This window comes from Pholcus phalangioides, unplaced genomic scaffold (assembly GCF_987345545.1).
Source record: "Pholcus phalangioides strain wild (caught in Gottingen) unplaced genomic scaffold, Ppha-v1.0 ptg000008l_1, whole genome shotgun sequence".
NCBI classification, from domain to species: Eukaryota; Metazoa; Arthropoda; class Arachnida; order Araneae; family Pholcidae; genus Pholcus; species Pholcus phalangioides.
The window spans coordinates 63,460,555-63,521,796 of NW_028301601.1; the positions used below are offsets into that span (position 1 = coordinate 63,460,555).

General features: G+C 37.8%; 2 protein-coding genes and 1 non-coding gene across 3 annotated transcripts; 1 reads left to right on the forward strand and 2 right to left on the reverse strand.

Moving 5' to 3' along the window:
- Positions 1 to 5,838: 5,838 nt before the first annotated feature.
- TRNAS-AGA (transfer RNA serine (anticodon AGA)) lies at positions 5,839 to 5,912 on the forward strand. Its single transcript has one exon. It is a non-coding gene; the product is annotated as a tRNA-Ser (tRNA).
- Positions 5,913 to 6,168: 256 nt separating this feature from the next.
- LOC149084745 (vascular non-inflammatory molecule 3-like) lies at positions 6,169 to 12,115 on the reverse strand. Its single transcript, XM_089235177.1, has 3 exons — positions 12,034 to 12,115; positions 9,332 to 9,572; positions 6,169 to 7,594 (listed from the first exon to the last, which is right to left on the reverse strand). The coding sequence occupies exons 2-3, from the start codon at positions 9,560 to 9,562 to the stop codon at positions 6,224 to 6,226; spliced, it is 1,602 nt and encodes a 533-aa protein (XP_089091303.1). The 5' UTR covers positions 9,563 to 9,572; positions 12,034 to 12,115; the 3' UTR covers positions 6,169 to 6,223.
- Positions 12,116 to 43,939: 31,824 nt separating this feature from the next.
- On the reverse strand, positions 43,940 to 51,429 carry LOC149084746 (uncharacterized). Its single transcript, XM_089235525.1, has 2 exons — positions 51,101 to 51,429; positions 43,940 to 44,813 (listed from the first exon to the last, which is right to left on the reverse strand). Exons 1-2 carry the CDS (start codon positions 51,243 to 51,245, stop codon positions 44,056 to 44,058), a joined length of 903 nt encoding a protein of 300 aa, XP_089091651.1. The 5' UTR covers positions 51,246 to 51,429; the 3' UTR covers positions 43,940 to 44,055.
- Between the last annotated feature and the right edge of the window lie 9,813 nt (positions 51,430 to 61,242).

The window sequence follows — 61,242 nt, forward strand, 5'->3', positions numbered from 1 at the left end:
TCATCCGCGATGATTCCATTGATTGCATCGATAGCTAAATAGGAGACAATTACTTCAAAATTACCCGAACGGTTGGTTTTAAGCAGCCACCTTGCCATTGACTGATCAACATCTCTACAATTTAGAAAAACCGTGATGGAGAAGACGAGAGTTCGATGCTCAGTGTTTCACACCAACTATAGCAACAACAATCTCTACCACTTCTTTAATTATTGCTCAAGTTTAACCAGTAAATAATAAACTCAAACTCAAGCTTAAAATATAGTGCGTTTTGTCTGTATAATCACGTGAAAAATAATCCCCGTGCATACAAATAGCAAAGTTTACTACAGCAGTGTTCGTCGGTGGTGGTCTGTTTTCCCTACGTATATTTTTAAAGGGAAATATCCAATCTGAAGCGTACGTAGGCTCAGACTTTGGGGGGGGGGCACAAAAGGCTTAGGGCTGGGGTCGCAATGAAGACAAATTTTGAGGTCTTAACCTTCAAATAGTTTTCAAATTAACAAAAACTGATTACAATAACGTGTAAAGGTATTTTGTATCGATATTTTAATTTTTTTTAAATATGGTTTTGCATCAAAAGTAAATTTTTGATCGTCTAAGGCATAGTTTACCAACCTTTTTTGTCCCATCGCCCTCTTCTTCAGAAATTTTTTTTTTCGCCCCCCCAACGCAATATAACCCATAGGATCCTATGGGTTAGCCCCCCTGGAACGTTCTATCGCCCCCAAGGGGACGTTAACGCCAACGTTGGGAATCACTGGTCCAAGGGAAGGCATAGGAAGCTCGTGCCCCCCCCCCTCGTTAAAATATGCACTAATAACGCTAAAATATACACACAAAAAACAGTTTTTTATTTAAAACTTCCAATATATGATCAAATACGTGCGAAAAATTAAAACAAATCTAATAATGCTAAATTACGGGACCAAAAATGAAAAATCTGCACGAAAATTAAAAAAAAAATTGCATTTGAAAAAGCCGAAAAATGCAGAAAAGTTTGCAAAAATCGTCAAAATATGAATAAAATTCAGAATTTAGAAATTCTGAAATATGAGTTTTAAGATGTCGAGAAATGTACCTTTAAAAATACCAAAATATGCATAAAATAAAAAACATGGTTTAAAAATTCTTCAATATGCCCCATGGGAACATTGATTAAAAGAAAAAATATGCATTTAAAAATGCAAATGTTTTCCTAAAGAGGGAAAAATGTGAGCAAAAAATTAAAAAAAAAAAACCCCCGTGCATTTAAAAGTACAGAAATATGACCTAAAAACGAAAAATATTTATAAAAAAAGAGAAACATGCACACAAAAATGGAAAACAAATATGAACATTGAAAGCATTAAAATATGCCGAACGAGAAAAGAGAAATGTACACTAAAATCTAAAAATATGCACAAAAAATGATGAAAACCACTTCTAAAATTTCGGGGATTTTATGTATTTATGTGCAGTTACTATGAAAATTTCTAAAATATGCAATTGCATATGGACTTGGTCATTTGCATATTATCCGGGTGTCAGGGCCATCATTTCAACTTTTTCCGATGGGTGGGCAAACTTCTTCCGGGGGGGGGGGGCAAAACACATGTACTCAATGTATGTATATATATACCATTTTTAGTGTATTTTCAAAAGTCAGAGGGGGCCCCCCCTGCCCCCCTAAATGACGGGTCTGCCAGGTATAATCATCTCATATGCAATTTAAAAATGCAATTAATGCTTTCTCAACTGCATTCATTGTCATTTCAATTTGCATACGTTTTTCTTTCTGCTATTTGTGTAGGTTTCTTTAGAATATTTGATAGGTTGGTTTTATGTCCAGGTATGCTATACAGGGTGCATAGCAAATAGAGCGGGTATAACGTTTTACTGGCGAACCGTTGATCCTAGAGCTATACTTCCAGTTAGAAAGTTTCCAAACAACGTTTAGTACTCAGATATGCCATTAATGTTTCAAAGGGGGTTGTATACTTATGAGAATAAAAAATAACTTTTTATAGTTCCCGTGTGCCCCGAAACCCAGCTAGAAAGTTGCCCTGTCTCTCCCGATGTTAAAGAAAAAATAATTCCATGTTTCTAAGCGCAATACTCACTGAGATATTCGAATTCGAAAAATTGAGGAAATTTAGGGAAGGAGAACCCTAAATGGCAGAAAACACATTTTACCCGCATTTAACGCTGTTTTTCACCCGTATTTTGCGGGATCAATCAACGCCGGATTCTTAACTTACGGATGACGACTCAAATTTGTGTCGCAGAGGCTTCAGAGATGGTTCGTTTAAATTTCCTAACAGCCGGGGATTCTTGATCAATGATTCACGACCCAAACTTGGTTCACACGGGCTTCCGATATTGGTCGTATAAATCAAAATCTCCTCTCAGAGCCACGGATTCTCGAGCTATAGGTCACGACTCAAAGTTATCGAGATGGGCTTCAAAAATGAGAGAGCCGCACAAATCCACTCTCAGTCCTGTTATAAATGCACTGGCTGCACTTATTGTATTTGTATTTGTACTTGTTTAGAAAAACAAATTGTCCCATGGTGTCACGGCTAGAACAGGCCAAGAACCCCTGAGCTAACGAAATCGAAACTTCTCGTAATGATGATGAATCTCGCCCAATGCATATTTGTATGCAAGCTATCCAAACTAAGAAAGAAAATATATTATATACCTGCTAAAAAAAATGAACTCTCCTTTTTTTCGGTCTCAGCCAATCAGATACGAGAGATGAACTGAATGGACATACAGCTGCTGAAATAATGATAATAATAATAAAACTGGTTTAACCTATTATTCAAAGTCCATTTTCTGTCCACGGGGAAGATTTTTAATTACAATATATATCATGCCACGATGAAGACAGCACGTAACGTATCGGTAACTAAGAGAGCAAAAATACTACTAATAATAATAATTGAAAACAAGTTTCTACGTTTGCTTACTTTTTTGAAGGTCGAAAGACCAATGAAAAACAATCCTGTTTTCGATTTTATTCATTATATGGATAAGTTTCTATACAAAGAAGTATATAACGACTCTTTTAGTGCACATGCCGAATGCAACCCAGAAGAAACCAGAGATGGCTTCGTATATTCAACTCATACAGTTGCTTAGTTAGCTCGGTTTGGCTTGGCTCAGTTTCGCCAATTTATTTTCATTTTGGAATTTCAATTTCTGTTGACTTCTTTCAGCGTAAAGCTAAGTTGCTTTTTTGAATTTATTCCATCGATTACATTATGTCACACTGTATATTCTAGCTGCCTATGGCGCTAATAGTGGCATGTTACTATGCATATATATATATTTTTTGAACTTATCCAAATGCAAGTGAAATGTACCAAAAGCTTGTAGTTGCAAAATTAAGTAATGTGTTCGAAACACACCAATACCAGCTCCAAAGGCAGCTAAAATATGTAGCGTAGTATATGTAATAATATAGGAAAAATATAGAAAACCTATAAAAATAAATCCTTAATCTTATTTGCCATCAATAGTTGTAGTCCTACATATATATATACATTGTAAATATACATTGCAATAAATATGTATTGTAATTTGTGTTTGTAGGAAGTTGAAATCAAAATTAAAATTGGCAAATTATGAGGAAGCAAAAAAAAAGAAAAAACTGATAGCAAAATAGATGATGAGAAGATGTAGAATTTGAATGCAAAATGCTAGTTTCCATGCAAAGCTAACGACTTCCAAAAAATAATAATTAAGCTTAAAAAATCTTAATAGACAACAATTTTCCTTCCCTACACCCTCCCTTAATATTTTATCATGTGTATATATTGTTTACAATTTTTGTCTAATTGCATTTTTAATTGGGTTGCTGTATTTTCGAAATATATGACATCCATATTTTTATGGCCATCTTTTTCTCAGCCACCTCGTTGGGCATTTTGCCTGTTGTGGCGTTGTATTTGTACACCTTACTTCCTCCTCACACCAATAACTGACCAACTAACACACCAATATCATAATTACTTCAGGATGACCATCAAAAGAAGACATACCACAGAACTAGGCCTACTTACTCACATGGTACGTACTTTCACCTTCTGCATCTATTTCATTTGTATTTAATATTGGACTGTGTGCATTTGCTATCATTCATCTAACTCTCTGTAATTATGGACTTTAATGGTACAATAGCAGTACGCAGGAGGTTCAAATGCTTAAATTACGAGTCCGTACTCTCAGAAACATTCTGCTTTCAGCAAATGTTGAGGTGCTTCCCCCCTCCCCTTCCCCCAATGAGAGCCCAGATATTCGCTTTGATAATTTTCGTATCTGCAAAAAATTTATCGGTTCACTATTTTGCATTCAAATTGTATATCTTGTCATCATTAATTTTGCTATCAGTTTTTTTTGCTTTTCATAATTACCAATTTTAATTTCACTTCCTTCATACACAAAATAAAATATTTATAAAATTACAAATTATAAATACAAATTACATATTTATTACAATATATATACAGGGTGGTTCAATTCTCAACGTGCAAACTTTTAGGGGAGGTAGAAAACACAAAAACAACAGAATCGCAATTTTTTTTTTGCATAACTGTGGATGGTAAGAACTTTAGCACTTGTGAAACTTAACGTGTACACTTACTGTCCTCGTGTAAAGTCTCGCTAAATAAAGAGTTTTTCCCATCAATTATTGGCTTGTCATTTCTGAATCTTCGTTTATCCTCCAGCTGATCAGGTTGGGGGTTTCCGGTCATACATTCCTATGCGATTCTGTTTTGTTTCTGTGTTTTCAACCTCCCCTAAAACTTTGCACGTTGAGTTTGAATCAACCTGTATGTACATAGTTCATTTCTAAGACTTTGCTTATTTCTTTAATTGCCGCGGATAATTATGCGTGTGTATTGTAAGTTATATTTTTATGAAAGGAATGCTTTCATGTGTGTGATGAGCCCTCTAGAAACCTCACCACATCGGTGGGTGAAACTTGCTGTCGAAGTGTACAGAGATAATGGTCTGATTTCCTGGGGATTTTTCGTATTACTACATTGAATGAAACTCTCGTAAAACCTTTTCTGGGGAACTTCTAAAGATGCAGCCACACGCGTGTACTATACGTTGTCCTTGAGCAGTTTGCTGAGATTTCCCGTTCATAAGTAGGCTGCAGCGGAATATTTCATCTCGAGCGAAGAAACGCGAACTAGATGAACTTGGGGGGATCGTTAAACTGAGGGAAAGAAGAGAAGAAAACGAAACAAAACATTATAAGCACGGTGAATTTGCAAAGCAAAATCACGATAAAAAAAAAAATCAAAGCGTGCAAGTCTACGTAGACGTGCCTTAACGAATGACAGAAAGTGTGTGTCCTGACATAAGTGAAGTGCTGCCATCTGTCTTCATATCGTGAGTAAAATTGACAAATTCTTGAAATTCGTCTTCATGTACGTATTGGACTGCTCTTCGAGACTTTTCTAAATGTTCGGGGGGGGGGGCGGCACCGAATCACATTTACGCATCGAAGATGAAAGCTCACATAAAAAAAAAAAAGAATAGCCGACCACCACTTTCCTTGGCCAATACCTTCTATAACAGAAAGCCTGCACGCGTAGCTTGCCGTAGTCGTCTATTTCACCTATAGTCATTGGATATACAAGGATGACGTCACTCTCCGCTACCATACGAAGGTTTTTAACAACTGGCTGTTGCGAAGATATATTTCGGAAAGAGAGAAAATTCAACTGCCCCTGCGGGGAATCGAACTCACGCCCTAGACCACTAGACTACAGAGGCACCGAATCATGTACGGTCCCTTTCAGTGTACACGAGCTCCAAGGAAAGATTGAGAGATTCGGTGCCTCTGTAGTCTAGTGGTCTAGGGCGTTCACCCAGAAAGTGAAAGGACGTGGGTTCGATTCCCCGCAGGGGCAGTTGAATTTTCTCCCTTTCCGAAATATATCTTCGCAACAGCCAGTTGTTAAAAACCTTAGTCGTTGGATATACTGTAAAAAAGGTGAAGATTTCGCATACGTCGGACTGTTATATCCAATGGCTACAGGTGAAATGGACGACTTCAGTGATGTCAAAGATTCGCGCGGAGGCTTTCTGCTCGAGAAGGTGTTGACTTGGCCCAGGTCCTCGTACATTTATTAGAAGAATAGAGAAGACAATGATGTGATGAAAAGCTACAAGGTATATAAATCTTTATTTTATTTATTGTTCAATAGCATTACCAAACGTATTATCTGACATAAGGTGGATCTCGGTCGTAGCATCGTGCATTCATCGAGGCCACGAGCATGGGCTTGTCACTGTCACATTCGTAAGTCAACCGTCCGAAATAACTACCGTCGATTCCATGTTCGACGTCGAATCTCCATTCGTCGACGGGTGATAACCGATATCCACGTTTCACGACGGACGGATAAACGAAGCTCGTCGTGAAGTTCGATTTCAGTTCGAGCTTCCTGAAGACGGTCTCCGAATGTGACGGGAATGTATTGCATTCGGAGCCGTTGAAACGATCGCACCGAACTACGAAGCATTTCTCTTCGCACCAATAATAGCGGTCGAATTTGTTGCGGGTGCCATTGAAGACCCCTAGGTAGAAGGACTCGCCCATCGAATCCGCTTCGTACGTCACAGTACAACACAGGCCGTTATTACAGGCTCCCACGGTCCCTTCGGTCCCAGTCAGCTTCTGTAATGTGTAGTTCGCCATCGATTCCTTGACGCACCTGTAATCTTTCTCTACGACCGGTTTGTCTAGGATTTTGTAATAGCAAACGTCTGGAATATTATTGCCTTCATCATCGACGTCAACATCGTACGGTCTTGAACCATTTCCTGTTATAACGGTGATACTTGCCACGTTATTATCGAATGGATACTTCTGGTGCCTATTTTTAGATACTCGAGATACGACCAATTTTGATAAGCCGTCAGGATTGTGAGTGTATTTCAGTGGTCCCATTCGTCCTGCGAATATTCCACTTCCCAAGGATAGGAAACCTGGAAGATGTACACTCGTTACTAAGTGGTTGGCATCGTTGCCGTAAGCCCAGGATGACCATTGTTGAATAGCAGTCATCAATGGACGACTCTCTATCCGCATAGCAGTCAGGATCACCGCGTCGATGCTCCTGTTACGACCGAACATGGCCATACGCTCGAAAAAGCTGTCGAAGGATATGAACATCGCGAACGTGCCGAAGTCAGTGGTAAAAGTTGGATCTTGTACAGTCGGTGGGAGGTCTTTACCCTTTTCGAAGAACAGACGTTCTTTTCTGTAGACGGCAATCAACGACCCGTCTCGGTCGAAGACCACGTTTGCATTGTGGTGCCAGAAACCGTCGTCTGGACACTTGCTGTGCTGTTCCTTGGTGCACGGCTGTATGTCACCCATGGCAGAAACCACCACGATCTGGTTATTTCTAGCCATGCAGCTGAGACTGCGCAGGATGGGTTGTTGTGAAAATTTTTTGGTTTCTCTGCAAGGATTACATTTCCCCTGTTTATGATCGGGTATCGTCTCGAGGAAGGGTCTCACCTTCTTGCGTTCACCCATCGGTGGATAAATTCCGTATTCTGGGAACACAATGAGGTCAGCATCCTACGAAGAAATCATCAAATTTTATTAAGAACATATACACAGGGTGTCCCATCAAGACCGCCCAAACTCTGCACAGCCAGATTCCGCGCTTGGAATATATAAAAAATGAATATAGAACTGTACCTCAATTGACAGCATTAGTATATAAGTACAATGCTTGCCAGCAGCTTATACTGAAATATGTCAAAAATCTTTCTAGTGCAGATACAACAAAAACTCGATCACAGTTAGACGGAGAATATTTTACAGTATTTGGAAATTGAAAAAAAATCGAAAATGTTGTTTTTAGAAAATTGGTGCACCAACAGCCCCCTCGACGTGCAATTTCGCAATTGATAGCAATTTGAATAGATCGGGGGTAGCTAGTCCGCAGCAATAAATTTTAGGAAATTCTTCAAAAATTTAAAAAAAATCCATCTACTTTTTCACTTTAAGAAATCCTCTCCCCCAAATTCTTAAATGATCTTTTTCTGATCAATAATAGTTTTAGAGCAGTTGTTATTTTAATACAGAGGTAATGCCAGGCAAATATACTGGCAAATACTAGAGACAATTTTCCATCTCGCATTCCCAAGATTGCCTTATCTTAACCAGATGCTGTTTCCTCGCATGGGCCCCAAAAAATTGGCTACTTTTTTTATTTTAGGAGCAGCCCGTATAACCCCTTTCCCAGTGTATGCCTCTCCCTCAAATATGACTATATGTAGAAGGGGCCTCAAAAATTTATATTTGCCCAGAGAACGAACTTACAGAAGGGAGCAGCCTAGATTCAGGTGCCAATGCCTAATGCACACGTAAGACGCACTTACACCAGCATTTCTCGACCTATGGTCCGCTACGATGGCGTAGATGGTCCACAGGCAGACAAATATGACTGTATGTAGAAGGGGCCTCGAAAATTTATATTTGCCCAGAGAACGAACTTACAGAAGGGAACAGCCTAGATTCAGGTGCCAATGCCTAATGCGCACGTAAGACGCACTTACACCAGCATTTCTCGACTTATGGTCCGCTACGATGGTGTAGATGGTTCACAGGCAGACTTGATAATTCAATTTTAACTGGATGGAAAATAAATCAATCAATCGTTGAGATCGATATTAGTATAATAATATCCATATGGATTCCCAAATAAAAATATCTTCATACTTAGGTTCCTTTTACCTCGTCAAGGAAAAAGCGGGAAACAAATACGGGATATAATTAATTGGCAGCCCAAAAATGCAATTTATAACAAATTTCCTAATTACTTCAAAAAGGAGGGGGGGTGAAAAGTGGGGAAATAGAAGAGAGGTTGCTACAAACAAAACTTTGATGCAAAAAACTTTCAAATGACCCGATTACTGTGAAATCTTGGACGTCTCCAATTGTCTTCAAAAACTTTGCCATAAGTCTGCAAAATCCCCAATTGCAGTTAAAATTACTGGAAAATTTGGGGAAAAAAATTTTAATTTGACAATGTGTGAGATGTAAGTTTTTGTATTTATACCCAAAATTATCATAAGTTATAAAAGCGTTGTTTATTAACGATTTTAGTGAACATTATAAATTTAAGCAAACATCACACGTTGAAAAGGGGACAAATGAAAAAAAGGAATTCAGAACCACTAAAAATACAGAAATGTCCCGTAATACGGGACGCAAGTGATCCGTCGAATTGTTTCAGACATTTTACTGGTCCTCGGGTTCAGAAAAGTTGAGAAACACAGACTTACACGAATTTAGGGTTATGTATACCTTGGAGCTAGCGACCTCGGCAGCTCTGCTGTAATAATCTAGATTCTTGGCTACGATGTCAGCTGGAGTCTCGGTGGTCCAGTTGCCAAGCCTGACGTGCTCGTAAACTGCAGCTGTGAAATAATTGTCTTCGGTCATCGAGATGGTTACGGGTCGAGGCGTGATCGCTGCCAGGGACGTTCCAATCATCAACAAAAACGCGCTCAGGAACATCGTGAAGGAAGCCACCATCTCTCTCTCTCTGGGGGAAAAAATAAACACGAGATCAATTATAATTTTGTGATACGGTTATTAAACCTGATTATTAACGAGGATTGTTGGGCTTATGGACTTCTTTGACATTTCACTCGCACTTAATAACTCCCTTCAAAATCTGAAAAACACCTTTCTATATAAATTCAGATATTCTCCCCACCAGGTAATTTCGGCGGGATTTGAACTCTCTCTAAAATGAATGAATAAGTTCAGAATTTATCTACTTCAATGGTTCTTAACCAGGGGTTCTTGAAGAGGTTCCGGGGCGGGTCTGTGAACTTGAATAAGATGACAACTGATATTGTTTTCACACATTATTTTGTGAAAGGGTCAGTGGCCTTTATCGTAGCGATACACACACCACATAGGAAATCAATTTTACATATATAGATCAACATGGAGATTTTGTACAATATTTAAGAACATTCAGAAGAAAAATTTTTAATATTACAAACATTTTTCGTGATCGTTTACATTTTACACGAACACTAGTTGCAACAATGACGAAATTGGCAAGGCATGCGATGGCATTCAATACATTTTTATATAATTGTCAAGAGTTTCTGTGGAAATCTAGCTGTCTTATATGGCAATTCGAACTTATTTTGCTGAGCTTCGAATTAACCGAATTCGACTGTATGATATGCTTTCCAGATTGAACAGTAATGCTGTGGGACACCAGAAGTCCAAAAATAATTTCGGGGTCCCTAAATTTCATACATTTCAGAAGGGAAAAGTCGGCGTAAAGAAAGCATATATTTTCAGAGATTTGGGAGAAATACAGTCCAACTTGGTCGAACTTCGAAGTGCGATGTCACTCCGTACGGAGAAAAGTTGGGAAAAAACAGCATTGAATGCAGGAAAACGGTTTTCGTGCATTTAATGCTCTTCCCCCCAACTTTCCCCATTTTTTGAATTCAAATATCTCATTGAATATTGCATTTGGGAACATGTATTTTTTTTTTGTTGGTATCAGATGAAACAGGTCAATAACTCTCTAATTGGGTTTTTGGGACTGCAAAAAAGTATAAATTTAATTTACTATACAGCTCCTTGCAACACGAAAGGCATATATCGCAGTACTACACGTTATTTGGATACTCTTTCTAATTGGGAGTATGCAGGGCCGTAACTAGAGGATTTCTGACACCTGAGGCAAACACGATTTTACAAACACCACTGCTTTGAAATTCGATAATTTTATAACGGTGTTTTCCCACCTAAAACTTCCACCGCCTAAATTTTGCCGCAAGGGCCAGTTTTTCTCCTCTCATGCGCCCGAGTGGCGCAGTGGTAAGATGCTCGTCTTCCACTATGAAGGCTACCATCAAGGTACATGGGTTCGAATCCGGGCATAAAACGTCCGGAGCAAGTTCTTCACCTACCGATGTGGATGGAACCTTCATTTCCCACCCAACTCCACTCGCTGGGAATTGCCGTACGGCGATATATGACCAGAGTTGGTGTACGGTAAAGTAGTAGTTGTCTCCCTCCTCTAGTTCCAGCCCTGGAACCATGCCTCTTGGATCAACGTTTTGCCAGTAAAATGTCATACGCCCTTTTACCTATGTAACCTGTATACTTTCATTAAAACATGTTACGTTCAGAACTTTCCGATATTTCCCATACTCTTAATGAAGACAAAAAGATTTTGAATGTTACATCCCTTGATCTACAGCACCGGTTCTCAAAATTTTTTGACTCACACGAAGCCCTTTTTAGTAAAAAAATTCTATGCCGTAGGCCAATTTTTTAATTATTAATCAAATTTACTGATTTATTGTAATATAAATATATTAGTAAAATAGTAGTATATAATGGTAGTATAATAGATAATGGTTGAAGAATTGATAATATTGAAGATAATGAATGAAGATTATAAATAGTGCAGTATAACCTCTCAGAAACGTGCGGGCGTTGTCGAATAATTTGCTTTTATTGAATCCTGTCTTTCAGTGAATAGAGATGTCCTCAAAAATGGCCGGCAAGTCACGGAAAAAAGCTGCTTGGGCAACAAACATTTGGACCACGGGTCATGCGTTGAAGATCTTGTATTAGCTTTGATAGAATGAACTTTATTTTGTTATCTCACCCACACATATTAGGGCTATGCAGTTTTCCTTATTTACGAAAATATGCGATAAAAAAATGTAAAATTTGCAATTTTTTAATAAAATGTATTCGAAAATTTGTTGTTTTTTTTGCCACTTTTTCAGGAAATCTTGATAGTTTACACTTTTTTGAGAAAAATAAGTAGCAATTTCACTGAGCACCTGAATTCCAGAAGGAACTTAAGGATTTTTTTGGGAAACTTGGATTTTTTTTTTATCTGCGAAATTTACGTATCTCTAATTCCCATGTTCACATGAACATGAAAAGAACATGTTTTTGATTTGTTTGGTAAAATGGTTTTATATATCTATTGTTTGCTGAAGATAATCACTTACCGTGAGTGTTTATCCAAACCTATGACGAAATAAAGACGGTAATTATTACGTTTACCGATTGCAAGCAATGGTGAAAGATGTTCTCGTTTGTTTCTATGGACACGCGACAGAAGTTAAAAAAGCGTTGACGAAACCTGTTTCCTCTTGTTTTTGTTTCACCTCTTAATAGTAATTGGCCTAGAAAAGTACGAGGGGGTAATTAAAAATAACCGGAATTTCTTTTTTGCAATTTGTTTTTTATTCATATTTTTTTACAAAAATTCTTCAATTCCTTTCAAGGGTTCAGTCACTCTCCGTTAAAGCTAATACGCTTGTGAAGTCTTTGCTTGTATTATTGAAAATATTTTCGAAATTCCTCTGTTGTGATGCCGAACAGAGCCCCCATCGTTTTTGTTTGCACCTCATTCCATGTTGGCAAAACGCTTTCATTTCAGGTCTGTCTTCATCTGTCGGAATAAAGAAAAGTCGCAAGTAGCTAATCAGGTTAGCCAGAAATTTTGAAAAAAAATATGCATTGGTTATTCAACCCATCTCACGAAAGACTTCTTCCCGCGGTAGGTGGTAGCAAGTGGAGACAGAAGGTCAAATGAACACATTTTATACGGACGTATCGAGGAGGGGGGGGGGGCACGGGGGCAGCCTACATACGCACACAGCATCAAACCATCAAGAACACACGGAAAGCGAAGCTGCGGCCGGAGAACTCTGTCTATCAAGCTGAACTTCTCGCCATCCTGGAAGCAACTAAGGGAGCCACAAGGCTGAAAGTCCCGGTCCACATAAGGACAGACAGCCTCTCAGGATTAACGGCCATCCTAAACCCGATTAGAAGACACCAGATGGCCCGAAAGTTCCGGGAATCGCTCCTCAAGCACCCCAACGTCAAGATCTCCTGGGTCAAAGTTTACGAAGGCCTATGGAGAAATGAAAAAGCTGATTGCTGTTCAAAAAAAGCCATCAAAGATGGAACCCCCACCACAGACATGAGGGCCCCGCATCAGCTGCAAAATTCAGACTCTGACGGGAGATGCACCTCGATTGGCAAGCTAAGTGTGACGACCCAGAGACCTCTGGCAAAGCTACCGTCTGTTGGAGCTTTGGAGAAATTGGAACCAAGATACATTACGCCATCTCTTGCCAGCGTACAAAGGAATTTCACTATCGAGCCCCATCAGAAGCTCTAGAGAAGGAACAGATGCTAAATATCCTAATGCGGCTGGATTTCATGACGAAACTTGAAAGACTGGTGAAACTTCTAGAAAATAACCGGAGAAAGCAAAGATGATCGAACCAGATCTGGACGAGGATGGGCCCTGAGCACCATTCCAGTAGAGCCCCAATGCGTGATCGATCAAACTTCTGATTGCGCCTTTTGCGATATGATTGTATACAACTTTCAATAATTGTTTAGTATCGGTGTCTTTGCACTTTGACTTGATTCTTCGATTTACATAATTTTAATTACGATGCACTATATCTTTGACGCATCAAATTTTGGTTTTGCTGGAGATGCCCTGTTCTCCCCCCCCCCTTCCCGGTAGGGGGCAGTCTCCAGTTTCTTTTCTCGTCTCCAGTAGAGTCTAGGTGATCAGCCAGACTGTGTGAGGCAGAAACGACAGCTCCTTCTTACTGAGGACTCCGATTCTGACCAGCACAAGTTCTGCTGAATCGCGCATTGATTACTGTATTACTGTCAAAATATTCCATAATGATACCCCTCCAAAGGCCCCCAAAATATTTTGTACACTATCTTAATTTTCTTTATTAGTCGACTCGTTAGCACATGCCACGCTAATTCATATCTTTTGCATATGTTCTTGATTTTATATATCTTATCTGTGTATATTTATGCTATTTGTAATTTGAGAGAATGAACAAAATTTTTCCGCACGTCTACGCCGTCCTAGACAATGCGCTTAAATTGCGCAAGTGACAAAGCCTGGTTGCGTTCGGTTAGTAAGTAAGCTAATCACGTGAATAGTCCGGGTGGGGCACAGGAGTCATGCTGTTTGTTGTTAACGATTGGCTCACTGTGAAGACTGTGTGAAACGGAGCATCTCTCTCTCTCTCTCTCTCTCGTCATGATGCAAAAACCAGTCGCCCGTCTCTCACAAATCCGGTCTTTTGCTTCGCACACTGTTGCTCACTTTTCTTAGCAGCTAGCTCGTGAAAAAGCATCCGTACACTTGAGTTTTACCCATAGCAGCATGCCCGTAAGCTGTTTTGAATATCCCAGCAGTTTCTGATGCTTTTTTCCCGAGCAGGAAGCAAAACTTCCCAGTCCCGCGCTGTTCAAACTGGCTAAACAGCTTCCACGAAAAATATTCACGGATGCCAAACATAACCTTCCCAAGCAACGCCATTTGGTACATTGAAAAAGGAGGAGTGGTTTTCCGCTTATCTAGTGGGAGAACAGTGTACTACGGCTGTTCCGCTTACCGTACGGCGATTACGGTTACTTTTTGGTACCCTCTCGTAATATAAATTACATTTCTTCAAGTCTAACTTTTTAATGAAAACAACGGATCAACAGATACTGACCTAACACTAGAAAGTGATCCCTTCCAAAATTTTCCCTTCGGAAAATTGTAAATATATCACTAGCCATGCGACAAGCACGCCATGTCATCAGTGACCCCTTCACCAATACACAAATATTCCCATCTGAGGGGTGCTGGAAGAAAGTTCGGCTTGAATACAGAGTTCTTGGTGTCTCTGTCTACTACTTTCACCAAACACCAACTCTGGCCATATCGGTATATATTGTAAAATATTTTATTTATATCCTTTCCTCGGGTTTGAACCTGGGACAGTGACAGCAACCTTCAAGGTAGTAGACGAGCATCTTACCACCATGCCACTCAGGGACCTCTGGTGTCTCTGGGACTTTAGTATCCCCGGGTGCGATGATGGGGGTGGTAATAGTATGCCTAATGCAGGGATCTCGAACTCAAAAATAGTTCCTTTTTTCTGCCCATGGCCCCACATTTGAACCGTATTTTCTTCTTCTGCTCCTCCCTTCTTATCCAGGAACCATTTTTTTCAGGAACAAAGACCCTTTCTATTTATTAAATGCATTTTTAAATGTAAATTATCATGTTTTAAGCAAATTTGATGGTGAGTAAAAACTGGCGAAACTTGTTCCCTCTGGCTTTTCTTTCACCTCTAAATAGCAATTAACCTAGGAAAGTAATCAGTTACCTATAATTCAAACCAACAGGTTAAAAATAATGGTTAATGACCTAACACTGGAAAATGATTCTTTGCATGATTCGGAAATGATTCTTTTCCCACGGATTAACAAGTCAACTAATTGCTACTACGTCATTAGCTTCTCTCTCTTACGGCCTAAATTCAGGGATTTCGAAAAAACAAAAATTGTGTTTCTCAACTTTTTTCTGACCCCCCCCTTCCCCCCGGAACACATTTTCTACTCTTTCCCCCACCCCCGGTTTTACACGGGGACTCTTCTCGCGTGGACCGTACGCTGGACCGACATTTGGAGAAGGGGGTTCAAAATTCTCTTTCCCGAGAAAGTTCAAGTTACCACCTTTCAAAATCATTTAAATTAACAGAAATTGGTTGATATAGCGTATGAAGGGTATTTTCGTTCGATATATTTAATTTTTTTAACCGCAATATTAACTTTTTTTGTAATTTTTGGCCAGCTGGGGGGGGGGGACCACGGGCCCTCTGAGCACCCCCCGCATATTCCCCCAACCTTTCTTCATCCACGATCGAGTGCAAAATCCCGATGTTTCATTGACGCATCCGATCTTTTCTCTTATTATTTTTTCATACAAACTATCATGTAGAAACAGTAGACGCCGCTTATTACAATCACGGATAATGATATCATTGGGGTATTTTTTATTACTTTCGCTATGTACGGAACGGCCCAATATCATAAGGGGCCGTTCAAGTATTACCTAAGCAAAATTTGAGATATTTTTGACCCCCTCCCCTTGTCAGCAAAAGTAAGCAAAACTCAAACACCCCCCCCCCCGTCAGCAAAATTTCGTCATGACTGCCCCCTACCTCCTAACGCATATTGGTGGGATCAGAAACGTACGCGGGATGGGGGCCATAGGGAGCTCGTACGCCTCCCTCCCCCCCAGACGAAAAAAAAATATTTTTTAAAAAATTAAAATTTCGGAAGAAAGTATCTTTATATGCTATTATAATCGATTTCTGTTAATTTCAATGCTATTTGAATGGTAAGAAATCAAAATTTCTCTATAAAAAATTCATTGCGACTTAAACCATATATGGTAAACCCTTGACCTGCAGACCAAATGTGGTCCAGAAGGTTATCTGATGTGGCTTGCCCCCTCCAACCTAATTTTGTAAAAATGAACTAAGCGGAACATTTAAAAATCGCTTAAATGACCAGTGGCAAAATTCCAGAGCATTTAAGTAGCCCGTGCCACATTTTCACATCACTGAGGTAGGTTTCAAAGATCACTTTCACATTCAAAGATCACCTAAGTAACCCGCGACACAGTTACAGAAGACTTAAACGATCTGTGGCACATTTAGAGATCTCTTGAGTGACATGTGGCACAGTTTTAGAGCACTTAAGCGGCCCCCAGTGCGGTTCTACATATTTCTCAAGTTATCCGCGGAACATTGCCAGATTACTTGGCATAATTAAGAATCCGTGGCACAGTTCCAGAGCACTTAAGCGGCAGGGAAACATTTCCAGAGCACTTGAAGGATCCGTGAAACATTTAGAGATCATTAAAGTGGCTCTGCACAGAGCAGGGGTTTCTAACGTGAAAGCCCGCGCGGAAACCTTGATGGTAACGAGGCTATTCCGCGGAACCCTTAACAAATTTTGAATATTTCTTCAATATACAGGGTGTCCTAAAAGCCCGCATTCGCTCTGCGAATTAAGAATCCTCACTTGCAGTAGATAAAAGTGTCAAAAAATATATATATTTGTGAGTTGCACATAGTGTGACCATATAATCAATATTTTCGGGGCAGAATTGTTTTTCATAATATTCAGTTATTTCATCGTTTTAATAAAAATGTTAATTTTGTGAAGCTTTCCAAAAAAACTCACTTTGAACTTTTTAAATCGTGAGTTCGTTATTTTAACATGAGCTATGGATCAATGGAAATGTCCGTTTTTTTGGGTTTTTTTTCATATGGTCATCCTAGTTATGCACATAGCTTTAGGATAACTAAAAACATGCTCATTTAATCTTCTTTTCTCCTCCACATTAGTTTTTCTTATTTTCAATAAACTAACTAGACCGTTACTTGATTGTCACAGCCGATTTCGAACGGCTTTTTTGTTTCTCACCGAGAGGGGTTTGAATGCCAAACGTTTGGTGGGCACACTTTCTTCAATAGCAATGTGCTGTTTGATCATCATGGCGCTGTTTTCGCAATAGTTCCTTGTATCAGAAAAAGCACTATGAAGGACAAAAGAGGGTATTGAACGCACGACATCTCTGAGCATCTTGTGGCACAGTTCACGAGTATCTTATCGTCCTGGGCTACCATATTTCACTGCTATGCAATTAGTATTTCACAAATACCCGCGGTTTTTTAATCTTGACAACTAGTGCACAATATCACTGATTTCTCGTTTAAGTATTCACATTAAAATTCACGAAATGCCAGAAACTGTCAAAAGAACTGTAAAAAATAGATGAAATCAAGGCCGAACTGGGGAGGGGGCAACTGCCCCGGGCTCCAAACTTTAGGGGGGGGGCAAATATCAGTGAAGAACAAAAATACTGCTATAAAATCATCAGAATTTAAGTGGAGAGGGAGACAAAATCATGTTTTCCCCTCCTCATAAAAATCGTAGTCACTACCTTGGATGAAATTTCGTTAACGATAAATAACATTGATAACAAAATACAGAACAAGAGGAAAAAAATACTACTCACTGTACTTGGTCATGGGTTGAGTGAGAATTTTGGCATACACCATTCTCATCCGAAATGTGGAACGAGTGGTCAAAGTAAGAGAAAGGGTGAATATCCCCCCCCCCCCTGGTCCAGGATCCAGGATGCTAAACCAGCACCAACTATAGTGAGTATGAACAAAAACTATTTGTTCTTAAGCTTCAACAGAGTAAAACAAGATGAGCTGAAGCTTCAAAAAATAAGAACGCAACGAAACTACAGCCAAATCGCTGGATCACTTCCCTTGTGATGAAAGAGATCACAAACTGATATCGTGGCCTCAGAGGAGCGAAAAATTCCAACTTGAGCAAAAACACGAAAGTGAAAGGACGGTCAGTTTTTAGCAATTGACCATTTTGTTTTCCCTGGAGCATGCCAAATGTTTGCTTGTCATGGGATGCTACATGACCAACACTGATTAGAGATTGAGAGCGATTATGTGTTGTTACTAGGGGTGGGAATATTGACATTTTCAGTGAACTCACCCACATACAATGATGGTCACTCGTGGGAAATTTCCCTTACGCTTTTCTTTCAACATTAAACAAAAGGATAATTGGAAGGAAAAAAAACGCAGGTCAATGTCAATGCCTTTGTCGAGACCTTCTTCCAAGAATGATCATTTCTATACATCGAATCGATGTAATTATTGTGGATAAACAAAAATGTATCACTATAATAGTTTTTCATTGCATATTGTCACCTCAAAAGCCCTAAACTTTGATGATCGACTAATTGACTGATTGTTGACAGAGGTACGGTATCAGAGGCCGCAACCAGATGCTTGGTCAGCCGTGGCAAACACGCATTAAGAAGCCCCCCCCCCTTTTAATGTTGGGGAGAAGTTAAAGAGTGAAATTTTCGCCCCCGTGGTCCGGCGTCCGGGTCACCAGAACTTCTAAGTTCCTCTCTGGTTACAGCCTTACTCAGAATGGTTAAAAAAAAAACCACTCCTTTAAAGCACTGAATAGGGAATCAGCAACGTCGACAGCTTACTGCGACGCCCTTAACAATGGTTGGAAATGCCCCTGAGAGACTTTGAGAAACACTGATATCCAGTATTTCGGTTCTTCTCTTTTAGACAACGTTTAGAGACTATTATCTGCTTTGCTTAGATATGGAAAACAAAAACAAAAACAAAAAAAAAATTTAAAAAAGTGAAAAGTTAAGATTTTTTTGTTTTTTTTCTTCAAATCTGCAGAAGAACAATTTAAGAATACTCAGGATTTAAGGAACGGTGATGAAATGCAAATTAGTTATTTAAGTAATTTATAATATTGTTTTGAAAAATTAAATATTGTGGCTAGTTTTTCTCAAGAATTAGTATTTTATAATAAACACAAAATGCAACTGAAACCATTGAATTTTTGTGATATTTTCTGTGAGGTCTATGGGGGGGGGGAATTTTCAAAGAAGTTTCAATTGTACGATTTTCACCCCTATACGACGTTTTGGCGTGTGACACCTCTTGAACGTTGTGTAAACGAGGTTCCATTTGTGGTAACGACTTTGTAGCATGGAAGAATCTGGTGGGGGCACAGAATGCAAAGGAACAATTTAATACTTCCGAATCTTTGAAGGAAGACACTCATAAAAATCGTCACGTAGGTCTCTAGAACTTTGGGAATACCAATTCCCAGGAAGTCATCTTGACTGTTGTTGTCTGAAGGACTGTTGTGTGCGAGAATAGGAAGAAAGAAAGAAAAGAGCCACCACGAATATTGTTTGTCTTCTACTGGTCCATTATCCAATATTTTCTCGGAATTATTTTAGAGTACCCGTTCTCAACACAAATAAAAATAAAGAATTGCTTCAGGTGAAACAAAGAGAAGAAAATTTTTTCAAGCTACCAGGGTTCCGGGATTTTGGGGTTACGTCCCTTTTGATTCCGCGGAACCCCAAAAAAGCTCTCATGGAACCCAAGGGTTCCGCGGAAAACCGGTTGGGAAAACCCTGCTGTAGGGGACTTATCAATAGGTAGAATGTTAGTTCAGGTGCCGAATAACTATCGAAAGGTTTTTTCCGTTTTTGGCGCTCCGAATAAGATGGCATTAAGAATATTTCATATCTTCTTAAAGGGTGGTTGATTACGTAAGCATCATCCAAACCCCCCTCCCCCCTTGTCATCAAAAGTCAGCAAATCGGAAACCCTCCCCCCCCCCATCGATGCTGACGTAATACTTGAATGACCCCTAACATGATAAAAATTCATTAGTTATCGGGACTTCGGTATGTCATCAATTCTTTGTTATCAAACGTTTTTTTTATTCTTTTTTTGCATATTTTGAAGCTAATGTTGAACAAGACATTTTGTCCTAATAACTTATCGTTATCAATCTGCAAAACTATGTAGGAGGCCAGATGGATACCTTTTCAACAAAAATTTCCATACTCAGATTACTATTACCAATGTCCTAATCGCGCCGTTGTAGCTCCTACGATCCATGTACGTGTAGCGCTTCTTTTGCTATTCATTTCTCAGAGTGAAGAATGCGTTAGGTAAAAAAAACGTTTTCTCAGTTCATGGCCATTTCCATTCAACTGTGATCATATTCGTAGTTCTTCGGCAGGAAGACTTTCACAAGGGAATCTGCAGAACGTACCGCACATTATGAAAAATATTGTATAATTCGTGATACACATCAGACTGTTTCATTCTAACTCCTTACAATTTCTAATTAAGAAAAATGATTTTAGCCCGAAATGAAAGAAATCCTGTTTTAGGAAAAAAAATTAACGATTTAACAATTCGAAACCTGTTATGTACAAAACGAAAAACGCAGTTGTTCTGTTTTCAAACGTTCCGTTCAATCAATGGGTTATCGTTATCAGAAATCCTGAGTCCTAATGTGTTCACTGTATCATTTTTTGGCTCGCTCCATTATATACTAGGTACCTAGTTATATAATTGTAACTCGGTACTTCACAATAACTGTAGCAATGAATGTTTTTCTCGTGAAACGCATGTTTATTTACTGTGATTTGCAGAAGCCTTTTGTTCACCCGCAGCCATTTTAGCGATAATTTGCAGATTTTTAGTGGATCGAATTTTTTCCTACTATTAGCGATATCCGGTGTTTAGGATAACTATTGCGTGCATTCTTCTCGATGAAATATCGCCATGTGAAGATATAATTTTTATTTGAACACATAAGGATATTACTAATATAAATTACAATAATTCGGTAGTTAGAATTAAATTATCAAGTATGCCTGTGGATCACCCGTGCCATGGTCCCAGACCACCTCTGGTCCGGCGAACATACTTTGAGAATCGCTGATGGCAGTACATTGCTTTTGTATAGCGTTAAATATAGTCTATTCACCAAGAATTTGAATGCGTGTTCCTTATTTTTATGACGACTACTACTACTACTTCACCGTACATGCACCTCTCGTAAATATTCCTCTGAGGAATTTCTGATGAATTGGAACATGCAAGAGAGAGAACGTGTGTTGTGAGTATATGTTTGGCCCAAATGTATATGTGTTTTCAGACTAATTGCATGCTTCGTGTTATACTGATGGCACCATCTGGATTTCATATTTCGAAGCGAAAATTCCAAACGCCCGAATTTTCGTGCTTGCTTTTTAATCACGTTAAAAGTCTGTCTCCTTTCTGTGGAGAGACTTTTTTTGAAAGGGAGTTCAGCCAACCACAATTGTGCCGCTAATTAAGTTTCGACCCGGATCCCCATGATGAGAATCCAGCACGATGCCTACATGACCGCGGAGTGGCTTATTTCTATGACGTAAAATACCTCTGCATAAGCTTAACTCAAGGTTAATTAGGTGGAAAAGATGAAAATCAATTCTATTTCTAGGGACAATAGACGAATATATATCCACAATAATATTGAATGTTTCAGTATAGTTGCACCATCAGAAGTAAACAGATAAACAGAGGTGAGCGGGTCGTTTCCAAGAGGGCGTGAACGTACGTTCTCAATTCGGAATCTGGTACCCTTTGTAAGTCTTCTCAAATTGTGTTTTTTTTTCCGAATAAAAACGGATCCAGGAAATCGCTTAGAACACATTCAAAGTCATCTAAAATACCATCCTTTAATAAAGCGTCATCTACACCATGTTTCTCAAACTTATGAAATAAATTTTGTCACATGAATGAGTGTTTTCAGAAATTTGTGTGAGATAAATTCCAAATAAGTTAATAAACAAATTTATAAAAATATTAAAATATAAAATTTATGAAATAAATTTATAAAATAAAAACTTTTATGTTGTGTTAATCACTTTGTGAAAAACTGATTTGTTTAATATTGTGTACATATTGTGAGAATATTGTAGTCGACGAGATTTATTTTGAAAGTAAGTGTAATCTGATGGGGTAGAAGATGTTTTAACCCCTGAAAACTGTTAACAGTATATTGATATTGTTTTGTATTAGTGAGAATATTTTATATATAAAGGGTTATATATAATTAAAAAAAAAAATTACCGGTGATTGTTTTTAAGCAACCATTTTACCATTGACTGATCAATGTCTCTCTTTACCTTAGTAGAGAAATCAAGACGAAGAAGACGAGAGCTTAGTGCTCGGTACTTCGCATCAACTAGCAACGGCAAATAAATGTATATATAGGAAAGTTGTAGGGTGACCATATAGATGTTGATATTGCTCCTACCGTAGAGGAGCTTAAAAGCCAAAAAAATAGTATTGACTATAATAAAAACTCGTGAGGGAAATGCTAAGTCCCTGGACAACGACCCAGTACTATAGGTATCACAGTCGAATAACTACAAAATATGAAAAAGGCCAAAAATAAATTTTCAAGTGCTGAAAATTCCCTAATCTACTCTAGCAAGAGATATTTAAAGGCCAATGAATATGTCCCAGTCACCCGCTGCGGTGGACGGCGGCTCGGGACCTTTCCGGCGCCGGTGGTGTTGATGATGGTCCGAGTGGTGAGCGTGAGGAAGACACTTCCTCATCTATCAACAGAGATGGAACAGAAATTACTTTTGAGCAGAATACTGATGTCAACGGGGGCTTTACTGAAATAAATCGAAGACGTATAAAAGCCAACGTTCCTCAAATAGTACTTACTAAATGGGGGATGATTGGATATCAAGTTTTAAGAAAATAAGAGAACTGTGAATTCGTTCCTGTATCGAAACCCACCAACAAAAATATATTTCTTAATGTTTTTAAGTAAAGGACCATCGTACTACAACCAAATTTCTTAATAGTCAAGGTATGGAGTACCACACCTATCAACTTGAGTCGGAAAGGACTTTGAAATTTGTCACCCGTGGCCCACCGGCTAATATCAATATTGATGAAATCACTCAAGATCTGGAAAAGAAAGGGTTCGAGGTTATGAAAATTTGTAATATGAAAAGTTACATGACAGGAAGAATACTTCCATTCTTTCCCATTGAGGTACCCATTCGTTGTAAGGAAATAGCAAATATTGTTGACATTGATGATCTGATAATAGAGATTGAGCGCTGCAAGGGGAACAGATTCCCGCTGCAATTCTGGAACTGTCTCTTCTTTAGACATGCGTCCTATTATCGTTATAACTCCCCCAAGATGTGCATTCTTCTCTCTAGAACATAGTACTAGAGTTTGCCAGGTAATAAAGCGGAAATTAAGTGCATACTGTGTGTTGGTCCCCACATGGGCACATTTACTCGTTGTCCGGAACGACCTCTACCAAAGGGGGATAACTCAAGGACATTTCTTCCGAAAGTCCCTCCGGACTTAAAAGACTTTCTAGCTCTTAACGTAGACACTGAAGAAAATTTCACGGATATACTTACATTCAGGCCTTCTACCAATAGAGTAACTTCGTTTACACAAGTAATTTCATCTCAGCCCATTACAGCCTGGAAAACATTAGATGCAACTAGTAGAGACCGAAAATGTGCAAGAGGAATTTACCAACGTAGTTGAGGTTCAACTGTTGAAACCCCCTCTAATTACTGACAATACGGCGATATGTGGTGGCACATATATAATTGAAGAAGAAATAGGACCATCAGCACCAAGACCCACAATTGGAGTTCGTCCAGTGAATCATGTAAACAACACTTTGCCTATCTATTAACTTAGTGAACATCTTGACACCAATCTTAGGTAACATGGGCATCCCTGAAGAACAAATTAGTAACATAATTCAACTTTTGATTGTCATCCTTCAAGCAACGCCCAATAATTAACACCACCAGATTAGCAAGATGCAAGCCACTCAAGATTCAAGAGTGGAATGTCACTAGTTTGAAACCTGATTTCCAAGAATTCAAACAATTAGTAATTGACCTAGAAATTGATATAGCTCTGATCTGTGAAACTTGGAGGAAGCCTTCTCATTCTGCAAAAATTTTAATTATAAATGTGTCCGTAAAGATGGACTCTGTGGAAGGGGTGAGGGAGTCACCGTTTTTGTCCCCAAAGACATCCTTTTTGGAAATGGATCTTCCAACATCCACTGAGATGGAGACTCAAGCTATAACTGTTTACATAAACAGACAACCGATAGTAATTACTGTCAACCGATGAGGACGCATTCTGGAGTAATATTGTAGAAACAAATATCTTTGTACACACTCCAGCGCGGTTCCTACTAACTTCCATGGGGGAAGAAGCAGGCCTGGTGTACTTGGCTTTGCAATTTTTAAAAACTTTCCATACAGCATTCAACTAGGTTCAATGCCAGTGCTAAATTCAACTCATAATCCACTTGTGTTCATCATAGATATTTTAAGGCCCAAAGAGGCATTCCTTATAAATTAGCAACTGAATGGTCTAAATACTGTAAAATTCTCAGCACCGAAGAAGAACTAACAATCGACCAACATACTCCTGTTACTGTCGAACAAGGAATCTCTGATATCACTTTCAGAATTAAAGATGCAATTCGTAAATCGACAAGGAAAATTCTTGAAACTGACAACAGATTTGGCATCTCCCAAGAGCTGCGAAACAAGATCAAACTCAAGAACAAGATCAGAAAAATGTGGCAACATCACAGGAGACGAATGGGCAAAGTAGCTTTTAACAGACTGAAGAAAGAAATACTAAAAGGAACTTCGTCCTACGTCAACGAACGATTTTCCAACTTTATGGAAGACGCCATAGCAGCAGATGTATCACTTTGGAGGGCCTGGAAGAACTGCAAGGTCAAAGGAGGCAACACCAACAAGATCAAAAACCAAAGGAATGAATTTTTCATCTCCGAAAGTGAAATAGCAGAGGTACTGACTAACAACTACGAGGAGCAGTTCACATCGAACTCCAATCAACTATCTATCATCGAAGTTGAACATCAGAGGAAACTTCAAGATTTCCTGAGCGTACCAAGACCGACTCTATGTGGATTTAGTGAAGCCGAGCTAACCACCTCGGACGAGGTTAAGACACTTATTAATAAAATCAAAACTAAGAAAGCCCGTGGGCATGAAGAAATCTCCAAATATGCTAATCAAAACTTACCTCCTCCAATTACCTTTACTCTCACAAATCTCTTCAACAGAATGCTCCGAATTAATTATTTTCCCATCAACCTTCTTTCTAGCATCTCCAAATTATTTGAGCGTATATATATAACTCGACTTGATAGCTATCTCAATCAACATAACATTATCCGACCCGAGCAACATGGCTTCTACCGAGGACACTCCTATGTAACCTAACTGCACAGAGTGACGAAATTCATAATTGGCTCGTTTAACTATAAAGATTACGTCTGTGCAGCATGTTTTGGCATAAGTAAGGCGTTCGCGACAAGACTAAACATGTTACATTACTTGTCAAACTTATCAACATGGGCTTTCCGGAGCATTTTATATTATTCTTTCACAGCTATCTTTCAGGAAGAACTTTCAGAGTCTAAAATGGAAAAACATTAACAAACGTTCACTCAGTGAGAGCCTCAGTTCCGCAAGGATCAGACAGACTCATTGATCTGGGAAACGACGAAATAAATTAAATTTTGTTCTGTTCTGTTTACTGGAGGGGGGGGGGTGACATAACAAATAAATGGTTTTTTGCAAAGAAAAACCCCGATTGTAATGTCTTTTTTTACTCTCCATGTCACTCTTTTGATCACTCCTGGCTGACGTGGTCCCTTACTGTCTCGGCAAAGGCGGATTTATTTAAGGTTATACAAATTTTGCCGCCCTTCTCTCATTCTAATGATTTTTTTGGCCACTCATTTTTCAAATTTTCCGCTCCTCCGAACTTGGCTATAGCCCGCTAAGCCCGTTTGTGAATCGTCACTGGTCTTAAGCTTTGCTCATCTTTCCATTTGTTTCGCCCTCTTAGTTCATTGCTGCTTTCCTTTCACCACTCAGGTAAGAAAACTGTTTGCAAGATAACGCCATTTTCATCCTAAACTCATGGCAAGAAGGGCCATTGATTGCCAGGTTTCGGCCTTCCCATCATTCATAGCGCGAGAGATTTTCTTTCTCATGTGTTGCGGGTTTGCATAACTAGCCTAATTCCATCAGCGGAAGATGCCACTTTAGCGTCATGCGATCTTTGGATTGAAGTATTTAATATTATGCTAATTTAACACCAATGTTGTGTTTCTTACACTAAAACGAACCTATTTATAAAAAAAATCCGCTGGATAAAAACTCGAAAAACAAACTACGCTCCGCAGTGAAAGTGTTAAAATGAGATGTTTCATATTAACGTTCGTACTCTCAATGCCACACGTTCGTGACACGTTCCATGACACAATAGTGTTCTTCAAGATCTGGTTATGAAAAATTAGCATTTTCTTGAATTTGTCCAATTATTCATGAGAATTATTTTGACGATGTTAGAAAGATCTTTAATATCTCAAAATTATAGTTATTATCACGTCTACGTCATATCTTTTCGAAATTCAATTTTTGATAAAGATATATATTTATGGATACAAATGTTGAAATTTATTAATGACTCATGACCACTGGCTCTTGAAATCGTGACTACTACTGCAAATAGTGGTTTGGTGATTCGGTAGCCAACAAATAAATTGGTTGTCTACGCCCTGGTTTTGGTCCGTGGGTATTTCCTACCGGTCTGCGAAACATTCTCGAAACATCGTCTGATACGTGTTTCCATTACTTAATTTTTTATTTTATTTCAAGTCATATACCGTATCTGTATTGGCTTTTATTTCTGTCTTAGCCGTCAGAAGGTCTGCGAGTTATTTTTCCCATTACTTCATAGGCGTAAAGGTATTGGAAATATTGGGAGGACTCAAACCTAATATTTCTATAGGTTATTATGGGGATGGTGGGATTCATGCATGGATACAAGTGAACGCCTATGCATTTATTTGTTTCGCCGGTCCGCAAATTACTTCTTTTTTTTTTTATTCATCTATTCATTAACTTTGTTGGCCCGCAAATTTTTTCTTCTCTTTATTAATTTATTTCTGCTGGTTCGCAAGTTATTTCTCTGATCTCCACCGGTCCGCGAAAATTATCAATTGCTTCCTCTACCGGTATGCAGTTGTGAAGAGGTTGAGGAACACTGTTATATAGAGCACCCGAGCTCTAATGAGCTCCATTCTCCTTCACATTAGAGTAACAAATATTACATTATCATAAAATGTTAATAATTAAAAAGTGAAGAATGTCATATTAATTAGTTTGCCACAGACTAGATGTCTTAGTTGCTTCGAATACTGTCCAGAAAGGTGATTTTTTTTTGAGATTGAAACAATTTATGAGAATAACAAGGAAACAGGTATTTTCTGGATATTTTGCCGAAGTGAACTCGGAAAGAAAAGTCATCTGGTCTCCACCGAGACTCAAACTCAGGCCCTCTTGCATATCGGGAAAGCATGCTACCATCTACACCACTGGAGAGACACGACCTTACTTTCTTATTTCTCGCATTCTGGCGTGAGGCCCTGAAGTTTACATTAGTAACCTCTTTTTTTAAATTCTGCATAAAAAGGACATGGTCGTGTCCGAATACAGGGCAGTGGTGTAGATGGTAGCATGCGCTTGCCCAGAATGCAAGAGAGCCTGCGTTCGAGTCCTGGTGAAGACCAGATGACTTTTCTTTCCCATTTCACCTTGGCGGCGAATATCAATTTCCTTGATATATTGGACTGTAAGAAAAAGCCGTCTATCTCTATTTTGCGAATATTTTATAGATATGCGTAACCACACATACACAAATGTATACGAATAAGTATATTAATTCAAAATTATATAAACTTCAAAAAACTGTGGTTTTTTTCAGGCTTTTAACGCATTTTTTTTCATAATTGATTATTCACCATAACTCGAAACTGGTTCGAGATAGGAGAGGTTTTGTGGGGTGTCTCATGATCCAATTGGGTTCGTCTATTACCCCCCTTTCGTTTGGCAGAATAGATCGGATTCACTCTGTATATATAAAATAACATGTTCTGACTGATTCATCATCGCCGAGCCAAATCCTCTGAAGTTATAAACATGAAATTCAGTCCGTAGTTTTATTTCATGACGTAAAAACTGACTGAGAAGGGATTTTTCGAAATTCGACTCGTAAAGGGGTCATAAGAGGGTTCAAAGGTTACATGGAGAAATCACTTCGAGCCAAAACCATCATGAAATTAGAAGTTTTGTTTCATGACGAAGACTAAGCAAGAAGGGTTTTTCGAAATTCGACATGTAAGGGGGTTACGGGGAAGGGGAAGGTTCAAAAGAGTAACATAGAGAGAAAAATGAGCCGAGCCAAAACCGCTGAAGCTATAAATATGAAATTTGGTCTGTAGTTTCATATCATGACGCAAAGACTGACTAAGAAGGGGTTTTTTCTCGAAAATTCCACCCCTAAAAGGGTCACAAGGGGTTTAAAGGGTATATAGAGGCATCATGCGGAGCCGGGACCTCTGAAGTGAAAGTTGTGAAATTTCGTCAGTATTTTTATTTTGTAATGTAGAGACTCACTGAAAAGGGATTTTTCACAATTCAACCCCTGGGATGCAAAGGTTATATGGAGCAATCATCTCTGAGCCGAAATTGCCGAAGCTACAGATAAGAAATTCGGTCAGTATTATATTTCATGATGTAGACAACTACTCTCTACAACGGAATTTCGGAAAATTCAATCCCCAAGGGGATTATGATAGGTTCAAATACTATATCAGCGAATCGTCACCGAGTAATTTTCAGATTACCAAATCCACGCGAATGAAGCCGCAGGTAAAAGTTAGTTTATTAATATAAATGTGCGTAGGGTTGGAGAGACGTTTTTTTGAATGGCAGATCACTATATATAAGAGTACGTGGCGCATTTTTATGACTTAAAATAATATGAAACTCAAGATTAATTAGGTGGAAAAGAAGAAAATTAATTGGATTTCCACGGATAATAAATGAACATAACAATAATGAATTCATTAGGTAGGTTTAGGTTAGAAAATTATTATTTTTTCAGTATAGAGTGACGCCATCAGAGGCTAGTAGAGGTGACTTATTCGTTTCGAAGAAGACATGAACGTGCGTCCTAATTTCGGAGTTACGGAATCGGCTACTTCTAGGCAAGTCATCTCAAATTGGTTTTTACGAATAAAAACTGATAGAGGAAGTTCAGAACACATTTGAAATGGTCATTCAGATTCACATTCGAAGGAATATCCATAACTTTCTGAAGGTCGCCATCTACACAATATATTTCAAATGTATAAAACAAAATTTTATTGCACGAGTGTGTATACAGTATACATAAATTTGTCCGATATCTTCTGAGAATTATTCTCGCGATATAAAAACAAATCCTAGTAATTACATTATTTTGAGAACTAATATCGTCGCATCTTTCTTCTTGCTTTAAGCTTTAAATTTTGATAAAAATAAACATAAATATATACAAACACTCAAAATAAATGTATATCCAATTTGTTGATTCTTCCAAATTTCACAGCCGCTGCCGTTTTCAATGGTGGTATTGTATTTCTGACAGGGGTTCATAAGCTTGGTTTTAAAATAATCATTGTTTTGTAAATAGGGGGACCGAGCCTTCATTTTATTGCCACTGCGGGTCCGGGGAACACAAAAGGATTTTAGTTGCCCAATCGCCACTTTTGTAATATTCAACGATGTAATAACACAATGATATAAAATCATTTCTAGTGACTATTGAAGTCACCTTGTAGATACTCAATACATCTGACTCCACAGATGAGACTTACAGTTGTAGCATATAACAACTTAGGTTTAATTAACAACAACGGAACATTATTATTTTAACGTAGTATGTATATAATACTTACACATTAGCAACGCCTGTTCGCGTACAGGTAAGTTAAAAGTAAGCGAACAAGTAGTCGATCGCAGTTCACTACGTATATACAATGCAGGTTGAATGATGTCACGCTCCTTGGCTTCACCTGTATGATGCCGCCATAGGATCTATGAAATTCGGAAGCGCGCGGTTACCCTTTATTACACTTTATTTTCGAAACTTGTGTAACAAGATTTTCTCGTTCGAATGGGTATGTGCGATATTTTCGAACATTCATTTCGGCAATAAATAAATCTCAGTTTTGTATGCTTTCAAAATAATTAGATGTATCAAAATATCTAATTATTTTGAAAGTATACTGTTAAATTTGTTAAAAGAAAAAAAATATTTATGCAAAAAATAGTTTAAAAGTAAATAGATAATTTTGTTTAACACTGTCGTGGTTCAGTGGTAGGGTAGTCAGTAGAAAATTTTGAATATAAAGGGTGCATATTTAACAGTACTTACTCACGGCATTTTACTGGTGAACTGTTGATCCTAGAGGGGCATACTTCCAATTAGGAAAAGTATCCAAATAATGTGTAGACCTCACGTATACACCATTCATGTTGCGAGGGGTTGTATATTTATCAAAATAAAAAGAATAACTTTTTAGGCGGGCACTCGGCATACGTATTTTACGCATCACTCTGAATTTCGGGGAGAATGTGGCAGCTCAATTATCCGAAGTTCTGCATCAGATTGGATTTTGAATATTCACGGTATGTTGTAAAACCATTCATGGAATTCACCTCGTATCTCTCTGGATCTAAGGCCGGTATTACACTATAAACGTTTTAGAAAAGAGAGAGAGAGAGAGGCTCTTTCATAAAACTTCAAAAATACAACCAATAAGCACATCGGCTACATTCGAGAGAATGTAATCAATAGGATTATTGGTTGTTTTATGAAGTTTTATAAAAAGCTTTTATCAAACTTTTATAGTGTGATTCCGGCCTAACAGAAATAAAATTAAAGTAGCTGATAATGCCATATTTCCCGGGAGAGGACGGGGAGGGGATGCAGAGAGATATTAGGCGGGGTGTGTCACGAGAAGTGGGGTCGGCTACTAGTTTCCCGGGACTGAGGAACATGGCTAAGTTTTTCCACCATGACCCAGGTCTTCGACCACATGCTTGTATCTCTCCGTTGAGACAGAGCGGCGGGCCATGTTCTGGTTAGGAGGAGACCAGAAGACTATTTGGTAAAAACGCGTTGGTTCATATGATCGAGTGCCACATACTACCGCAGTCCCCTCGATGATGGACACTCACGGGACGTAATTTTTGTCCGCTACCGATAAATTTCGGTTAATGTATCGCCAAATATATTGGTATAGGGTTTCCATTGGAGGTTTCACTGTATTTCGGTTATAATAATGTCACGATATTCCATTTTGCTTCCAAAAAAATGAATGTATTCCACCAAACCACAATAAATGAGTTTTTAGGCTAATGATCCAACGGTTCAAAAAACAATCGGAATTTTTCACATTCGGCATCAACAAATAGGTGTAAAAATTTTTACATTACAATACATTATTCACTCAACCGTGTAGTGGACAGTATACTGTATAGAGTGAAATGTAATAATTCACCTACAGTCTGAATTCGTGCGTGTCTCTTTGATATTTTTATAGTTATGTATTGCCACTATACCGCATATGCGCCTCACATACCTACATTCCAGTGGGAAATTTCTAACGAACTGGTACGCTCAGAAACGTATATTGTGCCTTAATGGAGTTACGTTTAGCTTCTTGTTAAACTGATGGCGCCATCTGTATTTCATATTTCGAAGTGAAAATTTCAAACGCTTGAATTTTCGTTGAAACCTTATTATACCTTATTAAAGTTGTCTACATTATCTCTGTGGCGAGATTTTTTTTTTTTTTTGAATGAGAGATCAGCTAGCATCGTGCTTTGAAGTTGAAAAACCACAGAAATTAACTTCAGACAATCACTACTGTGCCGGCAATTTTATTTTGACATGGATCATCAGGATTAGAGTCCAGCTCTCGGTGCCCAAACGACCACACGCAGCGACTTATTTTATGATTCATAATACCTCTTCAAGACTAATTAGGAGGAAAAATGAAAATTAATTCGAATTCCAGGGATAAGAGATGAAGATAACAATGGATTTGGAAAGCGATAGGTCTCTGGAATATTAGAATTCATTCATTCCTGAAGCGACATCTACAGAATATTTTTCAAACTTATGTAACAAATTTTACAAATACAAATACAACGCCACAACAGGCAAAATGCCCAACGAGCTGGCTGAGAAAAAGATGCCCATAAAAATATGGATGCCATATATTTCAAAAATGAAAGTAAATTTGTCGTATGAATAATTTTTACTTCAAATGTGTTTGATAAATTTGAAAAATCATTATAAAACGATATATTTAGACAATTTTTTTTTCTCGAATATATGTTACCATTAGAACTATCCAATAGTTTTATTTTAAAATTTGATGAATGTATTATGTTACTGGGCCCGTTCGTAACCCCACAATCAGCCAAGAGCTGGGCATGGGAGTAGCAATTTGATTCTGGTTTGGTCTGTTACATATAATATATATTCTAGTTTTAATTATAGGAAAGCTGCCTCGAATGGCTGTTGTACACGTTCTGATTATCAGTCAATGGCAGGAGGGTCCTTAGAACACAAAAATCCAAGAACCCCGGATCAATATAGTTTGAAAGCGACTACCTGTTACCCGTTGTCACGGGAAGCTCGTTGGACAATATATACTAAAATGATGTGTCGAACTTCTGATATAAGTGGCTGGACGCTAATTGTTAATTAAAACATGTGTTCAATTTTTAAATTATCAGTGTTCCTTTTTAAACACTAAGAATATATCCTTCCTGTACTCTCATATGCCTGTGAAAAATCTGGAACCCCCATACTCTCTTCAATACAGGCAAACTAGAATATATTCGAAATAAATCTGTCCGCTTCATTTTACAAACTGTTGGTCTTCCTCCGTCTGTTATTGAACTCAAGCGCCAACTCAATATTCAACCTCTTTCCACCCGTAGACATATCTCTCGATCAACTTTCCTTCATGGACATTTTTTCATATCTACACTTCCAATTTCCTAACTCCAGCTTCATACTTTTCCAATAGAATTAACCATTCCCATAAATTTAAACCCATATCTTTGCATCCACTGATTGTTTCAAATTTAGTTTTCCTCGAACAATAACCGATTGGAACAACCTCCCACCAAACATTATTGATTGTACAAGTTTTCGATTTCCTTTGTAACAACAACCGTCTCCTCTGTCAAACTTTACCACCGCATTTCCTTGTATAGGCCTCGGTCAAGCAATTATTCAATAAATAAATAAGCACTATACCACACTCTAGGCGAAATCTATGGTCGATCCCCGTAATTTGAAATAAACATTCATTTAGGGAATAGTTATACTTTACTACGAATTGAAATTATAGCCATAGAAACAGCTTACATTTATTTCAAGCATAGGGGAGACAGATGTACTTACGGACCAAAATTTACGTTTTCATTTTTCTCAGCAGCTTGGGAAACATATTTTCACTTAGTGAAACGCTCAGATTATGCTCTAAATCTTTATGAATAAAGTTATATTTTTTGAAACCTAAAAGTTTTAATATTGAATTTAAAAAAAAATTCAAATTTAGCAATGAAATTTTTGTCCTTAGGTATAAACAACCTAATGTGCCTACGGACACACACAGATGTACCTGCAAACATAATACAAAAAAGAGCAAACAAAGAAGTTGTTAATAAATATTTTATTGATTTATAAAGTTTCAGGTATAAGTATACACATAAATTGATGTCATGTCATTATATAACGTCAACTGGGGTGATTTTGCCCCGTTTTACAACTGGAATTAAAAATATTCATTCAACCCATTGGTTAAAAGTCGAAAACAAAGTTTTTATGTTTGGTTCGCGTAGATATGATTTATGTAGTTTTTATTTCAATGGGTCCCCCCTCTTTTTTAAAGGGCAAACTCAACCGGCATAACTGGATGATTTTGCCGAAAAGTAATGGGAAAAAAATCGTCCAAAAACTGATGACTCTACTGCAATATAAGTTGGTATACACGTAAAACAACTTCACGTAGTTCGAAGATCCGAACACGTATTACATATTATATCGAAGGTACATACATTAACTTAGTGTCCGAAGGTATTTTGTTCTATAAAGGGAGATAGCAACAGGTACGTTAAGATTTCGATGATTTTAAAATCAAAAATAAACCAAAAAATGATTGTAAACTATGACTGCAACAAATGTTATGGAGAATTAGAAAAATTAAAGTTTGTAAACCTATGAAAATATACACAGGGATTTGTTAAAAGTTTCAAATACTAGGGTGCATTTTTTTCCATATATAATGTTGAAGGAAAAAGTATTAATATACTGCGTAACACTGATTTCGGTGCCGGGTTTTTTATTTACTGATCTTATATGTATTTCATGCGCTGAAAACGAATATGACATTAGTTTTCACTCATCAGCTCTTGTTTGTGAGATATGAAAATAGCGTTATTCACGTTAACACATTAAATTAGGCTTAGTATAGGTGGTAAATTTGAAAAAAAATTACCTAATTTTTATCATCTGAATCGATTGAAGAAACACAGCAACAATCCTGTAAATCTAAATAGTTTACTTCGAAATGAAAAAGTTCAGATAAAAACAAAAGGAAAAGTTATTATTTTTCACTCCGAAAGATTCTTCTTTTTGAAATTCTTGAGTAAACTTTGTTTGCGCGGTTCCTTTTGCAGATTCCAACCGTAATTTGCCATCATATGAGGCATCGGTCTTTCATTTTTTTATGTGCCGGTTATTCCATGCATTTTTTGCCCTATGTATGCAAAGCAAGGGCTGTTCGGATCAAGACCTTTCATGAACTGTTTCATTAACCCCTAGCTTTATATACTAAGGGTTCACGAGCGACATTTCTTTCTCCAACAACCATGTTCTCTCTTGTAGGCCACTCTTTTCCTATCCAGTGGTATTGTGTGGATCAGCTATCCTATTCCATAATCACAAGAAGCAAGGATATTTCGCGAAGTCCTCTTGCTAGCCAAGGAGAAAGTTAACCATTTTCGAGTCCACGCAAATCACTCATTGATGTTCGTGAAACTTAATCCTCTCCATGACCAAAGCTCATTTTGGTTGAGTGAGCAATGGGTATATTGACCTCTTTAGATCCCTTCTCTTCCCATTATACAAATACAAATACAAATACAACGCCACAACAGGCAAAATGCCCAACGAGGTGGCTGATAAAAAGATGCCCATAAAAATATGGATGTCATATGTTTCAAAAATACAGCAACCCAATTAAAAATGCAATTAACACAAATTACAAACAATATATACACATGATAAAATATTATACAATGCCCATAAAGAATACTTATGGTTGTCTTATTCTAAGAATGGATAGCTTCTCGATTTACCCCAACATGTTTATCGTATTTCTTTTTAAACGTGTCAGTTGCGTTACAATTTACTACCTCCGGGGGTAAGCTATTCCATTTATTAACAACCCTATTCGAGAAAAATTCCCTGCGACACCATAACCTTGCATTGTCCCTCACCAATCGATACTGGTGTCCCCTTGTAAAAGCAGTCGATTGGCGGTGTACTAAAAGTTCATGGTCCATCCTATCCATCCCATTGAAAATTTTGAACACTTCGATCATATCTCCTCGACACCTGCGTTCATCCAATGTAAACATATTCAAAAAATGAAGTCTTTCTTCATAACTCAAGCCCTGTGTGCCAATAAGGACACGCGTAGCTCTTCTCTGCACCCCTTCAACCAAGTCTATGTCCCTCTGTAGGTATGGTCTCCAAAACCTTACAGCATACTCCAGTCCAGGACGAATTAAGCCTCGAAAAAGCGGAAGAATGACTTTAGGAGAACGCGAAGAGACCTTTTTGAAAATGAGACCAAGCATTCTATTCGCTTTTTTGACAACCGCTGAACAATGTTCAGAAAACTTAAGTCGCTCGTCAATGAGAATTCCCAAATCGGTGACTCTAGTTGCATCCGGGATAGTGACACCATTCAACTCGTAAGAGAACCGTGGGTTGTTCGAACCAAAATGAGCGACCATGCACTTATCTACGCTAAACGTCATGCTCCATTCATTTGCCCATGCTGCAATCTTGTTTAAGTTGGTCTGGAGCAACTCCCTATCGCTTTCATTTCCGATTACCCCCATTAGCTTCACATCATCTGCGAATTTGCTAGTAATTCCAACGATACCCTGATCGAGTTTGTCGATATTAGTTCACTGTCATAGATGCGCTGTACAAGTTTTACACACTATGTGTGTGGAGACCAATCTTTATCTTGGTCACCAAGCCAAACGTCAAAGTACCCAAGGTAAGCTCTTTTAACAAAATCAGAAAGGGTTTTTTCGTCCCCTTTTAGAGGACACTCACCGTGTATGTAGCGAAATGATTAAATGTGAAAGTAGTCAGGATGATTATTACAACTTCTTCGACTGGATGCCATTCCTTCTTTTCATCAGCCCTCAAGACTACTATATAAGTTATGCAGTTGTTCATGATTTGCGAAATGGGAATCCTGGAACAGATAAAACAACACTTAAAACGCACGATCATGCTTCACGAAAGCCGGACGACATACATATAAATTTGACGCTCAGAGCAACGAGATACGGATAGAAAATAAAATGAAATATAAAAGAGAAAACGAACACATATACTGACTGCCATGTATCGAAACTCTTCAAACCATAAAACCATAAACAGCAATTATGGTAGATGCAAACACTAGGTTATTTCAATAAATACGGTATACATACAATCAGCTGGTAGCACTATAGAGAAGAAGGAAGAAAAATAGCAGAGAAAAACGAATTCACTAAAAAAAACTTAACTACATACTACTAATTGCTAAAATATTTCATAATTTAGCCACGCAGAATCTCAAAAACTAGAGCTGACAGGAAAAAACTGGTTTCATATTTGAAACCAGCACACCAAATATGGTCGAATTCGGTTAACAAATTCGAGGCACCAAAAAAAATTTTTTTTGTAACACTGTGGGTTCACATGTTTTGCCCCTTCACACAGATCACAAATTAAATTACTCATCAAAATCTCTGTCCCACACTAATTAATATCGCATATACCAATCATGTGCTGTGTATTGAGTTTGTTGTATTGAAGTTTAATGAAAATCGTCAGAATTATTGCTATTGCATTTTATGCCCACGTGCAACAAGCAAATCGCCATTTTCGCCCCCTTAAATCTGTTCCCCTAATGTCATAAGTTATACCAAAAGATGGGAAAAATTGTTTAATACCCAAAACATATATCGCAAGTCGATACATTCATTATTTCAGAGTAAATTGAAAATTTTGCAAAAAAAAAAATTCAAAGTTTGGCACTCTGCTTGTTCGAACATGTCACGACATGAATTTTCCTTTGTCCAGCAAACCTCGGGAAAACCGCCATTCAACCTGCTCTTGGCAAAGAAGAAGGGCCCAAATGTCAATATCATTGGTCACTTGACTATGCCGCTACCAATGAAAGAGTCAGAAAAATCAGTTTAAAAATATTGAAAAATTTAAAAAAAATCATGGCCTTTTTTCACTGGGATGTGAAGCTGTAAAGAGGTATACTCCAGGGAACCAGTGCACCTCCCATAATTCCTCCAAGGATCGTTAATAAAGAAAAACCCGATTACCGTTCTTCACCATGCTCCTAAAACGGCAGAACCCATAACGTTGAGACAGTGACAATGAGCCAGCTCTGGGGCCCAAACCTCTGTCTCCATCCCTGAAGGCGACTCACCAGACTAGACACTAACGTGGTGATCCATATGCCGGTCTCAATTCTTGAACGGGACCCACCCCGGGTCTCCTCTACCGTGATGATCCATCCCACATACACCCAGTGCCGTCTAAACGCATGGGACCACCCGGGGCCTCACGAAAATGAAAACCTCTATTGAAACGCATTTTACAAAATATTTTAGGAGAGAACGAATTTTAATTATAATCACCCTGTACAATAAAGAATACTTATGGTTGTCTTATTCTAAGTAAAGAAGAGCTTCTCTCGATTTACCCCCAACATGTTTATCGTATTTCTTTTTAAACGTGTCAGAATTTACTACATCCGGGGTATAAGCTATTCCATTTATTAACAACCATATTAGAGAAAAAAACACCTCAACCTAGAATTGCCCTTACCAATCGATACTACGACTTTACCGCACACCCCCACCAACTCTACTCATATATCGCCATATTGCAATTTCCAACTAGTGGAGTTGAGTGGGAAATGATGGCGCCATCTATCGGTGGTCACCCCAGGCTCGATTAGTAAATGAATTTTTCTGATGTACTTTTGGCTGGATTCGAACCCATGGACCTTGACGGAAACCTTCATAGTGGAAGACGAGCACCTTACCACTGCGCCACTGCCAATTAATACTGGTATCACAGCAGTCGATTGACGGCGTACAATTAATCCATCCTATGCATCTCGTTGAAAATTTTGCATATCCTATGTGTGCAGAGAAAAATGCTTGGAAAAATAAATGTCAAGAGTCTTCAAACTCTGTTTCATTATTATTTTTCGCTTAAAAACTGATGAAAGAAATTACTTTCAGAACGATCCAATACTTATTGGCTGATAGTTTTCTTCCGCGCCATCTATAAGCGTTGTATTGTTTGACTTATGAAACAAGATCTTGTTTTATCTAATGCGGCTGGTGAAACTTTCAATGAAATTGAAATTAAACTTATATGGAAATATAGGGACAACGAAAACCGACCGAGCACGACCAGGCTCTGTCGCTTCCGTGATTTTATCTTACAATACGGACAGTTGAAAAACGACGCAGATGCTCACTCTTGGATTCATCATTCAATTGGAGAGTTTCCAAGATTTATGTAAACAACGTATTCGACTCCCACCGAATATCTCATCTATATCAGAAAGTAAAATAAAAATAAAAAACGTAAGAAAATATAATATCGTAATGTGCGAAGAGAAAACACTTGAAAGAATAGATATGTTTGTCTTGAAATTGTGTGCGTGTTTTCGCTTAACAACTGATGAAAGCAATTTGCTTCCAGAAACTTGCGGAACCATGGGCGGAGATACGGGGGGGGGGGGGCGTGGCCAATGCCCCCCCCCCCCCAGCGTCAAAGGTGGAGTGGACTGATCTAATGTATAAATGTATATATGAAATGACATCATCATCATCATCATGCCCCCCCAGACTTCCAAGTCTATCTCCGCCTATGTGCGGAACGACCCAATATTTCAACTATCCTCAAACTGTGAACCGCAAAGCAATGGCCGCGACGAAGGTTTATCGAAGAGACCGCATGTTACACTGCTCTGTGTGGGAGGCCGCGGGTGTGGAAAAAATTTGGGAACACCCGCAAAAACAAAAAATATTCATTATCTCGATACTTTTGTGTTGCGCGTGACATCTACATTATATTTTTTCAACTCATGAAAAAATCTTACTCTTCAATCATTAATAATATTTATTGACACAAATGTGCATATCTGTGAAGTTATTAGATAATTCTAGAAAAATATTTCGCATGTAGAAAAATTACAGAATTACATAATTTTTGATCAAAAAAAGAGAAAATATTTCTTCAATTTCATGTTTTTCTTACCCTTTGAATGTTTATAAAAGGAAATTTTTATGTCAGAATATTATTATTCAAAATTGTAAATCCTCCATCTCTCACCTGGTAGATGCAATATGCATTAGCTGTCACTTTGTGGCAAGTTAATAGTTTTCGCATTATTTGTTCCTCTCCGTAGGCTACTCACGGGTAGAACACCTATAGACAACAACGCCTCCATATACGAGCGGAGCTGTCAGCCATTTCGGTCCTACAAGATTGCTGCACTTAGGGCGGTATTCACCGACATGGTTTAAACTAGTCAACTTTTTGATAAGAGATCGACACGGATTGGTTAAATTCAGGTTCTTAACCAATCTATGTTGATCTCTTATCCAAAAATTGTGTGACTACAGTTTAAACCATGTCGGTGAATACGGCCCTTAATCGTCGCTTCGGAAATAACCGCCAAACAGAGTAAAAAAAAGGACCGCATCTTAGACTTGTCATGGCAACCTAACAGAATTCCCCCGCGCTGAAAATGGGTGACAAATGCGAGTGAGAAATTCAATTTAAGGGGAAAATGATAAATTTCAATGATCGAACTTACTATGGGAAATAGAATATATGGTTACTAATAATTTTATGTAATTATTGGCCGTCGATGTTTGTAGGCCCTAATAATTTTATGAAATTATTAGTAACTTTATTAGTTCGTACGCGATTACGATGTGAAATTGAATTAAACTCTTTATAGCAATAATATTCCTATTTACTTTTGAACTTAATTTTGTTTTCTGTTTTATCGAAAATCATAAATACGGAAATATTTAAGGTGAAATTCATTCCCCCCCCCCCGGATCCTTAATCTTAGGGGGGGGGGAACTGCATCAAAACATCTAAGACCTAAAAACATCCTCCATACAAAATATGTATCCGAATTTTGAAAAATGTGTGTGCGCTTGTGTATACATGTGCAGATATATTTTTGTAAATATTCAAACATTCAATAGTTCACTTTTTAAGGCAATGTTTAAGATAGTCTCGTGAACGAAGACATCGTGTTTTCTCGGACATTGCCCGTGTATGAGAAAACATTATTATACACACAATCAAAAAACAATACCAAATGCAAAAACAATACCAAAATAAAAAGAGCACACATAGATTAAATTGCTTAAAACATTTAGCGTAATTTGACAAAACACGAAAGAGGGAAAAGTACAAAAATAACAATAAAGAAATATGCATAGAAATAGAATTTTTCATCGAGAGGGAAGTAGGGCGCGGTAGCCCAGGTCGGTAAGATACTCGCCTAAAGTACAAAGGATGTTTAGAGGTATCGCGAGTTCGATACCCGGTTCGTCCTTGTCAGAAAACTTTCCTGACACAGGGGTACAACAAAAATGGCGACATGTCCGCAACAAAAATTGCTACCGCAGGGAGTTCCCCCATCGAGGGGTTAGCGCACCAACCTCTCGACGAGTATAAAAAACAAGCCTGCCGTTCGGAATCGGCAATAAATTGTAGGTCCCGGTCTAATTAGCCCTCGTGTGCAGAAAATGACCGTGGTGCGACAAAAATGATCAAAGAGAGGGAAGTAAATTGAACAAAGGGATAAGACATCACTTCAACGACTAATTCCTAAATTGAGGCATTATTCACTCAAGAGCACCTCGTCCTCAGCATATAAAAGAACCGGTCGTCGGATTCTTGAGGATCTTCGAGGACTTGTGGTTATAGTGCTTGGTGTGACTGCTCTGGTCGATGGGTGTCTTCGTACCAGATTTGAATTTCACCAAGTTTGTAATCATTATTAGAGCTTGCTTTTCTGGTATCTGTCCCCTCCAATTGTCAATATTTCTATTTGACAATGACGGACACATTTCTAATGAATAACGGACCGTTCAATTTTTCTACACTGATGACACTGGGAAAATTTTTTTTATCTAGTTTTCAGTTACATGAGATTTTTTCAACTGATCTAAGTTATTTTCCTCTCTTATCGCTGATTTCAAATCTGAAATCTATTTCTCTCTGCGAGCGCCAGTTTTTATGCTGGTTGGTATTATATACTGATACATGGCCAAAGTTTCCCCCGGTCTAACGACTTACACTAGTTTAGTTTGTGCTAACTATATAGATTCACTAGTGTGTAATTTATCAGTCTGTTGCATCAATTTTATGAATTTACTCCAGTGGCTATTAAGAGGGCAGCACTTTTCTAGCATGTAGGGCGCGGCGTCAGAACGACTTTTCGGTGTCGGTTTCAAACTGAGAAGACAAAGTTGCATTTTGTGGAGTTCATTTCAGATCAGATGTTCAAATCTTCTTAATGCATTCTGTTACGTATTTGGATGCTGCACACTTGTTCGCCAAAGGCGTAATATTTCATTGTTTGTGAAGCGTGCTTATAAAGCCTATTCTGAAATTCAACTTAGGAACCAAGACAAGAAATGGGCCCCTCATATTGTGTTTCATAATTGCGAGGAAATGCTTCGTGATAGGTCAAAAGGAAAACGAAACGATGTGCCTCTTGGGATTCCCATGTGTGGTTTGGTGGAAACCCACAGATCACATAACTTACTGCTATTTTTGCATGGTCAACACACAGGATGTCGACAAGAAAAATCGGAACAGGATCTCCTACCCTGATATTGCATCCGCTATTCGACCGCTTCTACCCTATGAGCAACTCTCAATTCCTGTGTTTAATGATTTTAGCTCATCTGGAAGATGCAGAAACTCAGCACGATCAGCAAATGTGTGGTGTGTGTTAGTCATTTCCAGCTTCTAGAAATGTTTTCAATATCTGAAGACTATCTTCTGTGATAACAAAAATGCATCAGTCCCACAGCAGTAGAGTCAGTCTATTTGTCATGAAAATGAATGAAAACGAGAAGTCAGAGTGGCTGTTTTTTAAGGCAGGTTATACAAAATTTCCTTGGTAACAGAAATGCAGATAATTATGATATTCGGGTTACTAGAAAGCTGTTGGCTTTTCGTGTCAGGGCCGGAACTAGAGGGGGCAGGGGAGGCAATTGTCCCCGTTGACAAAATTTAGGGAGCGACAGGTTTAGGTGAGAACAAAAGAACAGAGTTTCAAAATTACCGAATTTTAAAGTTTTGGGGCGGCAAAATAACGTTTGCTCCGGGTGACAAAAATCCTAGTTACGGCCATGGCTCGGGTGCAACATGAGCATTAACCTTCATTTACTATTTAGTCACCTTGATCAATTTCCCAAGAATCTTGGAGAATGATGAACGGGAAAACGCTTTTTCATCAAGATTTGAAGACGATGATAGTGATAGGGGCCGTTCAAGTATTACGTAAGCAAATTTTTAGCCATTTTTGAACCCCTCCCCATCCTTGTCAGCAAAAGTCAATAAAACTCTTACCCCCCCCCCCCCTGTCAGAAAAATTTCGTCATCAGCTCTGCCCCTCTGAATCCTAACGCATATTGGTGGGATCAGAGACGACACAGGGACGTAAGCATTATCCAAACCCCCCCCCTTCCCCCTTATCATCAAAAGTCAGTCAATCGGAACCCCCCCCCCCTCCATCGATGATGACGTAATGATTTGGGTAAGAGCAAAAATGTATTGTTCAGCGGTGGTCAAAAAATCGAACAGAATGTTCGGTTTCATTTTCTTCGCGTTCTGCGAAAGTCATTCTTCCGCTTTTCCGAGCCTTGGTTAGTTCTGGACTAGAGTTTGCTTGTACGGTTCTGGAGACCATACCTACAGAGGGACATTGACTTGGTTGAAGGGGTGAGAAGAGAAGAGTTACGTGTGCTCTTGTTGGCACACGGGGCTTGAGTTATGAAGAGAGATTTCATTTTTTGAATACGTTTACATTGGATGAACGCAGGTGTCGGGGAGATATACGAAGTGTTCAGTATTTTCAGCGGGATGGATAGGATGGACCATGATTTATTAAATCGCCATGATTTATTAATTCGCTTTTACAAGGGGGACACCTTGGATTGCTGTATTTTCAAATCTATGACATCCATAGTTGTTATGGGCATCTTTTTCTCTTTATGAATAGTCTTTCATAATTAAATGTTGAAAACAAACTCCATAGGATCACTACATATAACAAATTGTTATTTATAAAAATATACAATTTGAAAGAAAATTATCAAAATTACAGAATTTCGGAGAAAAATAATTTGTTCATGAATCAAAAACACAGTATCACGCTCATCCATCTGTAGTTTCATTCTGATCGCTATTATCACTGAAAGGAGTTGAAATATATGATGTAGAAACGTGATATTGGCCTTGGCCACTCATAAGCTGTTTCATCTCGAATTCTTGCACTATAGCAAAAATCTTACTTTTTGCTTGATTCAGAAGTACAGGATTCAATGATTTCAGAGTAGGAGCGATTCCAAACAAAAATGCGTCGACATGATGCTTTCCACACTTTTCTACTGATGGCTTTCTTTCTACTAGATCCTTCTCCGAATATACATATGACACAATCGGGCCCGATGGAGAAGGAGGCTCTTGTGGTGTTACTTCGTGTGACATCTTTCGCTTCAGTGACATGGGTTTGATGAATTTGACTTTCCTCTCAAAATCACTAGAGTTACTTGTTGAAGATGATTTAGCGAATCGGATACTATTGTCCACACTTTCACTGAGTTGGTTTTGGCTTTCCGTTTCTGACTCTTCGTCGATGTCACTGGTGCTCTGTGTCTTAAATGTTTTTGCGAGTTCCTCGTGGGTTTCGGTGACGAATTCAATTTCGTCGTCTTTATCCCGATGATCTTCCGAGTTGGGTACGTTAGTGTTTGTGTCCGTTTCCACAAGATGAGGTAATAGAAATTCAAGAATGGCTTCGTATTTGTATCTTCGAAACCGACTGCCAGGTTGTCCAGCTTTCCTTTTTATCACAACCTTGCGGAACTGATCTCGAATGGAAGCCCATTTTTTCCTGCATTCGTCTATTCCACCTGCAACGAAGGAAATTTCACTATATAATAAATCTCTTTATTCTATTCTAAGTAAGATTTATAATTAACATAGCTACAGTCAATTCCCAGTAAGACGAAGTCCGATAGCTCTAATATCTGCTTAAGTCGAAGTTTTCACTCACGTCAGAACTTTTTCCTCATTTTAGAGTTAGAATTTTCCCTTACCTCGAAGTTTTTTCTCAAAGTTTAAGTTTAAGAGAATAAGAGAAATTTAAAAAATAGCATTTAGGAATGGAATTTAGCAGATTCATTTAACCCATGTTTGACCGCTCTTACAATTTGTGACCAAATTGCACATTTTTTTAATATATGATGACTGTTTCAAAAAATTTAACATCAAAGAAACATATATTTTCTGGATGTTATGTTGAGGCAACTCGAAAAGAAAAGTCATCTTGTCTCCGGCGGGACACGAGCCTAGACCTTCTTGCATACCGGGCAAGCATGCTACCATATACACCACTGGAGACACGACCCAGCTTCCCTTATTTCACGCACTGTGGCGTGAGGTGTTGAAGTAGAGGCATTAGTAGCCTCTCTTAACTTCAGGAAATGCTCCCCCCAGACAACACCTATAGCAGAAAGCCTCCACGCGAAACTCATGACGTCACTGAGTCGTCCATTTCACCAATAGTCATTGGATATACTTCAAAAAAGGTAAAGATATGCATACGTCTGATTGCTATATGCAATGGCTATAGGTGAAATGGACAACTTTAGTGACGCCAAAGCTTCGCGCGGAGGCTTTCTGCTATAGAAGGTGTTGCTCCAGGTGGGACGGTAGAGAGAGATAGACGGCCTTTTTTCAGCCCAAGATATGAAGAAGTAAACATACATTTTCTGGATATTATGCTGAGGTTAACGCGGAAAGAAAAGTCATTTTGTCTCCGAAGGAACAAGATGACTTTTCTTTCCGAGTAATAACAATTATAATTTTGGGAAATCCTATGTACCATGCGACAAAAAAAAAATTGGAGAAAAATTATTTTTTTTCTATTTTTAAAAAAAATATATTTCTGTTCATGGTCAGGAGAAAAAAATTTAGATAGAAAATCAGAATAAAATTCCTGAAAATTTCATTTTTTGAGACATCATAAAAAATCAAATTTCATTTGTAAACTAACTTTAAAAAATACTACGACACTCATGAGATCTTTTAGCTGAAAAGTATTTGAAAAAAAAAAGTTTAAACGAAGCGATGCGTGAATGAAACGTCAGTCAAAAATTGGTTGCCGTGGTGGCCAACAGCTGGCCCACGATAAGATGAAAAACTATTGTTACGAAAAATATCGGTAACGTAATCTGTGTTGACGACCCCTCAAGTTAACAAAGCCATGAGGGAACGCAGTAAGAGATTGAGACTATTGGTCGAGAACATTCCGAACGAAAGATTGCCCCCGTCCACTATTCGAGAACTACGAGTTGGAATCTTCTATTTCTCGAACGTTCGACAAGTTTATAAAAATCACACAATTTCGTGAAATCGGTCTGTAAAAGAGTTGTTGAGACTTCATCCTCAGTGCAAGATTGTGAATGATTGTAAATAGCTGTTTTCGGTGAATAAACAAATCTGTGACATCCTGAAAAATTTCTTCCTCCTCTGATCGTTTCAAGGAATTGTGAGACATTATCCGGAGGAACACTATTATATTTTATATAGGTATAGGTAATAAGGCAATTGGCGAAATTGTGGTTAGGAAAAAAAAATTGATTTGACTAGAACAATTTGTATTTTCAACTCACAAAACCTCTTCAAACACACGCGTCACATGATTGATTTCAAAATCCTTATAGTACAAGGAGAAGAAAAAGCGAAAAGCATTGCACGCGAAATTCAGAATAACAAATTTCAAATACGAAATTATTTTTTGTTTGATAAACTTTAAACGTTTCATGAAGTGATATTCTTTACTCTGGTTAGAACATTAACACTCACAACTTTCTGAGAGAACAAAAATATCAGAACGTTTTCTCTTCAACAATTTCATAAATATATTGCAAAATATGCTGCAAGCATATGTTGTAAAACATTGGTAATATTTGCAATTTGTGGCAAAGTGGGTCACTTTGTGAAACTGATTTGTTTCAATGAAGGTTTGTGTATTTTTGGAAGAGCATAAAGTCTCCCGCAGTTTGCGGCGGATGGAAAGATGCGTTTCTTGGTCGAAGAATGTAGAATGGGAGTCTGATTGATTTTCTTTTGAACCAATTTTAGAAGGGTAGGAGCTGGATCCGTATTGAGACAAGTATACGACAAGAGATCGATGGACCATATACTTGTCTCAATACGGATCCAGCTCCTACCCTTCTAAAATTGGTTCAAAAGAAAATCAATCAGACTCCCATTCTACATTCTTCGACCAAGAAACGCATCTTTCCATCCGCCGCAAACTGCGGGAGACTTTATGCTCTTCCAAAAATACACAAACCTTCATTTTCAGTAAGACCTATAATTTCTTGCATTGGATCACCTACGCATCAACTTGCTAAATTTCTCGTTGAACTTTTGTCCCCTCTCTGCAAAAAACATCGTTTCACAGTAAAGAATTCCTCAGAATTCGTTTCCATCATCCGCAGCATTCAACCAGATAACGCTACAATGATTTCCTTCGATATCAAATCCATGTTTACTAACATTCCCATCAGCGGTGCAATTTCTTTCCTGAAACAACGTCTGCAAGAATTCCACTTCTCCTCGATTGAAATCGAAGAAATATGTCAACTCACCCAACTTTGTGTATCGCACAATTATTTTTCAGTGTTTGGAAAGTTTTACCGCCAAACAGAAGGTCTTGCCATGGGCAACCCACTCTCGCCTATCCTCTGTGACATATATATGGATTTTTTCGAAACAAAACTTTTGGAAACCCACCACTTCAAACTTTGGATCAGGTATGTTGATGACACATTCACTTTAGTTGATGAGACTGATGTCAATGTCACTGAGTTATTCAATTTTATGAATTCTATTGGCCCACATATTGAATTCACCTATGAAATGGAAAAAAATAATATACTGCCTTTTCTCGACGTGCTCATTAAAAAGACAGACACTGAATTTCATACATCTGTGTACCGTAAGCCATTCGCTATCTCCATGCCACCTCATGCAAAATCCTTTCATCCTCCCAATCAGAAACTTTCGGCATTTTCTTCTTTTGTTCATCGAGCACTAAAACTTTGCAGTGATTCAGCCTCCCTCCAGAATGAACTCAATATCCTTCGTGACATCGCTTCTAATCGGGGTTTTTCACCTTTTATCATCGACAAGGTCCTCAGAAAAATGACCCAGACATGCACCACGAACCTGCTCCCAGCTGACTCAAAACAGTTTTCTAATACCGTTGTTCTTCCATTCGTTTCTTCAAGTTTCATGATCTCTTCTATCTTCAAGAAATTTGACTTCCATACAATATTCCAGCCAACAAATATACTCACCTTTTCCCATCTGAAAGATCCTATCTCACCCTCCAAAGAATCTGGTATCTACTTCATCCCATGCAAGAATTGTGAAAATGGATATATTGGCCAAACTAGAAGAAATCTAAATATTCGAGTTCTCGAACACCGAAAGCATGTTGAGAAGGGACGGACGGATAATTCGGCTATTGCCCAACACTGTTGGCAACATTCACATCATTTTGATTTTGACAAAGCATTTGTTTTTAAAAAAGCAACACACAATTCGGAATTGAATTTTCTCGAGGGATACTTCATCAGAACATGCCAGAATTTCCTCGTTAATGATGGAAGAAACACACCACCTATTTCGTCAGCTTGGACAGGCTTTATTAACCTCAGTCGTGAAAAAACTTTCAACACTTTACAACAGATGGCTCCCCAATTCGCATCCAAAGACCACTCGGACGCAGCAAATACAAAGGCGAACTCTTCGGACGACCAGACGTAAACATCACTCTTCATTCGTGTGAGTTCGGACTACGAGGTCCTGATGACGGCTCTCCATTGAAGAGCCGAAACGCGTTGACCATTCGACCAGTTGAATTTATTTGTCTTAAAAACGTGGCAATTTTTGTATAAATATATTCCGTTTGTTTTTATGTCCTAAAAATCTTATATAGCCCTAGTATTATGCATAGTAATTTTTATAATAATAATTACAACTTTTTGTTTTCGATTTCAATATCATTCAGAGCTAATTCAGGATTATTTCCTTATGATACAAGGGTAGGGGAGCCAACTTCTTTCTGTTCGAGGGCCAACATAACGTTCGGCTGCAGCGTCGCGGTTCGTATCACGAACGTCAAAGACAGTTAAAGTAACCAATTACAGCCTCAAAATTAGTTGAAGGCAAGTAACACCGCCAATTACAACCCAAAAATTGTCAATGAAGTGAAGTCGCTAATTAAAGCGAAAAAACTTGCAAAGGGAAGTAAAGTTACCCTTGCAGCAAAGAATTATCAAAAGCAAGTAAAGTTGTCAATTAGAGCTAAAAATAAAAATTAGCTAAATTTATTTGCTAACAAAAAAACTGGATATGTGTGACAAATATGTGGGATCTCGAGAAAAGTACTGCACATTGTGATTACAAACACGAGAAAATACGGGACATTGCTAAAATTTGCCAAAAGTGAGCAAAATTGCCAACTATCCCCTAGAATCACTGAAAAATCGCCAATAGCGGAAAATGAAGCGCTCCTGTTAATTGCAGTGAATTGAAAAAAATTCTACAAAAGAAAACGTTGAAAGACAAATTTGCGAGATGAATATTCATACATTTAGTGTCGTAATTATCATAGCATAATTTATAAGCAGGTATAATAATTTTTATCCTTGATTTCAATAAAGAATAAAATTTCAAGTCAGGTTCGCTGAAAAAAATTCGGGAAGTAACGGTTCACTGTTGCACGGAAGTCGGGGTCTAAAAAATAAGGTGAGAATGTCTAAGGAAATGCGGGATGTATGGCCATCACGCCACATAAAGAGAAGATTAAAAAGCATGGGATTTCAATGCTGAGTTTGTGAAGTGACCATATGTCCCGCATTTCCAGGGACAGTCCAGGCTTTTTTCTTGCAAAAATGTCCTGGATTTCAACGAAGCCTTGATTTTTTTTTTTTGCATTCGTTTTATTTTTCAAATCAACGATTAAAATTATCTTCTCAACTCCGAAATTACATTACGATAATCACGATCATAAATAAGAATATTCATCTTATACATTTGTCTCTTTTTCTTTTTAATTCACTGCAATTTGCAGTAGCGCTTCATTTCCAGCGATTGGCGACTTTTCTGTAATTTTAGCATAAATTGGCAACTTCGCTTAATTTCGACATCATTTTTGACGATAATTGGCAATGTCCCGTATTTTGCTGTATTCCGAAGTCGTCAATATACCGCTTTTTCCTCGAGGAAATATGGTCAGCATGGTTATGAGAATTATCGTAAGACCAGAAGTACCGTGATTGGCTAAAAGTTTCAGGGAAACGAAATTCCTCAGCCATTCTAAATAAACAAATCGCTTTGAATAATTCAAGATTTAATTTGGAAATTAATTCTTTTGATAATATACTTCGAGATTTTCATTAATTTTTAAATTCAGTGTTGCGAAATTTTTTCCCTGCTATATTTTTATTGAATAAGATCATTAATGCATTTCTATTTTTTCCTTCATTTTCAAAAAAAAATTTCTCTCTGTGCTGAATTTCTTTCTTTTTTCAATTCATTCATCAGTTCTGAAATCTCTTTTTAAAAATTTTATTCATCAGTTCTAAATTTCTTTTTCATTTCTTTCATTGGTTCTAATTTTTTTTTTTTCAATTTTATTTATTTCTATTGTGAAATTTTTACGTGGTTCTGAATTTTTTTTTTTCACTTCTTTCATCGGTTGAAATTTTTTTAAATTTCTTTTCCATACAATTTTTTTCAATTTCTTTTCCATACAATTTTTTTCAATTTATTATCCGTACTAAATTTTTTTTTCATTTTTTTCCCATCAGTCCTACCTTTTTTATTTAGTCTTAACATTTTTTTGCTTTTTTTCATTGGTTTAAATTTTTTCCCCATTTCTTTCATTGACAACGCTGAGATATAACAAATTTCATTATTAATTCAAAAATTAATTTCAAAACCGAATTATTAGTTTCTTTTATCAGTTATAAATATTCATTTTTTTCACATTTCTTTTACGTGTGGGTCCTGATATCTTTTTTTTTTTTCATTTTTCTCACGAGTTCTAACATTTCATTCATTCTGAATTCAAAATTAGTTGAATAATTGATTCTAAAATTCATTATTTCGCACCTACCTTTCGCTCCAAGAGTCACGGCAATTTTTTTCCACACGGTTTCTTTGTATTCGGCATTCCGATATTTTTCGTGGAACCGGTCGTACAGGACCGGACATTTCCGAATTTCTTCGACAAGTTTTTCAACGTCAACGTCCAACACCATTATCACTTCAACTAAATTAGAAGCACGTACAACGATATCTCACTTCCCGTTGATACACACGCTACCTGTCACCGTTTGAAAAATTAAAAACAATACCCCGCACGGTACTGAACCGTGGCGTAGACGTTTGAACATGCTTTGTACACATACTTGGCCCGGGCGATGGCCGAGTTACGGATCCGTCACGGGGCTGTATTCAGTGCCTGCACGGTTCGCCGTAAACACGCCCGGAATCGGAGCAGAAGCTGCGTGACGTCATCCAATTCCTCCGCGACCTTCTCCGATTAGAACGCAACACGAAATTTCAGTTTTTGGATGAATTTTTTTCCCCATTTTTTGCTCATAAAATTCTTTCAAATTTCATGTGCGGATGCCACAAACATTGATTATTATTCAGCTATTTTTTATTGTTTTTTTTCAACTTGATTTTATTTTTAAAGGATTTTTTTGTAAGTCGTGTGTGCAATGTTAAATCGAAAAGAAGTGGCTGAGTTTATATTAGATGTAAGGGGAACGAAGTTCACAGGCGTAAGTAGGGAGGAGCATGGAATAGCCCAGGGATGGATAGCCGGGACTCCGAGCCAAATGGGGCCCCTCACATAAATTTACATTTATTTTGCATATTGTTTTGCTTCTTAAAGGACCCCCCCGCCCCAGTGCCGTCTTAAGGCATGGGCCCGCCCGGGGGCCTCACAAAAATGAGATCTAGTTGAAATTTTCGATAAGTTGTTTGGTGGGCCACAGAAAAATCAATTGGCCCGGGGGCCCATGATAATCTTAAGACGGCCCTGACCCCCCCCCCCCCCCAAGAAAATGTCTGTCAAAACTCGTGGCCGTAATTCGGGGGAAGCAAGGTGGCAACTGCATAGGTTGGCAAAATTTAGGAGCGGCAGTTTCATGTGGGAACAAAGAACATCATTAGAAAATTATCGAATTTTAAAGTTGGAGGGGGTGGGGGGTAAGCAAAATAATTTTGCCCCGGGCGGCAAAAACCCTAGTTATGGCTTTGACCTCTCTGTCTAAGAGTCATAGGCGGAGATGGGATTGAAAGTCTGGGGGACACGGTGATTGCTAGGTGGGGGGGGGGGGACAATGCGCACAAATACATGATCAGTCGGATTTACTTATGACGCTGGGGGGGGGGAAGAGGTATTGCCCTCTCATGCCTCCCCCCGTATCTCCTCCGCCCATGGGGAGAGTACCAAATCCGGTGAAATCAGAAAAATAATTTATTCTCACACAACACACACACTATCCGAGTGCGTAACGTGAAGCGACTGATGACGTCACGTCAACTTTCAAAACAAACGCTGGATGACAATCCGGTTTTACACCAGTGTCTCGTCCTTCATACGGAAGTAGTATCAATAACAGCGGGACTGATTCATGCTGCCATCTATACGCGTTTTTATAAACTAATCATGGTACACTCGTATTTGTTCTAAAATTAGGCAGTGAAGTTCGTGGATAACCGTGTTACATAATTCCAAAAAAAAAAAAAAAAAAAGAAGAGAGCTTTATCTGAAGCAAATTTTTTTTAGCAATAACTTAATTCTTTGCAAAAAAGGGTAAAAGGGTATTGCCTAAATTTCAAAGCAGGTGATAAAAAAAATCCCAAATTGCAATGGAAAGTCTCCTCCGTTTTTGCTACCCAAAGTCACATGTATCACTAAAGAAAAAGAAAATTATGTATGAACAAATTATCAGACCTGTTCTTACATATGGTGCACCGGCTTGGGCTTTCGCTCAGAAAAGCAATATTTACAACCTCCAGAAACATCAAAATTATATTCTCAGGAGATTCACAGGTGCTCCAAAATACTTCAGACTAACCGACCTGCACGCTGATCTTCAAATTACATCCATCTACAAATATATAAAGAAACTAGCCAAAAAGTACTTTGAGAAGCAAGAGGCTTCAGAAGTGGATATTATCAGCTCAGCATCCAACTACCCAGCTGAACAGAAATTAGCACAGCTAAGACCAAAGAATATCTTGGTTACAAATTTTAGTAAGGAATTTTAATTGTCATAGAACAAGCAATAATGGCTAATCATACTGAAGTTATGATTGAAAAGACCTTGTATTTCTATTAATAATGTACCACAGCATAGTATAGATAAACATTACTATAAATAGATTTCATCAAATTTTTGTAAAATGCTGGAAATGATGGAATTGTTATCAATACCAATCAATTCCATTTTTACCATTGGTGGAGTGAGAATGGTTTACGTAAATACAGTCATTCATAAAATGAAATATCAATTGAAAGATATATGATATGAACGCTTTGTGAATTATATAACCATTTGTTATGTGACCTAATCAGCATAGATTTTTTAATCTAATATAATTGTCAGATGTTCAAAAGTTACATAATATGATTCTGATGGGACTATGAGGAGTGTATTAATGTTCTGTAAATTCTAATGACCATTCGTAACCTTATACTCTGTTTTTCTATTTTATAATTATTTATTTTTTAAATATGTTTGTCAAATGTTTAGAAATCACATTGAATGGTTTTGGTGACATTGTTGGAGTTTACATGTTACACATATCATTTTTTGTCTGAATGGAAACATATTGTAAAATATGCTGCAAACTTATGTTGCAAAACATTGGTAATTTTTGCAATTTGTGGCAAAGTGGGTCACTTTGTAAAACTGATCTGTATAATATATTGTAGATATTGAGAATATTTGCAATTGATGAGATTTATTTTTGGAAGTAAGTGTAATCTGATGGGGTAGAGGATGTTTTAACCCCTGAAAACTATTTACAGTATATTGATATTGTTTTGTATTAGTGAGAATATTTTATATATAAAGGGTTATATGTAATTAAAAAAAAATGTATTAGTGGTTGTTTTTAAGCAACCATTTTGCCATTGACTGATCAATATGTCTACCTAAGTAGAGAAACCAAGACGAAGAAGACTAGAGCTCAGTGCTCGGTACTTCGCATCAACTAGCAACGGCAACGGCAACGGGTATTGCATACTGACTGGACTGATCATACAAAGTAAATTATGTATTCTCAGGCCCATGGAAAGAAATTGCCCCCCCTCCCCCACCGGACAATTGAGTTTCCTGTCCCGAGCTGGCAAATTTTCGAAAATCTTTATTGATTCTCGCGCTTGTGTGGCCCCCTTCCCTTGAAGGCCCCGAGCCCTCAGGGTCGGGGGGAGGGGAAGCCTTGGAAAAATCACATTGGCGAGAGGCCTATGCAGGGAAACAGCGTGAATTCTTGGGGCTCGGAACGGACATTTTCTCGGGGGGACCTTAAAAGGTGAAAAAATTATGAAAAATAAGTGTACACTATTTTTCAGGCTCCCTCATTCGGCTCGGAACCTCAGCCTAGTTCAACACCACCTATAGATAAAATATGTAATGAAAAATATGTAATGAGATATAAAACTGTGTAATCCTATGTGAGAATATTATTTTAAACTGTATTTTCTTACAGGATTTTGTTCTCACTCCAGTATACAACTGCGCCTGCGCATTCCCTTGTGGTGACTCAACTATTCGTTACTAGAGCGTTATTTATTTTTTGATGGAGAGTGCATTTCTACAGCTATAGTTAAAAGATTCAACCCCTAACGGGAATGGCTGGCCTACAAGCAAAAGTTCTATTTTACGACTTTTGGATATGCTGTCAGTGTAAAAAACTTGAAAGACGAGAAGTACTTTTCTCATTCATATTATCAAGTCAGTAATAAATGATCTCAATTATTTTATTGTAAATGTAGAAGAATCTACACAGAGAAAGATCTCGATCACCTGTTTGCAAACTGGAGAACTGGAGAAACCGCGAGACACCCAGGCTCTGTCGCAAGAAGCAACGTAAGTACTTCGGGGGGACCAGGGCATCTCCGGTAAAACCAAAATTTATTGATATGTCAAAGATTATATATAATGCAAGGAAATCAAAAATTATGTAAATCGAAGAATCAAATTAATCAAGTTAAAATCAAAGTGCAACCGGCACGGATAATAAATAACCATAGAAAGTTGTATAAAATCATATCGCAAAAGGAGCAATCAGAAATTTGATTGATCAAGGATTATATGACGAAAAGGCAAAGCCCCCCATTGCACTCGGGCAGTTCAATACACGTTTTTGATCACTGTTGAAGATCTTGTAAAATTTCTCCGGGACTTCATTAATTAGATTTGGGATTCATGCTGCTGTTTGCAAACTGTTATCAAATAAATAAGAAAATAATTTATACTATCAAATAATAGGACAGCGCTGGACACACAAGTTGCAAAAAAATCTAGGCACTCCCAACAATTTTTTAGGTGCTCAAAATTTTTTTACCCGAAGAGAAAAAGGTCCAAAATAATGGTTTTTTTTTACTTTTTCAAGGCATAGTGACCCTCTTTCATGTTGCAGATATACTGCTATTAAAGTCCAAAATTTTGTGCTGCACTCACTCAACCTGAAATTTAGTAACTACACACAAAAAAAATTTTAGGTGCCAATATCAATTTTTCAGTCGCCATGGCGACCTGGCACCTGGGATTTGTCCAGCCATGTAATAGAATATCGTGGACTGTTTGGTACACTCTTATATCTAGTCTGTTCTTATTTAAATAAAGTTTGACGATTAATGTAAAATAAATTTCATGATTAATGTAAAAAATATTTACATGTATGAATACCCTCATGAAATGCTTTCATTAAAATGTCAAACTAACAAAACTATTCCCATTTTTGATTCATATATATGATCTCGAAGGTGTTTTGAAATGTGCTTTAAATGTAAAAGAATCTGATAGTGGTGGTCTTAATCACTTATTCGATGTATGTGAGGATATTTCGAATGAGTTGTTAGTTTATGTTGAACACAAACGTCACATATTGTGAACTGTGTCCGAAATAACTGAATTAACCAGAATAATTGTGAAATTTCTTTATATTATCCATATTTTGAGGAGAGGGCATCGAAGAAGCTCAAATGTGCTTCATTTGCAACGTTGAGAAAATTGTATGATGAGAATCAAGCAACACAATTAAATATTCCATACATTAAATGTGAATTTTTACTACTTTCTGAAAATTATTTCTAAGATGATGTCTGTGGCAATTTTCTACAAATTTTTTTAATTTTTTTGTAATAAATATGCAAATTTTTTGTAATTTGAAGTTGTGTGTTGTTTTTTTTCTTGTTTTATTCTGAAGTTATCAGTTCATCTATAAGAGCTGTAGAAAACGTGACTGTTTATATATTTAGGAGTTCTACCGCGATCAGCCTCCACTCCGTGACGTCACGACTCCAGTGTGGAGGCTTTCTTATCTATGGAGGGAAGGGGGGTGTTGCCTAGTTACGGCCCTGCTAGTGTCACGCCATGGTATCAGAAAGTGGCACATGCAAATACTTATTTAAAAGGTGCAGTAATTTAAAGTGCACTTGTGAATTCGAATATTTTGCCACTTGGTACATGGAACCATTGGTGTACGCAAATTGGGGGAGGGAACCCCACAAGCCGAGATTATAGTGTTATTTTGCTGGAAAAAACGTAAACCCCCCCTTGGGAAGAAAAAAAATTTGAACCCCCCCCCCCCCGAGAAAATTCTGCGTACGCCTATGCATGGAACTATAATTCGAATACATACTTCGCAATTTAAAACGGATGTAAAGTACAATACACAGGGTGATTGTAATTAAAGTTCCCGTGTACTGTGTGAATAGTTTTCCTCAAAAACTACTTATCAGATTGCAGCCAAAATTTTGGGATATCATTATGAGAGAGATTTTTGTGAAATATAAAAAAAGTTTAATTTTCGACCACCAGGTGAAAAAGTGGCACTTTTTTATTGAATTTTCTTTTTTACAATGACCCATATAGCGCATACACCAAATTTCAATAGAAGACGTCCCCTAGAATGGGTGCTACATTGGTCTGAGCAGTGTCAGTATACTGAAACTATAGAAGAGTTGATCCACTTTGCCCAAGAATATTTAGAAGACACCAACGAATAAGGCAAATACACAAAATATAATAAAAGTCCTAATGTATTTAGGACTCCTAAAGTCCCTTAAAGTCCTAATGTATTTCAACACCAATTGGTGTTGAAATACATTAGGACTTTTATTATATTTTGTGTATTTGCCTTATTCGTTGGTGTCTTCTAAATATACTGAAACTACTCAGACAATTAAGGAATTATTTACAATTAATTACCTTATAATGAAAAGGTTCTACTGTCCGGTCAATTTTATTACTCTGTGGCGTTTGCTGAAGCACGGTGAGGGTTTTCTTTGGCCAAGAGCTTTGTCTTTTGTTACATTTATTGCCTTTTCTGAAAGCTTTCATAGCCTCGTTGGGCTCTACCCTCTGGCCTTTTTTTCCTTTCCGGAACGTTGGTTTTTTTTGGCGAAGGTAAGGAATAGGAATCGGCATTGAGTGTATTGTTTGTATTCTATTTTCTTTGTTTCTGAATGAGAGGGGTGACCCTTCCCCCTGGCCTTCCACAACCTAATGCAGGGCCTCACTGTAGTAAATTTTTTTGCTTAAAAAAATCAAAATATATTGAGAATCATCCGGATGGAACCCTGTCAGTACCACCACCATTAGGGAAGGTTTGAAGAGCATACTTCCCTCCTCATTTTCAGTTCACGGCATTTTTTGTTGTTGAGCAAACAATGGTACTCTTAAAATAGATGTTGCAGTTTTCTTCTTCCAGAGCTGCTTTTTTGAAGTGCAATAGCATCTGCCTTGCCAGGAGGCAACTTTTGGTTCTTGTATTCTTGGAATTTCAACGGCGATGGGTCACTCTCATATCAATAGAGAGATATATGTTTCAGAGTGAAAAAAAAAATTCCTCCCTTAAAAAAAAGGGAATAATTCCGGAAACATGAAAAGGAGGACAAAAGGTGAATTTTCCAAAACGTAAAAGGACGCTTGAAATGACATTAAGTAGTAGGACATTTCCTCCTAAAAGAGGACGTCGGGTAATGCTATTCAAAAATGACAGTAAAGTAAGGCCGTTCACACAATAATAATAATAATAATAATGGGGAGAGCCAAGAAATGCCCGGCTCCCTCTGCGCGCTACTTTGAAATGCTCATTTACTTGAACCTTCGATAACTCAATCATGTTCCTCAAATAAAATCATATAGAAAGAGTAAGAGAATATACCTATTTTTAGGAGTTATTATAGAAGACGATCCGAAATGGAATAGTCGCTAAAACAATGATTTTAGATAAATTAGAAAACAAGTTGCAGTATTGTACAGTTTAAGAAACACGTCATAATTACGGAACTCCTTAAGACAGCCTTCCATGCATGGATCCAATCAAGATTAACGCACGCAATATCAGTGCGTGGAGAGATGCTTACCACGAGAACATCAAAAACTTAAATGACACAATCGTATAAAACGTAAAGTTTTTTCATTTATAAATAAATTTATTTATAATTATTTATTTATATATAAATCAATTTATAAATAATTGAAACCTAGTTGAATCAGAAGTTTTAACACTTGAACTGTGGCAAGTCTATGTGCATAAATTGCCCATTTTCACGGTAAAAATCATTATTTATTTCTCCTGAATAACAAAGATAGAAAAGGAAAGGCTGGTCGAAAGAAACAACCGCAGGATTTACCAGCAAATATTTGTTAAGGAACAGAGGCCAATCTGGGCCAGTGTGTAACCCTCCTATGCTGCTGTCGCTTTATTACAGCAGGGAGAGGGAAACATTGGAAGCAAATATTTGAGAATGATCACTGCGTGAGGACATGGCCCTAGGTTTAGTCGTTAGTGGATCAGAGCTAGAAAAAAATACGTAGTTCAGCGGGGGGGAAGGCGCAACTGCACCTATATATGAAGTATAGTCCACCGATCACGAGAAGAACACTGGCTGCGTCACGTTACGTCACGTTGGACGATTCTATTATTTAGTTTTAGGTAAAGCAACTAACTGCCCATCGAGAATAGCGCATTAGCAACGGCGCTTTCCCGTTTGGCATCTTTAGCGCTATTTTGGCCTCCTAGAAATTTCACTAAAAGCGGCACGGCACTGCTCTCGATAACGTCGTCATCGCAGTGTTTTTCTTGCGTAAACATCGGCTGTTCGACAGTGTCATCTTTAATAAAAAAGAAAAAAATCTTTAGGAAAAAAAAAGATGATATGGCTATAAGAGAAGGTAAACAGAAGAAGAATGTCTAATTGCTAGCAGGTGCCATTCACTTGCTGCGGTATAGAAATTAAACTTAAGAAAATGCCATATAATTTACAGTAGTAATAAATTATTATTATAATATTAATAATACTCCTTTTGTATTAAATTATTAATTTAAAGTAATTTAACAATTAATTTATTTTATTGTTTTGGGAATTTAATTATTAATTTAAAGTAATTTTACTCCCTTTATTACTGAATGATCACGACTCCCTTCGAATTTTTTTCTGCATCAAATATTTTAGTTCAAAATATTAAATTTAATAAAAATTCAAATTTTTTAAATTAAAAATTTTTATTTACTTCCAGAATTTATAACAATTTTCGAGAACATCTTTTTAACAAACGCCAACACAAAAAGCGCAGCTCACTCGAGCGTGAAGAATACCTTCATAACAGAGATTTGCGCCAAGACAGCCTTTACTGGCAACCCGGGATAATTTTTATCCTTTCCCCGCGCCGAAATGGACCCTCTCCAGAGAGGGGGGTTCGCGTAACTCTTCTCGTCATCTGAGGACTATATCACTAAATGATTCGTCCATCTGAGGAGCGATACCTTCATGTTTAGGAAGGATTTCAAACACAGAAGTTGTATAAAAATATGAACAAAGCTAGAAAAACAAAAAAACACTGTTTACTGTCATCTACACGCGTATCAATAAACTACTTTTGACGGGACTTTATTTTCTAAATTTGCATAAAAATCACTAATAAAATTGCGTAAAACTATAATTTTTTGCAAATAATTTGTTGATATAAATTGTACGGGGCAATATTGTACAAAATAGTTTAAAATGATTAACAGTAATACAGCACGTATATAAAATCCTGATTATTATTATTATGCCTCCGTATTATCGTTGCGATGCATTTTAATAAAGTATTATGGATCATCCTGGTGCATGCGATGATCCATTGGAATATCACACGTAGGGACTAACGTAAATTTCGTATCAACGATATAAATGCGAAAATTTGAATTTTTACTACATATATGGCATCCATATTTGTTATGGACATCCTTTTATCAGCCACCTCGTTGTGAATCTTGACTGTTGTGGCGTTGTATTTGTATTTAATTATTTAACACACTTTAGGAATGCTTATTTATAAATGTTCCGTGGTGGTTTTTTTTTTGTACAAGAGTTGTGGACCCAGGAAGAAATTCCTTTAAAGTATACGCATGCTGAAACGCGCGCGTGCAATGCTTATAACAAATGCTTGAAAGATTGCGCATCCAAAAGCACATACAAATTCGTCTTTTTTCATATGAGTAGGTTGTCATGAATGTCCTTAAACCATGTACGTTCCTGGAACACGTCTTGAACGATTGTCTTATAAAGACAGTTGCATCCACATCTTGGAAATTTTGGAAAAAAAAGTCTAGTCTTTTCTCTATGGGATCCTGTAAATTCTGTTTCAATTTGAAATTCCAACTTTGTCCGATTTTTCAAAAACATTGAAGGAGTAGATGGGAATATGCCCCGTATTTTAATGCCGCATTGTTTTCATTTACTCCAGTACCAACTTCAGTACCAATATGGGTTTCAAAAAAGTAAAAATACAGAAATGGCCATTTTTGAACTGGGTAATTTATTTGAACACCGGGTTTAACTGTAATAAATATTCAATAACGGTTTTTCTGGATTTAAAAAGAGCTTTTGACTGTGGATCTAATGATACTAACTGAGAAATTTCCATTAGGGGCCGTTCAAGTATTATGTAAGCAAATTTTCAGCCATTTTTGACCCCCTCCTTCCCCTTGTCAGCACAACTCTGCCCCCCCCTCTTG

Bases quoted from the DNA above. Each gene is read 5' to 3' on its own strand.
- LOC149084745 (XM_089235177.1), bottom strand. From the start codon at position 9,562: ATGGTGGCTTCCTTCACGATGTTCCTGAGCGCGTTTTTGTTGATGATT. The intron at 7,595-9,331 runs GTATACATAACC...ATTTCTTCGTAG, and splicing joins CCGAGGTCGCTAGCTCCAAG to GATGCTGACCTCATTGTGTT.
- LOC149084746 (XM_089235525.1), bottom strand. From the start codon at position 51,245: ATGGTGTTGGACGTTGACGTTGAAAAACTTGTCGAAGAAATTCGGAAA. The intron at 44,814-51,100 runs GTAGGTGCGAAA...CCTTCGTTGCAG, and splicing joins CGTGACTCTTGGAGCGAAAG to GTGGAATAGACGAATGCAGG.